The sequence below is a fragment of the Hyaena hyaena genome, unplaced genomic scaffold, assembly GCF_003009895.1.
Source record: "Hyaena hyaena isolate Hyena2069 unplaced genomic scaffold, ASM300989v1 scaffold_355, whole genome shotgun sequence".
In the NCBI taxonomy this organism is placed as follows: Eukaryota; Metazoa; Chordata; class Mammalia; order Carnivora; family Hyaenidae; genus Hyaena; species Hyaena hyaena.
The window spans coordinates 543,533-615,621 of record NW_024080986.1 but is presented as its reverse complement, the minus strand read 5'-3'; positions in this window follow the sequence as shown (position 1 = coordinate 615,621).

Below are 72,089 nucleotides of genomic sequence, written 5' to 3'. Positions count from 1 at the left end.
TATTTTGTTTTATTTCTGTTATTTGTTCTTTTATTCCTCTGTTTTTTTCTTTTTCATTAATCACAATATTTAATATGCTATTTTTTTCTCTAGTAATTTTAAAATTCATTTTGAGCATATTTACTTGTACATTTTGATTTAAAAAATATTTCCCTACTTATTTAGTCTTTTTTTAAAATGTTTGTTTTGGGGGATGAGAGAGAGAGAGAGAGAGAGCATGCAGGGCAGGGGCAGAGAGAGAGGGAGACACAGAATCTAAAGCAAGCTCTAGGCTCTGAGCTATCAGCACACAGCCCGATGAGGGGCTTGAACCTATGAACCATGAAATCATGACCTAAGCCGAAGTTGGACATTTAACCGACTGAACCACCCAGGCGCCCCTGTTTATTCTTTTTATTACCAGTCATTTTTTTCTGAAATTTTGTGCTCCCATCCAGGATAGTTTCCTGTTCCTAAAATATCCTTTTGATATTTCTTGGAGGGCAGCTTTCATTTGTCTGAAAACCTCTTATTTTGTCTTTATTTTTAAAATGTAGTTCCTGTGGGCATAGAATTCTGTTAGCAGGGTTTCACTCTCTATACTTTGAAAGATGTCATTTCAAAGTTCTGTTGAGAAGTCACTTATATTTTTGTACTCTTACTCCTTTAAAAGTAATGTGTCTTGTTTTCCCACTGTCATTAAAAGTTTTTTGTCTTTTTTCCAGCATTTTAATTATGCTCTACCAACGTGCATTTTCTGTAGAGGTTTCTTTCTTGAGATTTGCAGAGCTTTTTGAAACTGTGGATTGAAGTTTTTTCCAGTTTTGGAAAAATCTTGCCAATCATCTCATTAAACATTCTTTCTGCCTTATTCTCTTTGCTCTATTCGTTGAACTTTAATCATATATATTTTTGTTCTTTTAATTATGTAACACTTGTGTCATTTATTCCATTCTACTTTATTTTATTTTTTCCCCTTTGCTTCAGTTCATTAATCCTTTATTCTATTATGTCCAACCTGCTCTAAGCTTCTAATAATGAGTTCCGATTTCAGATTTTTTATTCTTTAACTCTGGAATATACATTTGATCAATTATGTAAATTCTAATTCTTGTTTGGAATTTTTATCTTTCTATCCATTTTGTTCAGCTTTTGATATTTTCCTAAATATATATAAAGTATTGCCTTTTTAAAGTCACTTGAAAATCTGCTGTATAATTTTTCTTTTTTAGTTATATTTTTTCACTGCTTCATGTTTCTATTAATTTTTTATTATAGTCCATCATAGTCTAAAAGATGATATAGTCTAGCAGCAAAAGCAGTAAAGTGTATTTCTTCCTGCTCCATTCTTTAAGACAGACACACAGAGAGAGAGAGTGCTGGCTTCAGTGAAATAAGGCACTGAGCTGAGTCAGAGCTAGGTGGCAGTTTGCGACAGATTCAATCTGTCTCTTGGTTTGACCTTTTCATTGTGCATGGTCCTCCTAAGGCCATTAAGGACATGTCAAATCTTTGTCTTCTGTACTCTGATAGACTGCAGAAGATCTGATTCTGCCCTTCAAAGGCAAGATCATTGGGTTCCAGACCTAATAATCTTATCCAGAAGCAGATCTACTTCTTCTCCCTTACAATTTCATGTTAGCATCAAATCACTCACTAGAGATTCTCTGATTATTTTGTATTGAACGAGGTTATCACTTTTTTTATATCTCTTACCAAACATGTTTTGACTCATCATATTAAATTATAATTTTGGTTATTTGTGTTTCTTTTCCCCCCCAAACACTCTCAGGGGTCAGAACCTTTTTGTAGTGTATGCATTTGTAAGTGGCTTAGCATTTATATATTAGGCATAAGGGAAATAAATACCTCTCATATACCCAACCTGAAAATAATATGCTAATCACTGTTATGTGTAACCTTGGTTATCTTTCTTTTTGTTTTTAGAAATATTCTCCCCCTTGAGGGGAAAGTGGGTGATGGGCATTGCGGAGGGCACTTGCTGGGATGAGCACTGTGTGTTGTATGGAAACCAATTTGACAATAAATTATACTAAAAAAAAGAAAGAAAAGAAATATTCTCCACCTTTGAGAGGTTTGTTTCCATTGTACTGATTCATTCAATCATTATTTCAATAATACTGAGGATCTTCTATAAGGCAGAAACAGGGTTAAGAGTGGGCAAATAATTAACCAAGTTCCTCTGCTGTTTTAATCTGAGTACCGGACATGTGACATACTGAGTCTGATGTAAAGTTGTGCTGAATTTATAGCATTATGAATAGTGGAGGTGATGGCTTTGGCAGTGAAAGTATTTAATCAAATCTGAGTAGAAATTACTAACAGAACTCAGTGATTCCAGGAATCTAAACCACAGGTATCATGCAGAGCTGAATTTGATACGGACCGTTGGGAATTCTTCTGAAATCTGACCAATGATTTATAAATTCACTTGACTAGACGCTAAGTTAAGGAATACAAATGTTACTACCAAGGGCAAGATCACTTGAAGGTGGTAGGATTCCATGTCCTGGATTAACATGGCTTCAGTGAGGCCAGATAGAAAAAAGAGAAGGTTAAACTCACATGTGCATATATACACACATAGCCTTTTCTGGGGGAGGTGGCACTTTCATCTTATTATTCTTGTTATTTTCTTTTATTACGCCTACTTCTTTCCCTTAGACATCTTGCTTAATTTACACAGATTGTTTTCCAGATACTGGCTGCCAGCACAGAGCCCGATGCGGAGCTCAAACCCACCAACCATGAGATCATGACCTAAGCCGAAGTCAGACGCTTAACCGGCTGACCCACCCAGGCGCCCCACACAACTTTTGGTATGACTGGGTTTCAAAGTATACTTTCATATACATATTTTTAAAAGTTTCTCTTTTCTTGAAAAATAATATATATAATGTTTAGAATAAAAGAGTCAGCCCTTTCTGAGGCCCTCTTAGGCTGACCCTGTTTAATGCACTCAGGATTGCGAATCAAGAAGGTCTAGAGATGGAGAAGAAAAAAGATACATCTTTGTTTCCAGGTAAGCATCCCTGGTTAGGGTGGAGGTGTGTGTTTGGCATGGTGATCACGTGAACTTTGCCACAGGCAGATAACAGAGACCTCTGTCAGGGGTGATGGGAAGGATGAAGACTTTCAGTATGTGTGTAGTGGGCAAGCCCTACCTGGGTATACGGAGATGTCATGGGGGTAGAAAGCAGTTTAACTGAGTTTGGATGCCTGAAGACACCCAAATGTGTGTGTAAGGATTAGACATTTTCAATGGACCCTGAATAGTCATTTTGAGAGTAATCTTTGGAAAGCATCAATGTCAGATAATACATGTATGCCCTGCAAAGTGAGCAGATAACTGTTAGAGAAAAGAACTGAGAGCATTTTATCATTAGGTCTTACAAGTTACACATTTTTATAGATATTCTTCCATATGTATAAAGTAAAACATAATAAAAATAAAAACTAATCAGCACTAAGTTTCCTCTATAATCTAATAAACTGGGTTTTGTTTTGATTTGTTTGGTTTTTTGTTTTTGTTTTTGTTTTTTTACCAGTTTTGGAGGCTAACCTCCTTTTTCACGATAAGTCACAATGGATGAACATTTTTATTGAATAAGTCTTGATTTTTCAAGCTGTGAAAGCATGCATACTCTTGGCAGTTGATGAGAATAGTTTTCCTTTAAAGAAGTTCTATTGCGGGGCACCTGGGTGGCTTAGTCGGTTAAGCGCCGGACTTTCGCTCAGGTCATGATCTTGCGGTTCGTGGGTTCGAGCCCCGCGTCGGGCTCTGTGCTGACTGCCGGCTCAGAGCCTGGAGCCTGTTTCAGAGTCTGTGACTCCCTCTCTCTCTGACCCTTCCCTGCTCACGCTGTCTCTCTCTCTCTCCCTCCTAGAAATAAATAAAACATTAAAAAAAAAAGAAGTTCTATTGCTTGATTTGTGAACTCCACATTCCAGGATAGTGGATGTAGGGCTGAATCCTTTAAGACTAGAGATCAGAGGCAGAACATGGAGGAAGACAGAGCTGGGGAGAGTGAGATGGGTGTGAAGCCCTGGTAGTCTGTTCATATTCAAGTGGTGGCCCTGGCCTGGTGTCAGTCTCTGGCTTCCATATGGGATGTATTCCACCATTTTTCTTGGGAAGTCAGTTGCCTGACAGGACACGTTTTCTCACAAAAATAATGCTGCTGATAGGGCGTCGTATCCTGGACAAAACATAGAAGCCCTTTAACCAAGATGTAACCAATGTTGCAAGTGGCTGCCTTCTTTCCATTTTTGAGGGGCAGGGATCCTGTGGAAAGAGGTGACTGACATGCTTTGAACTGCAGTTCCTTCACTTCTTGGCTGTGTGAGCTTTGAAAAGGAACTTAAGTCCCTAAGCCCCAATTTTCTCCTAGGCAAAATGGAAAATAATAATAGCAGTACTTCATGAGGTTCTTGTGAAGAATGAAGAAAATACTAACTACATAGAACTGAGTACAGCAAGTGGTGACAGATATAAAGAGGCTGATAATGATACTTATTATTATTGTTTGAATGCATTCCTGTTGACTTGTGAGAGACTTACATCTCCTTACCTTCCCAGTGGTATCAGTGTTTAAAATAGAGACACTTATTCACTTTAATTTCTTACGTGGAAATTTCCTGGTACTAAAACCTGGTTGGAATATATGAGAGTTCAGGCAGTTTTTGTGAAAATGGTTTGAGCATAGAATCACCGTGAAAAACAACCAGAAATGTTGCAGAATCAACAGCTCAAAGCTGCATCTTCTTTTTTATTTTATACAATGAGGTCTCTTGCTAGCTGGTTGCTGATTCTATTATAATATTAACTAAGCCAAGTCTATGAGACTGACATGGTTGGCTTATCTTTGATTATATCTGCTACTTGAGAATCTAAATGTGACCTACTATGAATTGAATACTTTATTTTAAATTTTGTTTACCTGGTGAATTTATAAATTGCTGTGGATTTCCTATCTTGATAATATGAGAACAAGGGTCTGATGACAGAATAAAGGCTCTTAAGTCTTTTAGATTTGTGAGTTCTTCTCAGAACATGTTGATCATTCCATAACATTTTCAGTTATAGGCAATTAATTAATTTATTTTTGCATCCAACGTCTCTGAAGGGGTAAGCTCAGTGTTTTGGAGAAAGATAAGTTATATTTGTTCCCAAACGAATGTTCATTCATTCATACATCCATTTGCCTAGTACCTATCATGAAAAAGAAAATAAACTAGGGATACAAATCTAAATAACACCTACTGCCTGACACAGGATTGGTAGTTTGGTACACAAAGAAGTTGCTGCCAGTGTTCTGACATACTCTTCATTTGCAGAAGGCAGGTAGATAGAAAACGGCCAATTCATGAGTGACTATGGATTTTAGCTTTTGGGTTTTTAAAAAAAATTGTTTTTAAAATTCCAACATAATTAGCATTCAGTGTTACATTCGTTTCAAGTGGACAATATAATGATTCAACCATTCTTTCATTACTCAGTGTGCATCATGATTAGCTTCACCTATTTCACCCATCCCTCCACCTCTCCTTTGGCAATAACCAGTTTGTTCTCTATATTTAAGGGTCTGTTTTTGTTGTCGTTATTGGTCTTTTCTTTTTATGACTGAGTAATATTCCATTGTGTGTATATTCCACATCTTTTTCCACTCATCTGTCTATGGGCACTTGGGTGGCTTCCATATTTGGGATATTATAAATAATGCTGCAATAAACAAAGGGATGCATATGTCTTTTTGAATTAGTATTTTCTTATTCTTTGGTAAGTACCCATTATTGGAATAACTGGATCATATGGTAATTCTATTTTTAATTTTGTGAAGAATTTCCATACTGCATTCCATAATGGTTGTACCAGTTTGTATTCCCACAAACAGTGCATGAGATTTCCATTTTCTCCACATCACTTGTTTCTTATGTTTTTGATTTTAACTATTCTGACAGATGTGAGGTGATATCGCATTGTGGTTTTGATTTGCATTTTTCTGATAATTAGTGATGCTGAGTATCTTTTCATGTGTCTCTTGGCCATCTGTATGTCTTCTTTGGAGAAATTTCTGTCCATGTCTTCTGCCAATTTATTGATTGGATTATCATTTTCTGTTGTTGTTGTTGTTTAGCTTTCAGCTTTTAGTACCTTTGATACTCTCAGTGCAAATACATGCCCTTCCATTCCCAGGCTGTTGGAACCCAGCCATCAGCCAATAATAGTTGGAGATTCAGTGGATAAATCTCATTTTCCTCACTCATTGGTTGGAACAACTTTAAGGAGCATTTTACATTGTATCACACGGTATGCAACAGATCTGAGGGGGAGGACCCCAAATGGTGGCAGACCTGATAACACACTTTATTCCCTTACTTTTCTCCCTTCTGCATGTAACAATATGTGTTTCCTGGGATCACTTCTCCAACAAAGTGTTTAAATTCTTATCCTCAACCCATAGAAACTCAAACTGAGATAATATGTACCCCACATAATACTAGTAAATTAATATTGTTTTATTTGATCTTTGAAACAGCACAAGGAAATGACTATTTCTTCATTATGAAGATCAGAAAGAAATAATAAGAAACCAAGTCTCAGAACTGTCAAGTAGGTAATCTAAGAATAATCCAATGGATTGTGACAGGTCTGGGATTTTATTCTAGGTGTATTTGGCTCTAAGGCTTACTATCTTCTTGGTATTATTATAAACATGATAAGTAGCAATGATAACAATAGAAAATCTAGAGAATAATAACTATAAGTTAAAATCCATAGCCATTAATTTGAGTTGGCCATTTTCCATCTGCTTTCAGATAATTTAGTCTTGCCTATGTTTTTTTGTTTGTTTGTTTGTTTTGTGTTTTATTTTTAAATATTTTTATTTATTTCTAGGAGAGAGAGAGAGAGAGAGAAAGAGACAGCATGAGCAGGGGAGGGCCAGAGAGAGAGGGAGACACAGACTCTGAAATAGGCTCCAGGCTCTGAGCTGGCAGTCAGCACAGAGCCCGATGCGGGGCTCGAACCCACGAACCGCAAGATCATGACCTGAGCGAAAGTCGGACGCTTAACTGACTAAGCCACCCAGGCGCCCCAGTCTTGCCTGTGTTTTTATCTTAAAGAAATTCTTTTAATTTGACACTAACTCAAAGTTTAATTGCTTTCTTTCCCAAGTCACTTGTTTATAATGATCCACTGTCTCCATAAACAGGCAGACAGTAGCATTCCTGGCATTATAGAACTTTTCTATAAAAATAGCCACATTTTTCCTCCCTTGGTACTTGAAAATTTTATATATACTTAGTCTCTAGATATTATTTTATATATCATTACATATATCATTAAAAAAAAAACCTTTTTAAGAGGTTTTCTCGACCCGGCTGCTTTTTAATTGAGTTATATAGAGCTTATAGAGTGTATCTCCTTGCCAAGGTGAACTACTTTGTTTCTTCTTTTATTTCTTCCCCCATTGTCTGTTGCAGTGATGCTCAAACCCTGTTCTGTGGAGAAAAAAGAAAATTCATGACGGCAAGAGTTTTTCTTCAATAACCTATTTTGAATTACATATGTAGAAAGCTTTAATAGTTGCTTTTCAGTGACATGCCACAGCTATGACTTCCAGGAAGTCACAAATGTGTTCACATTATGCATTGCCATTAACAAATAGGCATCACTTATCAACTTTCTTTTAAGTTGTACTATGTCTGTTGGATTAAACTGGTATGAATTATTTATGCATTATGTATTATCCCATAAATTCACCATATATTTGTGATATTATTTTGTTTTTTTTATCGATAACTTCTTACTGCAATTACTCTGATAAAGATTTTTTCTTATGTCATGGATCATTATTGATGTTTTGTCCATACTTAAAAGAATCTCTCATTAAATAAATATGGGAAATATGAATATAGAGGACTAATGTCAAAGTTCTCAGCATAGCTCCTAGGCATTTCTCATTCGCCACCTATCTCTCAGCCCTATCACCCTTCTGATACTACTTTCTTGAGTGTACTATGTCCTAAATATGGTTCCCTAAACACTTGTGATAATATTTCCTCCATCTGGAATGATCCCCCTCTTTTCTTCACTCAGTGAATTCCTTTATAACCCAATCCAGATATTAATAACCTGTGGAAGCCTCCTTTTCTGCACTGGTCACTGTTCTCTCCTTATTCTTTATATTTCTACATACTTCTATCATAGACCTACCACATTGTTAATGCATTCTTCATTAAAACATCCGCTTCTTGTACTAGGCTACTTATTCCTAAGCCCAGGCCATCTTTACATCCACACTAGTGGTTAGCATAGGATCTGGAAACTGAAGCCATCCAATAATTACTTAGGGCATGGACTCATGGTAGATTGTGTGACTTTCATTTTTCTTCCTTCCTTCTTCACTTCCTTTCTTCTGTCACTATGAGACTCAACCATGTATTTTTATATATCATTTATTCATTGCCTACTTACTCTGTGTAAGCCACTGTGTAACTGCTATACAAAAAATAAAAGTGAAGAAGAAAAACCTGATTTTTGAGCTCAGTGAATATACAGCCTAGCATGGACTATTATTGGCCAGTGTAACTTGGATCCTGGTGGGCATATGTGTTATATAATATATAATATTATCTGTCTACCTATCATCTATCTATCTATCTACCTATCATCTATCTATCTATTTATCTATCTATCTTTCTATCTATTTATCATCTGTATATCTATCTATCATCATTTATTTATCTATAGCAAAAGATTCAATTGTTTTCTTAGCTATGGCCTAGTTACATTAATCAATGAGAGGTTGTGTGACATAATTACTTTAGGTTATTGTAATTCTGAGTAGTAATTAGATATGACAGTGTGGTGAATATTTCTTATTTGACCAAGAATATGGAGACATGGACTCATTATTATGAAAAACTCTAAGTAGAAATTGTTGTATTTGATCAATTTTAGGCATTTGAAAATTTTTATTTTTATTTATTTATGTAGGTATTTATGTATTTACTTTTTAGAGTGGGAGAGAAAGAGAGAGAGAGAGAGAGAGGGAGGGAGAGAGAGAGCATATGAGTAAGGAGGGGAAGAGTGGAGGGAGAGGGAAAGAGAAAGAGAATCTTAAGCAGGTTCCACACTCAGGGTAGAACCCGATGTGGGGCTCAATCTCATGCCCCTGAGATCATGCCCTGAGCCAAAATCAAGAGTTGGACACTTAACCAACTGAGACACCCAGGCGCCCCTGAAAAATTTTATTTTTAAAAGCTACTTATATAAAAGTTAAATCTTGACAAGTTGTTTATCCAAATATCTTGAAAATTTAGACTTGAGCACTCTTTAGCCTGCATTATTATATTTTTCTCAGCAATAACATGTCTCCAAAATCGGTCTCCATAAGGCCTTGAAGATGTTCTATAAGTAAAAAATGGGAGCGCCTTGATCAAATGGGTTAGACGTGGCAAATACGCTCCAACACATCTTCTCGCATGTTAACTTATTAAAGAGCTCTGAGATATTCATCAATAAACAAGTTTATTTTACTTATTTTTCCACAAATTTCCTTTGTCTTTTAAGACTTTGCTTATGTAACATTTAGAAACATTGTAATTAATATTTTGAAAGTGCACAGTGAGATTGGTTAGTGAACTGGTTAACGTTGGCCGATACCTTCTGATAAAATGTGCTGTAATAGTCCATTCCACTAACCATTGTAAATACCCTGACAGGTGGAGAAAACAGAAAGAGAAAGTGTCCTTCAGGCTGAACACCTTTCTTGACCTGGTAAAACGGACCAAGGCAGAAAGAAGGTGAGAAAGGAACCCCGTTTTAAGATTCAATATAGGGTCAACTGAAATCAGAAAACATGCAGGACAGAGTTCACACATAGAATCAGTGACCATGAATTAGAGCTGAATGGAACTGGAAAATGTCATTAAGCAAGATTCAGAGAAAAAGGATTCTTTTCCAGGTGATGGGCTCGGCTTCCAAGGATAAAGCCAGCCTAGAGTTTCGGTTGTAAACAACTGTGGCGGGAATTAGAGCCCAAGAGAGATATCTGCTTTATTTTCTGGACAATGAGATCTATAGGGTTTTTTTTGTTTTAATTTTTTCAAAGTTTACTGATTTTGAGAGACAGAGTGTGAACAAGGGAGGGGCATAGAGAGAGGGAGATACAGAATCTGAAGCAGGCTCCAGGCTCAGGGCTGTCAGCACAGAGCCTGATGTGGGCCTCAAACCCATGAACCACGAGTTGATGACCTGAGGTGAAGTCCAACGCTTAACCAACTGAGCCACCCAGGGGCTCCTCCCCTCAATAGTCATTTAAAATGTCAGAGAGAATTAGGCTACATATAATGTTTCAATAATATTGCTATCATCCAATTTATGATATATTCCGTAAAAAATTTTAAATTTCAAAGCTTTTGGTTTTTACAAAGATTATTAATTCAATAGACTCAATATGTTCTAAAATGTTTTCTCCTTCTATTGTATAAAACTGTAAACTATTGGCTGTGGAAGAGAAATTGTGCCCCTTTCTTCTTAAAACTTTATTTTTTGTATCTGATTGCACATACGAGGTGTTTCTAAAATAGTTATCAGATTGAAGTAGATAACTTATGTAATGGAAGACAGCTTTTGTCCATAGGCAATAAAAATGAAGAACATGAATTTATCTGTAGTATTTTGATAAAGCCACTTAAGTTTTCTCTGTTTCAATCTTATTTGATTTAAAAATCATTGCTATATCTATTTGTCTCTTTTTAGCAGGTGCGTAGGAAGCTGCAGGGAGAGCCAAGGTAAAGATACTGTTTTACCACCCACCCTGGAGATGATGTAAGCATTTATTAAGTTATGGTGACTCTCCTGTCATTCCCTCTTGTTCTCAAGGCAATCCATCCTGCTTCCTGTAGAGAAACCACTGTGTGAATAGCAAAAATACTTTTTGATGGTAATGATGAAACCAAAGATGGACTGTTTCTTTAGAGGATAGATTCTCTAATGTTCTTTTATTGACGGACTGTTGGAGGCATAGAAAATTATGATCTTCTGTCTCAGCTAGCCTGGAGTTCTTCCCCAAATCAATTTCTTATTCAAAAACAAAATGTGCTTCTTATGACCCCCTCCTCTCTCCTCAACTTCTTGCTCAGGGCAAGGCCAATAAGCTTTTGAAGTGCTTGGGCTTAGCTAGTTTTTAATCTTCCTTTAAAAAACATCACTTGTATTTGGAAATCTGATTCAGTTTAAACTGCTCAGTTATAGTATGCCAGAGCCCAAGATTTATAAATGCATAGGAAAGATGTAATGCAGTAATCGAAGTAATAAAGTAGCATTATGAAGGATGAATGCTTGGAACCTATTTCTCAAGTATTAAACACTGACTGTTAAGTTATTTCAAAATCAAACGTGTTTTAAAATAAAAAAGAGTTAAAGGTCACACTATGAAACATCCATATATAGTTTCACTAATCAGAACTTTATAAAAAGATACCCAACAGTGGTTCTAAAAAGTGAGCTTAAACTGTGAATACAGAATATTGTGCTTATATTATGTTACGATTCCCGTTTACAGTATTTTGCATTTGAGCTAAAATTTATTTTTTAGTGTTACCTATTTTAATTTTTGCAAGAATTTCCTAAAAGATACATGAAATGATTTTTCTGAACAAAGATCTGGTTCCAGATAGTGTAGAAAGACCTTGAGATAAATGAACTAGATGTTCTTGTTAAGATATCTATAAACTACTATTCTTTAATACAACTTCAGAAAAGCAGTATCTCAGATGATAAAAATAAAATTGTCTAAAAAATGTCTGCGACTTCATGATATCTATTTTATTCAAAATTACTGTAATCATAGACATAGTCTGAAGGTATAAACACTGTTAAACTTTATAACATGTTGATGCTTCCTGGTTGAAAATGGCCCATCTAATGCTCATCAATTATGGAGTTTTTAAACTGCAGACGGACACTTCGCTTATAGAGACCCATTCTGATTGTTTACACTAGATCTACACTTTGGGCTTGTCATCAGGCAGAGACTCAAGTAAAATAATGCTCCAAGACCATTTGTTCTTAATGAAAACAATTTGTTATGAACTGAGGGGAAAGTGTCCTTTGTCCTTCTGCCAAAACAGCCTTACTCTGCATTTGTTGAGTTTGTTCAGATTAATGGGACTACTACAAGATGCTTTAAGACAAAAAGCATTAGTGGAAAGATACAGAGCATTTTTCTAAAATAATGCCAAATACCAGTGAACATGGGTATCATGTTTTCAGACATCTGTTATGAAGACTACTTAAAATTAATTATTCTTAATTGTGTTTTTCTATATGGTGTCCATATGGCCCCATTATTCATTTGATAAAATGTTTTTTGGAGAACATTATTTTTTTGGATGATAGTAAGAATTGCGTGGCTGTAAATAGCATTCATATGATCACACAATTTATAGTTTATGGTCAATCCACCTTAATGAGATTATGACCAGAACATATCATTACTTTTTATACTTAATGAGTCCTTCATGTTAAGATCATTTAGAGAAAAAGAAACTGAAAATGTCCTTGAGGAGTAGCAGGTCACAAAAATGAAGATTAAAATATGAAGAAAGGTAATGAACCATCTTGGAGAGGAAAATCATGGTCAAGCCATAGAAGATGTTGTTATAGTGAAGATTTTCAAGTGTTCTAATTGCTACTTGGACAGAGAAATGTATGTATTTGAAAAGAATTATCTTTTCAATACAAAAGATACCTGGATGTCTTTTTCAGTTAGGATTCTGTGTTTTTCAGTGACTAGACAGCTCAGTCTAGAAAGATTGAGTTTTGTCCTTTTCATACTTCCTTTTTAGGGGCTGTGTCTGTTACATGTTTCTTTCAAATACTCTGTCTTCATTTCCTGTAAATTCTGTGACTTTGACCATACCTGCCTTCCCAAGGACTTTATTTTGAGGGATTTATTTGATTTGGAATTTGAGAAAAGCAACAAGCAAACACTCTATTGAATTTTTAGCCAGCCTGATTCCAGATGACAGTGACTCTATAAGAAATAACAAGTATTTCTCCATCGGAGAGACTTGCTGGCCCACGTATGCACACTGAGGGAATCGTGCTCAGTAGTGATACTTCCTTGTTGCCTTTATTATTCCATCCAGAAAATTTTAATTTTTCTCCTTGACAGGTTTGAAGGCATCAATGGTTCAGTTATTTGTGGGAAATTCTGACCAGTTCTCACGATATCAATATACTATTATTCAGAGAACTTTATATGTGCAGGTTTTATTTTTACAGTCTTTTTTACATGAAACTATAACCTTTTTATAGTTATTGCTGGGAACTAAGTTGAGATATAGGAAAAGTCAACATACGATATTTAAATGGAATGTTTCGTCTATACATTAATCACCTACTGTGTCCTCTTTGCACTTTAAAACATTTTCAGTAATTATTACTTTGTCACTCTAAGTGTATGTAATCCCTGTTGAAGGTCTTAGTTGGTAGGAACAGAGATAGATGGCTTCTGTGATGCTGTCACAGGATTTCAGGCTTGTGGCCACACTCCGTATTTCAATCCTATTTGAGGAGAAGCGGCATGGAAGGGAAGGAGGGAATTCATCATTTTCAGTCATGTAGCTCTTTAATTATAGACCTCTTTGTTGAGCTATTCACTTGGGTATCAATTAGGATCAACTGTGATATTGCACTGGCTGCTAAATACATATCTGCTAAGAAAAACATTGAGATGACCATCTCAAAACTGTCATAAACCAAAATGACATATGGTCACCCACAAAGTGTTAACAGTCAGAAGTCAGCTGTTAGTATAGTGGGTGAGGTGTGGTGGGACACATACGATTAAGTCACAGGAAAACAATTTGCTTATCGCTTTCTTCATCTACAATAGAGATGGCAAAATTTTGACACCAGAGTTTTGTTAGGAATAACTGAAAAGTAAAATGTAATTTTAGAGTGCTTATTAAAGTCTTTATCGTAACAATGATAAGAAGAACATATGCCAGCTAACAAGATAATTGGACAGATAATTGAAAGATGTACTTCCTTGGCTGCAATGTTTATTCTAGGAGGTACAATAATGTTGTTAAAATTCCAGCAACATCCATAAAATGCAAATTAATTAATGGACTCATGCTGCATGTACATATTAGTACACATCTGTATTAGTATTAAACTGTAAGGTAGATTTGTACAAATAAGATAACAGGCTAGTGTTTTTGTTTATATTTGAGGTGATATATTATTGCTGTTACTATAAAAACCTTAAATATAAGAAATAAGTATATAAGTCTAACTAAAGAAACGGCAAATAAAGGATCTTGAGAGACATACAACCAAGACATTTTGGTCCTATGTGCCTGGTACTGATAGATATGGAAACATATAACATTTCAATAACTTATTTCTTAGTATATGTAGAAATAGTCTCTGAATTCCACACATTGATTAGCTGAACTAATTACTCTCCTTGCTGCCCTTTAGATGTATTTTTAAACATAAAACAAAGCATAGGGGGCCAGTAATTCAAAATGTTAAATTTTAATTTACAGTTTCTTCTATCTTCCCTCTGTCTTTCCCTCCCTCATCTTCTATTTTAATACCTTCATTCTCTATTTTCTCAACTTCATTATGCAAATAATTTGAGCTGATTGTAATGTTAATTTACTGTAGCCAAAAGAATCAGGATTAAACCTGATACTTTGAGAATATAAATATGTTTTACTTACACAGATCATTTTTATATCACACTTAAAAATACTGCTCATATTTCATGTGTGTCTGCACACACACTCAGATGCAGATATTTCATGTGTCCTGAGCTTGGGATGGGGGTGTGCTGAGTGGGCAGCACAAAATTCTGTAGGACAGGACAAAATTCTGTAAACTCTGCAGTTTGGTGAACCATTGATTTGCTCTGTTGTTTGGAACTTACTCTGTAGTTTCCCAAGTGGTGGGTCATGGTTGGCTGGCCATGGATCCTTGGCTCCACTTTATGGTAATTGGTTTTGCATTGGTGGTTCCAACTGGATCCCATTCACCTGAGTAGATTCTTTCTGTCTTCCTTGTGTTTACCTTTGTGCATGGGAGAGGCTTTCCTTAAAGCATGGCCTGGAACAGTGTAATGGAGACCAAATTTTCATTTTTTAAAAGTTTTATGTATTTATTTTGAGAGAGAAAGAGAGAAAAAAAAGAGATAAAGAGAGAGAGAGGTAGGGAGAGAGGGGTAGAGTGATAAGGAGATGGAATCCCAAGCAAACTCCATGATGTCAGGACAGAGTCTGACTTGGGACTCGAACTCAGGAACCATACGGTATTACTTGAGCTGAAACCAAGAGGAGATGCTTAACCAACTGAGCCACCCAGGAGCCTCGAGCCCAGATTTTCAGAAAATGAGTATCTTATTTTCTCTCTGTTCTTTTGGAAAATTAGGAATTGGGAAGACACCAATATTAGAGCACTACAAATTTTGAAGTGGATTTGAACTTTTTGTCTCTCAAAGGCTGATTCAGGAAGGATAGTAATCCAACATCCGAAAGGAAAAAAAAAATCAAATCATAGAAATATGGTTATTCTTAGATCATTTTTTTTAATGTTTTATTTATTTCTAGGAGAGAGACAGCGTGAGCAGGGAAGGGTCAGAGAGAGAGGGAGTCACAGACTGAAACAGGCTCCAGGCTCTGAGCTGGCAGTCAGCACAGAGCCCGACACGGGGCTCGAACCCACGAACCGCAAGATCATGACCTGAGCGAAAGTCCGGCGCTTAACCGACTAAGCCACCCAGGCGCCCCTGGTTATTCTTAGATCTTAAGAAAAGTATATGTCTTCTGGATTTGACTCAAGCTTGGTTTTATTCTCTGCAAATTTCTGCTCTGTGTATTTACCTGAAACACACTTGTATTTTATGTTTTTATTTTTACTAGATTTCAAATTGGCTCATACATTTATACTAAAATTTTGCTCTACTTGGAAAAGTACATAAGAACATATCCAAAATGTATTTGAGTCTGTATTTTAATAACCAGGTTTATTCCCCTCTTTTAAGTCCTTCTTATTCCCAAATGGAATTTTGCTAGAAATAGAATCTAATCATTCTTAATCCCCGGATGAGTTGAAAAGCTGAAGCAATATGGGAAGGTTTTAGATACAACTCTCTTATTTTTATAATAAGCATAATTTTACCAGCTTGTTATACAGGACTGTTATTGAAGAGCTATTGAGCATTGGATTTTGAACTGGAGAAAATTTCCTAACAATTGTCATGTTAACAGATAAGTGAAATCCTGAATTTGTAGGGACCATTCCATTAAAAATTTTAAATGCGAAATTGTTAGTTATAAAACAACTTGCAGCTTTTATGCTATTATATAATTATTAGTAATAATTTGTTTTAATAAAGAATTTTTATATAGATTATTTATTCTAGCATAGGCTTCTTTTATTGGAAACAGTTACCTTGGTTATTAGAAAAAAAAGTTAACTATTGTGAACAAAGAATATTATTGAATAAGTTAAACCTTACTTTTTCTAAATATATACTGCATATTGTCCTTGTAATTTGTTTTAAATACGCAAATAATTCAATAAAATATTTGGTAAATATTTAAATCAAAACTAAATTAATTTTCCTTTATAAAAGTTTAGACCTATTGTTTTCCAACTTTACTGAAGTGTAATGACCCAAATTATAATATATTTAAAGTGTGCAATGTGATGTTCTGATATATGTACACATTGTGAAGGGATTCCCACAAACAAGTTAATTAACTTAAGAATACATTATTAATTAAAAAGCAAAAAATGTAAAAGACTTTGCTCTAAATTTTTGATTCCATCATTATTATGTGTTCGGTCAAGTTTGCCAACTCACAAAGTTATATTAACTGATAATAGTACATTTTTTTAAAGAGTTAAAACTTAGAAAACTAAAACGTGAACATTTTTTATCATGAAAAAAGAAGATTCTAAAATATGTCATATACGGACAATGTTAAATCTAATTTCCAAATTTTGTAACTTTCTATTTTTTGTGATTTGCTGATTTGAAAGAAACTGCCTACCAATTTGCTCTCTAGTTTTCAAATTAGTCATCTAAAAATTTCTGGGGGCGCCTGGGTGGCTTAGTCGGTTAAGCGTCCGACTTTCGCTTAGGTCATGATCTCGCGGTTCGTGGGTTCGAGCCCCGCGTCGGGCTCTGTGCTGACTGCCAGCTCAGAGCCTGGAGCCTGTTTCAGTCTGTGACTCCCTCTCTCTCTGACCCTCCCCTGCTCACGCTGTCTCTCTCTCTCTCCTAGAAATAAATAAAAAATAAAAAATAAAACCTTTAAAAATTTCTGTAATACCAGTGTATTAAAGTATCAAAATTAAGTGTCCCGGATATGAGAGAACAACTTATTTATTTATTTACTTATTTATTTATGTATTTATTTATTTTTAATTTTATTTAAATCCAAGTTAGTTAATACATAGTGTAATAATGGTTTCAGGAATAGAATTTAGTGATTCATCATTTACACATAACACCCAATTATATGTAAATATAACCCAGTGACCATTTGAGCAAGTGCTCTCCTTAATATCGATCACCTATTTAGTCCATCCTTCCACCCAACACCCCTCCAGCCACCCTTAGTTTGTTCTCTATATTTTAGAGTCGGTTGTAGTTTTTATCTTCTTTTTTTCAGGTTTTATCTTATTTTTCCATCCCTTTCCCTATGTTCATCTGTTTTGTTTCTTAAACTCACACATGAATAAAATCATATATTTGTCTTTCTCTAACTGACTTATTTCACTTAGCATAATACATTCTAGTTCCATTCATGTTGTTTCAAGTGGCATTCTGTTTTATCGCTGAGTAATATCCCATTGTATATAAATATCATAACCCCTTTATCCATTCTTCAGTAGATGGACATTTGGGCTCTTTTCATAATTTGTCTATTGGTGATAGTGTTGCTATAAACATTGGAGTATATGTGCCCTTTCAAATCATCATTTTTGTATACTTTAGATAAATACCTAGTAGTGTAATTTCTGGGTCATAAAATCATTCTAACTTTTAAAAAAAACTCCATACTGTTTTTCAGAGTGGCTGTACCAGGTTGGATTCCCATCAACAGTGCAAAAGTATTCCCCTTTCTCTGCATCCTCACCAATAACTGTTGTTTCCTAAGTTGTTAATTTTAGCCATCACAATTCTGGACCTCAAGCTATACTATAAAGCTGTAATCCTCAAGACAGTATAGTACTGGCACAAAAATAGACACATAGATCAATAGAACAGAATAGAGAACCCAGAAATGGACCCACAAATGTATGGCCAACTAATCTTTGGCAAACAGGAAAGAATATCCAATGGAAAAATGGCAGTCTTTTCAGGAAATGGTCCTGGGGAAACTGGACAGTAACATGCACAAGAAGGAACCTGGACCACTTTCTTACACCATACACAAAAATAAACTCAAAATGGATGAAAGACCTAAATGTAAGACAGGAAGCCATCAAAATCCTAGAGGAGAAAACAGGCAACAACCTCTTTGACCTTGGCTACAGCAACTACTTACTAGACACGTCTCCAGAGGCAAGAAAAACAAAAGCAAAAATGAACTATTGGGACTTCACCAAGATAAAAAGTTTCTGAACAGTGCAACCAATGGAATGGGAGAAGATATTTGCAAATGACATATCAGATATGTTATGTCATATTTTGGTTAGCATCCAAAATCTACAAAAAACTTAATCAAACTCAACACCCAAAAAACAAATAATCCAGTGAAGAAAGGGGCAAAAGACATGAACAGAAACTTTCTCAAAGATATCCATGTCTAACGGACACATAAAAAAATGCTCAACATCACTCAATATCAGGAAAATACAAATCAAAACCACAATGAGATACCACCTCACACCTGTCAGAATGGTTAAAAATAGCTGTTAACATTTTAATGTGCCCAATATATCACTGAACTCAGAACCTGCTCCTTTCGGACTTCAAAAGTAATAGATTTGGGAGAGTATTGAGAGACAAGAGAAGTTTGGTGGCAATAGAAACTGAGTGGAAAGCAAAGATATTTCGTAGGTATATTCAGTGCTGAAAGGAAAAAAAAAGCATACAACCATGAACATTCTACATTATTGTTCAGATAAAAGGTTATTCAGACAGACAAATCTTGAAGGCTTTTATGACCACTGAATCATCCATACAAAAAATGTTAAAAGGACTTCTTTAAGTAGAAAAGAAATGGCCATAATTAGATGTAAGAAAATTCTGAATAAAAAGATGTAATATATCACAGCATATAAATGAAATGGAGATGAAGGAGTTTTAAAAAAGCTTTTATTTTTATTTTTGTTTTTATTTTTTTAAATGATTGAACTTAAATGATAATCAATTTTTATAGACTGCAATACACTATGGGTGTTATGTATGAGACCCAATAGTAGCCACAAACTCAAAACTTATAAAAGATAAACAAAATGTAAAGAGAAAAAAATTCAGACATAATGCAAAAGAAATTCATCAGTCACAAAGAAAGAGAGCCAAGTGAAGAAACTCTAAAAAAAAAAAAATCAAAAACCAAACCTGAGGAAACAAACTAAAAATGGCAATGAGTTGATACCTATAAATAATTATTTTATTTATTTATTTATTATTTATTTATTTTTAATGTTTATTTTTTGAGAAAATGGGAGAGACAGTGTGAGGAGGGGAGGGCAGAGGGAGAGAGGGAGACACAGAATCTCAAGTAGCCTCCAGGCTCCAGGCTCCAAGCAGTCAGCACAGAGCTCAAACACAGGAACCGCAAGGTCATGACCTAAACTGAAATCTGATGCTTAACTGACTGAGCCACTCAGGTGCCCCTCAATAATTACCTCAAATGTAAATGGGTCTAAATGTTCCAACCAAAAGGTGACAAAATGGATACAAAAAACAAGACATTCCTATTAGCTGCCTGCAAGAGACTCATCCCAGACCTAAAGATGCACACAGACTAAAAGTGAAGGGATGGTAAAGCATTTACCATGCAAATGTAAGTGAAAAAAACCTCTGGGTTAGCAATACAAACAGACAAAACAGACTTTAAAATAAAGACTATATTCAGCCAGACTGGGAGACCAACTGGATAAAAGGGATGAAAAAATAAATAAACGGGATGATTGTTTCTCAGCACCTTAATGCATAAAGACCCTAGAAATTATAATGGCAGATACTTACATAGAATTTATGATAGGCTGTACATATATTACTTTATTTACTCCTCAAAACAATCCAGGAGGTAGATTTTATTAATGCTCCACTTTCTAGATACAGAAATAAAGGCAATACATATATTAACTTATTTGTCTCAAAAACCAACCTAGTGAATGGCAGAGCTGACCTTTAAACCTAGAAAATGTGGCTCTGGGGTTGATGGTCTTTAACATTATTGCCTTTCTATATAGTTTTTCCCTAGTAATAAGCCTGTAAGCCAGGACAATTAGATACTTTTGCTTCAACTATTTAATTTTCTTCTTACATTGTTTCTAAGCAGGAGGATCAGGAGAGTAGTTAATAAGGTGAATTTGGATGCATTCCTATGTATTCACTCTGAAAGAAATCTAGCACATTCTGGCCTGGGCATCTCAGCTCTTCCTAGTGTTAAGTTGCTTCAGAAAATTCACACACACACACACACACACACACCCGCCCTCCGGAGATGTGCAAATGCCTATTGCTTTGCTGGAAGTTTCTCTCACAATGAACAATACTGCAGGAAATTCTGCTAAGAGCTTGCTGAAGAATCGGGACCTATTAGCCTTTCTGATCTTGGGTTCCTATATGTAAAGTAAAAGCAGTCTATTTGGAATCCATGACAGTTTATGACACTTTGACGACCAATATGATTGTAGGGTTAAAAAGTTAGACTTTGAAATCTAATTCTTAGTTATAATACAGTGATTAAGAATATACATTCCGGAACCAGATTACCTGGGTTCAAACTCCAGCCTTACTCCAAGTTAGTGATTGTTGTAGGTTAACCTCAAGCACGGTTAAATACTAACATGCTATTTCTGCTTCTGTAAATCCACTTGGCAAGTTGTACTTCCTTGTTCTGGCTGATCACACCCACACCCTGTACATAAGGTTACAGAACACCATGTCACCATTCTACCCTGGTAGTGTGTCACGTAGTCACTACCCCATGGCTTCTCAAATGTCTAATTACGGTCAGTCATTTCAAGACAAAGAACTTAAAATTGATAGGTCTCTACCAAAACTAACACCTGAGTGTCACAATGCAATTGGTTACCATAGTATGCTGTAGAATGTAATTGGTTAACTAATTAATGACATATTCTGCCTTACTGAGATCCATATACGCTCACTGCCACCTTTGTTCGGGGCCATTCTCTGCATTTCTCCATGAGATCAGGAGATCAGGTTTGGCCCGGCCGTAAATAAAATCTTGGCCTCGCTTCTATTCGGCGTTTGGTGGTCTCTTCGACAATCACCCTGTTTCAGTGATGACCTATTCAATTTACTTTGTATAATTCTCTTTCCCCAACTGTACAGGTAAAATATTAGCACTACTTCATAGACTTGCTACAAGGATTAAATGATAGTATCTGCATAAAATTTCAAATAGTGTCTGGTTTTATTAAGCCCTCAATATATACCTATCTTAGTACTGTGGGGAGTTGAGCAAGCAACTTACCTTTTTAAGCATCAGCTTCCTCACCTATGGTGAGATGACAAAAGAGCCCCACCTCATAAAGTTGTTGTGAGGCTTATAAGAGAGAGCAAATGGAAAGTGCTCTGTAAGGGACTCAGCATGAAGCCAGTGCCTAGTGACTGTGTTTCGTTATCAATAGTCGTTCTCATGGGTTTCTGCTTTGCCCTCCTGGAGACAATTACTCTCATGCCTATACATGGTTACTGCAAGCCTAGTTGTTGCTGTGTGATGGCACCACTTTGATAAGCGCTGGGAATTAGGTGGGATACAGAGCGATCAGGAGGGCTAGGTTAGAGCAGCTGGATGAGGGAAGGCTAGAACCATAATGAAAAGCCCCACATCCTGGAGCAGGTCTGTGAACCAGCTTGCGGGACTGCCCCAGGGACATGCGTGCTGAACAGAATGAACAGTTGTATTTGGAAGCTTGGAGCCCAGCGCAAGCAATGTTAGTGTGGGGTGCATGTGACCAGCCTGGCTGACACTACTGGTCCCTTTGTCTTTTGCTTCTCTGAAAATGTTTAGAAATCGGCTCTGGCAGGGCTGTGGCTGCTGGTTGGTTCCATTTTAGATATGTTTTAAAAATTGAACATTGATCCCAGCGTGAAAGGTGGGGGTGGGGGGGATGTGAGTAGAAAGAGAGCAAAGAAACATGTTATTTGACACTTTATATTCATTATGAGTAACATAATCAAATAGAGCTGAGTAAACTCCTCTTGATATTATAAGCACACGCAGATAAACATACATTTCAGTAGAGACTCATATTTTCAAGTGAATATATTAAAGATGTTAATTCATTTAATTCTTTTAATGACCACAAAATCAAGAGTTAGATCATCATTTTACACATGGGGATAGGAAACTCAGGTTCAGGGAAATTGAAAAACCAACTAAAATACTAGTAAATAGAGGGACTTAGATTTGCATCGTCTGATATTTCCTATGTTAAAATGTGTGTGTGTGTGTGTGTGTGTGTGTGTGTGTGTGTGTGTGTGTATGTGTTTGCGTGTGTGAGAGAGAGAGAGAGAGAGAGAGAGATGGGTAGACATAAAAATCTTACTACAACTCAGGTATGTAAACAGAACTTTTTTTCTAATTAAATTCAATTTCCCTTTTAAGCTTACATTTACTCAGTGGTAGAAATATAATACTAGTCAGTTTTGTATATTTTTATTGAGGTTGAATGTAAGTTTAAGAGGGCCTGCCTTGGAATATGGCCAGAACGGGACTCTTCATCCTTAATCTTACAAATCCATGAACATATCTTTACAGACATCCCTATTCCTAAAGAGACCATGTTATTTATGATCTAAACCAGATGCCTTCTAGAATAAAAGGGCCTGCCGGAAATAACTATGCCAAGACAACAAACATAAGGCATGACTACCTAAGGCAAACCAAACGTACAGTCGCTATGCACAGTTTGTTCTGCTGGGTTTCTTCTGGTCTGGCAACTCTCTCCAACACTTTGGTGCCAGGCCTGGGCCACAAGGAAGGATGTAAAGAGGTAGGAGATGTCAGTCTGTGGAGCGCTACAAAGAAGAGCATACCTGCAGCAGTGAGGATGAAAACACATTGTATTGACCTTGTATGCCGTTTACCCTAGCTCTGCTCTTGTGCCTTACAATTGGCTGCTTTAAGGCTATACCAGGCTCTGGTCTGCTTAGACCCACGTGAATCATTTCCTTCCAAGGCTCTTGATGCCTTCCCAAGCTATACACGGGAAGGTCAGTGCAAGCCTCCTCCACTCTGAGGGTCCACAGACCCCCTCTGTGTTCATTAATGCAGTGATGAAGGAGGTGAAGAACAGCAACAAAAGAACTCAAACCGCACGTGGGTTTTATCTTGGTTGCTTCTGCTATAGTTGAGTGTTTAGTGGACATTGTTTCATTCAAACCAAGATTCGCGGTTCAGTCTTTTTCTACCTTGTGGAACCATCTTGTGGTTCCATCATCTTCTAGGTCTCTTCTGGAAAAGACAAGAACGTGGAGGCCTGGCTGAAAGTTTATAGAAATGAACCCTAGAAGTAGTGTACATGACTTTGTTTCCACTTAAGCTGAAAGAAAGATGGGAAATGTGATCTAGCAGGGATCAAGGCCTAGGAGAGAAAAATCTGAATTTTTATAAGGGCCAGTGTTCAATGTCAATCCTTTTGAGAAATTTACTTGCAACATATCAGAAAATTTTAATTGATAATTGTTAAAAAAAAACGCAATGGGTTATTTATACTTGTAAAGTTGGATAGTTGAAGCTTGTTGGCTGAAACATTTTGACTAGAATTAGTACTTCATGTTCTTGCTTATTTTTAATGTTCACTTTAAAATTAAGGTAAAAACTTAATAATATTCAAGTCTATCCTCTGCTTTTTTGTTCATATTCTTATACTTATGACCCTTTCATTTCACTAGGGTCACTCAACTCCAGTGGAGAGTTTTAGTGTTCAGAAGTAGCAATAACAGGAAGAAAAGTTTAGATTTGTTTTGTTTTGTTTTGGTGTGATTTTTGAAAATGCACTATTTTCCACCCTGGTAGAGCTTAAGCACACTGGCCTCATGTGCCCCATCCTTCCTTTAAGCTTAGTGAGGTTCGCCAATCAGATAGGTTCAGTTGCCTCTTGAGGAATGACAACTAGGAATATTCTGGAAGCACTTATCAATTTTGAAGTTTTGAACAATTTCTCCTACTAAAGTGTGGCTGTACTTAAAAAAAATTTTTTTAATGTTTATTTTTGAGAGACAGAGAGAGACAGAGTATGAGCAGGGAAGGGGCAGAGAGAGAGGGAGATACAGAATCTGAAGCAGGCTCCAGGCTCTGAGCTGTCAGCACAGAGCCCTATGTGGGGCTCGAACCATGGACCGCGAGATCATGACCTGAGCTGAAGTAGGACGCTTAACCGACTGAGCCACCCAGGTGCCCCAGTGTGGCTGTATTTTTGACCTAATTCACCAAAGAGGAGGTTTATGCATCAGAAGTGCAGATCATTAGTAAGTAAGGTCTCAGTCAAGTGTCTCATGGAAACTGTTCCATGAGCTTTCCTTACCTTTCTTGAAAAAAAAGCACAGTCATCAGAGCGGCTTCTACAACACCAGTGGATCTGCATATAATCCTTTAGTATCAGTCATGGTATAGAAAATTCTTTGAGCTTTCCACTTCCCACCTTACCTACCTATATACCTCCTATCCTACTCTTTTGAATAGAGATTCACAGGAAAGCAAATGAAGCATCTAACCTCCAAGAATCACCTGAGAGACACCTGAGAGGGGATGGAGACCAAATCTCGACACAGTGATATCGTTTTCAAGTTGGGAAACACAGTCTCTTTCTAGTGTCTCTGATTCACTATAATCCTCTTCTTATGTAATTCTTACAAAACTAAAATGTTTCGAGATGTTGAACATCCTTTCAAAGTCCTTACATAATGTGTGTATGATCAGATAACTTGTGTATTTAATCTGAAATTATTAATAATCGTCACCATTGATCCATGTAATTAGCTACACAGTTTATTTAATAAATAGATCCATAGGTATTTACATTATTACTCCCGTGTGCCTAGCATAAAACAAATCTGATAGGACATGTAGAAGCATAAAGCATAATCTGGGCTGAGAAATCAAAGGCTGAAGACAGTTTGAGACAGAAGCCCCGAATTTAATTGAGCCAGTTGGGAGTAAGTGAGAGGGGATACCTTATTGGCAGATATTTTATTTTAGCATATCGCAGGGGTTGGCTAGGTCCCAGCTATTACTAAAAAAGGACTACCCATGCATTCGTTTAATGCTCAAAGGTGGCCACATAGGTGGAAGGGACTGAGCCTAGAGTTTGGTGATTCCTGGCAGAAACATGCATGGGGTGGGGGGCAGCGTAGTTGACATTGGACTTAGGTTTTCTTCACAGGCTAAGGTTTTGCCTGTTAATATTCAAATTTCTCTTGACCTGGGAACTTGACTTTTTTCCTCTGAAGACTAACATATCTTCCCTTTTAACAAGAGTCACTGGCTGGGACCTGACGTTTTGCTGCTGGACTTCCTTGGGTCTCATGAATTCGACTGACCTTTTGGAACACAACCAATTCCTGAGGTGAGGACAACTTGTTTCTAGGTAATTGTCTCTCTTTCCTATTTGGTTGTGTAGAAAAAGGATCAGCATGACGGACTGTATTGTGAGATTCTATTCCAACTCTACTATTAAATAAAATAACTTCAAACAATTGAACAGTTAAATTACATTTTTGAGATAGAAAGGCTCTTAAAAGACTTTCTAGTCCATCTTTTAACCTGACCTAATAACAATAATAATTTAAGATTTAAAATGATCAAACCAAAAGGATATAGTAATTTTATTGTTATGTGCCCTCTCACAGCCCTTGAAATTTTTCATTGAAGGGCCAAAAAGTCCATTAAAATGTTGTCAGAATTTTAAAGGTTATAAAGCACACTAAGAAAATTCAATATATGCTCAATGAAGAGTTTATAATTGGTAGTGGTAGAGATTATGATTCTAGGCTTTTAATATTATTTTATAAACCATGAAACTAAAAACAGGACAAGATCATGCAACTTCTATTTTAGTGCACATCACTGGAATGACAATAGGCTCCAAAATTTTATGTATGATGGTAACAGGAAATAGAATTTCCAAGCATTGAAAGTTTTAGAATGCTATTATTGAGTATTCTGTACATCTGAAATCATCATTTGCAAAATTGGAATACATACTTTGCTATTTATTTATTTATTTATTTATTTTACCAACTGCAAAGGTACTATCAGGATTTTTATGTAAAGTTAGAGTCTTTTAAAAAAGTCCTCTGAACCAAACATTATTTTAATAAATTTTTTTCTTAAGATGAAGGCTATGTTGCTGTCCATTATGTTAAAAGTTGATAAACTCTCACAGAATGGGAGGGGATCATGATACAACAGACTATTATAGCATCTTCAGTTCAAGGCTAATGTCCCCTCTTATAGCCTTTATCTCTGTGGCTTCTTCATCTCAACCTAAACTATACCATATCTACCCTAATGGGTACTTAGCCACATATTACTAGAATTTCTATTAAAAATTACTCTTTTTTCTTTTTTGGCTTATAACAACCGAAAATTAGAAAAATATCAAATGGATAACTAAAAATAGACATCTCATTCTAGCACTTATCATTTTAAGCATACCCTTTCATTAATTCAGCTCAAAGAGAAGGAATTTATCTGCTGATTTTTTAGGGACATTTGTCTCTTGTTAATGATTTTGCTCACTAACAGATAACAATATGCTAAAGGCATAATGTATTGATAGTATATTCAGTAAGAGTAAGATATTTTTGCTTACATTTATGAAAATAATTAAGAAGTTATAGGGGGCACCTGGGTGGCTTAGTTGGTTAAGCGTCCGACTTTCGCTTAGGTCATGATCCCGTAGTTCGTGGGTTCGAGCCCCGCGTCGGGCTCTGTGCTGACTGCCAGCTCAGAGCCTGGAGCCTGTTTCAGTCTGTGACTCCCTCTCTCTCTGACCCTCCCCTGCTCATGCTGTCTCTCTCTCTCTCTCTCCTAGAAATAAATAAAACATTAAAAAAAATTTAGAAAAGAAGCTATAGGATATGGTCTTTTTCCCCAGCACTGTGTAAAAGAGGTAAATGACTGCTGTAAATATTTTGTATTAAGCAATAGAGAAATCTTTGTAAAGTATACATATATTGAAGAATAATATTGAAACAGAATGATAAATTTGTCTTCTGTTGTTTTATTTAATATTTTTTCCATTGCTGGGATGTACAGAATAATGGCTTCTCAAAGATGTCCACATCCTAATCTTGGGAACTTGTGAATACATTACCTTACATGACAAAACGGACTTTGCCGACCTAATTAAGACCTTAAGAAGATTGATTTTACAAGTGGGACTAATCTAAACACATGGGTATTTAAAAATCTTAGAACTCATAAATCTCCCTCTGGGATAGGTCAGAGAGATGCAAAGTAGTAGACTTTAAAGATTTAACTTTGGAAAAATTGTCAGAGAAATGCAAAGTAGTAGGCTGTAAAGATAGAAGAAGTGGGCCACAAGCCAATGAATGTGGGCAGCCCTTAGAAGCTAGAGAAGGCAAGGAAACAGATTCTCCCCTAGAGCCTCCAAAAAGGAATGCAGTCTACTGACAACTTGATTTTAGTCCAAGGAGATCTGTGTAGGATACCTGACCTACATAAGTGTGAGATAGATGATACGTTTGTGAGATTTTACACCACCTAATTTGTGGTAATTTGTTACAGAAGCAAAACTAAATTGATACAACTGACCTTACAATACTGTGCATTATCCATTTGACCTCTGGATATATTCAGTCTATTCACATTTTATTACGTCCTCCAATTTCATATGTGGTAGTTCTTAGTAGTCCTCAATTTACAGATCTCATTAGGAATATGGTTTATGCCAAATAGACGTAACCATATCATATGGCCTCTGTATTTCTCAAATTTCAAAAAGCTCCAGTATAGTGGTACTTGGATGGCTCAGTCAGTTAAGCATCTGACTCTTGATTTTGGCTCTGGTCATGATCTCACTGTTCATGAGTCTGAGCCCTGCATCAGGCTCTGTGCTGAAAGTGTGAAGCTATTGGAATTCTCTCTCTCCCTCTCCCCCTGTGCCCAGCTTGTGCTCCTTCTGCCTCACTGTCAAAATAAATAATTAAGTTTTTTAAAAAGTTTAAAAAATCTATACACACACACATCATCAAAAAGTGCATATATGGGTTCCAATCCAAGATGGCAATATAGGAACCTTGAACTAACCTTTTCCCAAGAACACCTTGAATCTACAGTTATACATGGAGCAATTACTACTGAGAGAAATCTACAAACTAGCTAAGTCACTCTACCACAGTGGGCCAATGAGGAAATATGCACATCATAATGGGTTTTGACATACCCTGAACTACTGAGAACCACTAAGAACAAAAAGGAGAGTTTGGACAAGCATACAAGTTTGAGAGACAACTTAATGCTAGGATGGGCTTAGATAATAAGACTCTTTTCCTACACTAGAACCCTTCATCAATACTGGAAGAGGTTGCTGGTTTATCTAATAGAGAGAAATAATCACAGAGTCAGAATAATGAAGAAACGGAGGAATGTACTCCAAGCAAAAGAATAAGATAAAATTCTAGGGGCAGACCTTAATGAAACAAAGTTAAATGACTTACCTGATAAGGAGTTTAAATAACACTAGATTTGTTCAAGCAGAAGAAAGAATCAGCAAACTCAGAGACAGGGCAATGGCATTCATCTGATCAGGAGAGGAAAAAAGAAAAACAATGAAAAAGAGTGAAGATAACAATTGATTAATAGGACATCATCAAGTGGATAAATATTCCCATTATAAGGGTACCAGAAGGAAAAGACAGAAAGGGGCAGAAAGTTTCTTCTACGCAATAATAGCTAAAAATTTCCCTAGTTTGGGGAAAAACTAGATATTCAGATCCAGGAATCCCATAGAGTTCCAATAAGAAGACTCCAAAGAGATCCAAAGACAGACACATTATAATTAAATTCTCAAACGTTAAAGACGCAGAATGAATGATAAAATCAAGAGAAAAACAACTTGTTACATACAAGGAAATCTCCATAAGACTATGGGCAGATTTTTAAGCAGAGACTTTAAAGGCCAGGAAGAATAGTGTAATATATTCAAAATGCTGAAAGCAAAAAGCTGCCAACCAAAAATACTCTACTTGGCAAAATCGTCCTTCAGAATTGAAGGAAAGATAAAGATTTCCAGGCAAGCAAAAGCTTAAGTAGTTCACAACTACCAGATAAGCCTTACAAAAAAATGTTAAAAGGAAATCTTCAGACTGAAATGAAAATAGCTAATTACTTATAGGAACACATGAAAGTATAAATCTCACTGTAAAGGTGGATATACACTTAAATTCAAAATACTTTAGTGTTATAATAGTGGCGAGTATATCACTTATAAATCTAATATGAAGGAAAAAGAAAAATGTATTAAAAATAAGTATAACTATAATAATTTAATAATATATTTTATAAGGCCAAAAGGTATAAATTGTGACATCAGAAGCAAAACATTGAGGGAGAGTAAAAATGCAGAGCTTTAGTATGTTTTAGAAGTTACGTTGTTGCTAGCTTAAAATAGATTGTTGTAGCCCTACAGCTGTTTTATGTCAATCTCATGGTCACCACAAAGCTAAAACCTATAGCAGACACACATGACACAAAGAAAGAAATCTCAGCGTACTCCTACAGCAATATCAAATCACAAAGAAAAGAGTAAAAGAAGCAAGGAACAAAATAATTACAAAATTTCTTTGTTAATTGCTAGAAAACAATTAACAAAATGGTAATATTAAGTCCATGCTTCTCAATAATTATAGCAATGTAATATACTAAATTCTTCAATCAAAGTACATAGAGTGGCTGCATGGATTTAAAACCAAACAAAACAGAAGACTCACCTATATGCTGCTTACAGGAGACTCACTTCAGCTTTAAGATGGAAAAAGATATTCCAGGCAATTGGAAACCAAAAGAAATCAGGATCAGCTATACTTATAAGAGACAAGATAGACTTTAAACCAGAGACTGTATGTAATAAGGGACAAATAAGGCCATTATATAATTATAAATGGGACAAAACAAGAAGAGTATATATTTTTTAAACATTTATGCATTAAACATAGGAGTACCTAAATATATAAGACATATATTAACAGAACTGAAGGGAAACAAATAGACAGCAATACAATAATAGAAAGGGACTTTAATACCTCTCTTTCAACAAGAGATGTATCTAGGAAAACTTTGGAATTAAACTACATATTAGATCTGATAGACTTAACAGATATTTACAGGACATTCCATCCCACAGCAGCAGTATGCATGGACCAATCTCCAGGATAAATGTCCATACATGCATGAATGAATAAAGATGTATACACATGCGATGGAATGTTACTCAGCCAGGAAAAAGAAGGAAATCTTGTCATTTGTGACAATAAGGGTGGATCTTGAAGGCATTATGCTGAGGGAAGTAAGCTAGACAGAGAAAGATATATACTGTATGGTATCACTTATATGTGTAGTCTAAAACAGTCAACCCGGGGCATCTGGTCTGACTCCTGATGTCGGCTCAGGTCATGATCTCACGGTTCATGAGATCGAGCTCTGTGTCAGGCTCTGTGCTGTCAGGGCAGAGCCTGTTTAAAATTCTCTCTCTCCCCGCCTCTCTCTGACCCTCTTTCGCTCCTTCACTCTCTCTCTTTCACTCTCTCTCTCTCTCTCAAAAATAAATAAATAAACTTAAAAAGCCCCGGTCAACCTCATAGAAACAGAGAGTGGTTGTCAGGGGCTGAGGGAGCGGGTCAAATAGGGAGATGTTGGTAAAAGGGTACATACTTTTAGCTATAAAATGAGTAAGGGGTGAGGATCCTATATAGAACATGGTGACTATAGTTGATAATACTGTATTTCATATTTGAAATTTAAGAAAGTAGAACTTAAATGTTCTCACAGAAATATGGGAGGTGATAGATGTCTAATTTTCATTAACTAGATGGGGAAAATCATTTCATAATGTATATGTTTACCAAATTACCATGACATACACTTTAAATATCCTATAAGATCATTTGTGAATTATACCTCCACACTGAAAAGAAAAAAGAAAAAAATGTATTTGTTTCATTGAGAACGCAGTAACTTCTATCCATTTTAGTTTAGACCCACCTCTCCCCTTTTAGCGTATCCTATGTTAGCAATCAGGAGACCAAATAATGGGGGAGTCCCATGGTTAGTACATATTACACAATTATTCCCTCTCCCTTTTTAATTTATGTAATCATATGCTCTTTGGCAATAATCCTAGTGGTGAAATAAAAACCAGCATCTTTCAAAGGAACCATTGCATTCCCATACAGACAAATTTCTAAAATTGTCTCAGTCTTGTCTACTGAAACAGCATTATGCCAAATAAAAATCACTGGTAAAATAGACTATGTGAGTGTATAGAGAAGGGTTAAAAACTCTAAGTAATCCTCCTAAGTAAAAGGTCTTTATTTAAAAAAAGAGAATTATGGTTTTCCCTTAAGTAATTTGTCAAAAATATACATATAAGTCTTCAAAGGTAATCTACCATAAACTTAATTGTTTCTTGATTTAAAGTCAGTAGCTTTTTTTTTTTAATGCTTATTTATTTATTTTTGAGAGACAGAGAGTGAAATGGGGGAGGGTCAGAGGGAGAGACACACACACACGCATCCAAAGCAGGATCCAGTCTCTGAGCTGTCAGCATAGAGATGGATGTGGGGTCCAAACCCACCAGCTGTGAGATCGTGACCTGAGCCGAAGTTGGATTCTTTTTTTTTTTAATAATTTCTTTATTTTTAATTTACATCCAAGTCAGTTAGCATATAGTGCAACAATGACTCCAAGAGTAGATTCCTTAATGTCCCTTACCCATCCCCCCTCCACAATCCCTCCAGTAACCCTCTGTGTGTTCTCCATATTTAAGAGTCTCTTATGTTTTTGTCCCCCTCCCTTTTTCTATATTATTTTTGCTCCCTTCTCTTATGTTCATCTGTTCTGTATCTTAAAAGTCTTCATATGAGTGAAGTCATATGATACTTGTCTTTCTCTGACTGACTAATTTTGCTTAGCATGATACCCTCTAGTTCCATCCATGTAGCTGCAAATGGCAAGATTTCATTCTGTTTGATTGCTGAATTATACTCCATTGTGTGTACACATGCACACACACATGCATGCACACACCACACACACACACACACACACACATATTCTACAACCTCTTTATCCTTTCATCCATCGATGGACATTTGGGCTTTTCCCATACTTTCCTATTGTTGATAGTGCTGCTATAAACATTGGGATGCGTGTGCCCCGAAGTCAGATTCTTAACCAACTGAACCACCCAGGTAGCCCTAAAGTTATTATCTTTTTTAAAAAGACAAGGGCTTTTTGTTTTCTTCTTTTTATTCAAATGAAATAGATTTCACATATACTAGATATACATATTTAAGAGATTACTTACATATACTAGATATACATATTTAAGAGTTTACTTACATATGATAAATGTACATATTTTGTGAATTTTGGAAACCATATCCCTCATATGATTACCAACCAAGGCATCAAACTTTCCCTCACCCCAGAAAGTATCCTTGTCTCCTTTCCATCAATCCCCATTTCTCAGAGACAATGGCTTTCTAATTTCTATCACCATAGAGTTCTTCTGTCTGTGTTTGGACTACATACAAATAAGATCATTCAATATTCTGTTGTTTGTGTCTCCTTTAACACAATGTTTTAAAGCTTACACATGATGCTGTATTTATTCTTTTTTATTGTGGAGTAGTACTATTTATATGACTATACCATACTTCAATTGCCTATTCTATTGGTGAAGATTTGTTGCTTTTAGTTTTTGGCCACCATGAATAAGGCTACTATGAACCTTCTACAGATTTGTCATTAACATATGTCCTCATACTTAGAGCAGAATCACTGGTCCATCTGGTGAAAGTATGTTTATTTTTATCAGAAACTGGCAGACACTTCTTCACACTGGTCACGCACTGCTGGCCCAAGTGGAAGATAGTCCAGGATTCTAGTCATTTCATATTCTTAAGCACCATTTATATTGTCAGTCTTTTTTAAGGTGATTATTTTACTTACCATTAAATATTATATTTTTGTGGTTTTAATTTGCATTTCTATATTATCAAATGACGTTAACCATGTACTTATTGAACATTCGCGTATCTTCTTTTGGGAAGTAACTTTTTGCAGGCATTTTGGTCAGTTTTTATATGGATTGTGTTCTTTTGGTGGTGGTTTGTGGGAGATTTTTATATGTAGGCTGGATATGATTTCTTTGTCAGATATATATGTGTCACAGATATTTTTTCTCTATTTTGTGGCTTGTTTATCTCATTGAGGACAGCTCTTGATGAGTGCGATATTATTTTGACAAAGTTTAATTTATAATTTTGTTTCTTTTATCACTAGTGCTTTTTTTTTTTTAAATGTTTTATTTATTTCTAGGAGATAGAGACAGCGTGAGCAGGGGAGGGTCAGAGAGAGAGGGAGTCACAGACTGAAACAGGCTGCAGGCTCTGAGCTGGCAGTCAGCACAGAGCCCGACGGGGGGGCTCGAACCCACGAACTGCGAGATCATGACCTAAGCGAAAGTCGGACGCTTAACCGACTAAGCCACCCAGGCGCCCCAGTGCTTTTTAGTTCATGGCTGGGGAAATATTGCCTGCATAACAGTAGCTTAAGTTTTTTGTCAACTTGGCAGGAACACAAGGTGCCCAGATATTTGGTAAAACATTATTCTGGGTGTTTCTGGGAGGGTGTTTTTGAATGAGATTAATATTTTAATCAGTAGACCAAATAAAAAGGATTGCCATCCCTACTATTGGTAGGCCTTACCCAATCAGTTGAAGACCTGAATAGAACGAAAAGGCTTATCAGTAAGAGAGGATTTTCTTGCCTGACTGCCATCAAACTGGGACACTGGCCTCCTACCTTCAGAATCAAACTGAATCATGACCTTGAGCCTGTTGGCCTTAGGACTGGAACTATATGACTGGCCCTCCTGGTTCTCAGGTCTTTGGACCTGGACTGGAAGTAGCCCATTAGCTCTCCTGGCTCTACAAAATGCTGTCTCACATTGCAGACCTTGGGACTTGCCAGTCTCTGTAACTGTGTGAGCCAATTCCTTATTAAACATCTTTTCACACATGTGCATGTGTGCACACACACTATTTGCTTTATTTCTCTAAAAAAAAACCCCTGACTAATATGCCTACTCTAAAGTCATGAAAGTATTATCATATGTTTTCTTATAGCAGCTTTAGGGGCCTAGCTTTTATGTTTGGGTCTATGATTCATCTTTAATGAATTCATGGGTATAGAGTGAAGGAGGAGTTTATCTTTATTTATCTATCATCTATCTATCTATTCACTTATTTATTTATTTTATGAGTATATTCAATTATTACAGCCCTATTTCTTTAAAGCACTTTCCTTTTTCCATTGAAATGACTTGGTAAGTTGGTCAAAGATCAATTGTCTATATATATGTGCAATGATTTTATATTCTATTATATTCTGCTGAACTTTATTTTTACTAATAAAATCACACTGTCTTAAATACCATAGCTTTTCAGTAAGCCTTGTAGTCAGATATAAAAGGTCCTCCTAATTTGTTCCTTTTTTTTTTTTTGAAGACTGTTTTGACAATTCAAGATACTTTGGATTTCCATATAAGTTTTAGAATAAATTTATCATTTTCACACAAGAAATGTCTGTAATTATATTAGTTTTGCATTGAATCCGAAGATTAATTTTGCAAAAATGGACATATTAACATGATTGAGTCTTAATAATCTATTAGAACCTATTATCTATGTGTTTATTAATTCTTATTTGCAATATTTAAACTTTTAAAAAATTTTTTATGTTTTTATTTATTTCTGAGAGAGAGAGAGAGAGCATGAACAGGGGAGGGTCAGAGAGAGAGGGAGATACAGAATCTGAAACAGGTTCCAGGCTCTGAGCTGGCTGTGAGCACAGAGCCCGATGTGGGGCTTGAACCCACGTACTGTGAGATCATGACCTGAGCCGAAGTCGGATGCTTAACCGACTGAGCCACCCAGGTGCCCCAATATTTAACCTTTTTAAAGTAGAGGTTTTGCATATCTTTTATTCAATTTACTTCTAGATATTTGATATTTTCTGATACTATTGGGTTTTTATTACTTTTATTTTTTACTTAACTTATATAAGATAATCAATAGATAATTCATACTGGAAGAAAAACAAAAATAAATAACAAAAACATTAAAAAGAGCTCTATCTGGTCATTAAAATTGGAACTATCTCAGTTTCTGCTTCAGTTGAATATTTCCTCTCTTTACTATGAATCACGTTTTTATACTTATTTCTGTATCATGTACATTTTCATTAGACATGGAAAATAAGGTAGAGAAAATATTTATACCTAGAAATAATATTTATTATTGTATGATAAATATTTACACTTAGAAAGCTGCATTCCTGCTTTGATCAGGCTGTTAGTATGAGGAGTTGAATTAATCTAACAGGTATTTGTTTTGAGTTTGGGCTTGATGGAACTTTAGTTGAGTTTTAGTTTTCAAGCGGTCTCAGTTTTTTTAACTTTTAAAAATGTGTATTTATTTTTGAGAGAAAGACAGAGCATGAACAGGAGAGGGGCACAGAGAGAGGGAGACACAGATTCTAAAACAAGCTCCACACTGTCAGCACAGAGCCTGATACAGGGCTCAGACTCATGAACCATGAGATTTTGACCTGAGCTGAAGTCACATGCTTAAGTTGTCTCAATTTTTGTCAGTACTTTTCCTTTATCAGGAATTGAGATCTTAGCATGCCAAGAATTTATCAATCTCCTTATGCTTTACAACTTAGGTACCAATGTTCTGAATAATAAGGGGTCTCTCTCTCTCTCTCTCTCTCTCTGCTTTAGGGTCTGATAGCCAGCTTTTAGTCACTAAGGTGCTATTGTTTCCCAGTACCACCTCTGGCTTTCTAAACAATAAGAGATCTTTTTCTATCCTACTGACATTTCTTCAGCTTTCTGAGAGCTTCTAACAATGCATTCCGTAACAGCCTGGAGTGCCTCAGATGAATTTCTCTCAGCATCCTACCCTGTCACCAGTGTTTGATAAGACTGAGTCTGACTAGTGGGGAAGACCTATTTCTCAGGGAATGGGGAACTCCATCAGCTCTCCCAGACTTTGTTGCATTATAATTACTCATATCCTCACTGAAGATTCATGAAGAAGAGTTAATGGGTGACAGTAGATTTCAGTTGGCTGGGATCCTTAGGATTTCAATCAGTCAGCAGTCTACATGTGGCCATTAAAAGTTCATTAAAATTTAGCTGGCTTCTCCTTACCACAGCTCAGGTGGCTTTGATGAAAGCAACTGCAGGTGTCTTTACTCCTAGAAGAATTCATTACTTTCTCGAATTTAATTCATTCATGTTCTCCATCACCTAAGCTTTCTGGTGAGTTTCAAAAGACAAAAGTACAATATGGAAGCTTATATGGCTTGTTATTATTAGTATGGAAGTAACAGTCTTTCTAACTGAAAGCAGAAGGCTGAAATCAACAAGCTGCTTTTAAGTCACTGGTGTTGCAAATAGTAAATACAGAAAACCATTGAGTTCCTTAGTGTCATGAAGTTAAACAGCTGAACACAACTTCTTTGATCTTCTATTGTTCTGATTTTGATTTAACTGTCACTGATTAATGGTGATAATAAGATCATTTGAATGTGAAAAGAGCAATTCTTTGGGAACCTATCATGAATTATCAATTTTAGTGGGGAAAAACACAGGCTGGCCTTTCACAGGACTGAGTAAGAGAAATGCTAAGGTACTTTTTTCTTTTCTTATGTGGCTGTGCCATGGGTACTTAGCTAAGCTGTGTCATTCAGAGATGTATATGAAGCCATCATTCAGAGTCCATACCTGAAAGTGATTTCCAGGAGTGCACATTGTTAGGTGAGTGGAAATTTTTCCTTTAAGAAGGAAGCCTAGTGTGATTATGAGTATGGCTGACCCTTCAAGGTCACTGAACATCCAATCTGCTTATAATTCCATTACACATTTTTCTACCTCTTACTTCCAAAGGTACACATTTAAGAGTATCTCTCTCACCACCTCATCTTTATGTGCTCTACCACGAGGACACTTTAATGCAGTGTAGTGGTTAAAAGTTTGGGTTCTAAAGCCTGGTGGCTTTGATTTGAAACTTAATCATGTACCCTCTGTTATGCAACTTGGGCATGTGAGTTAATCTCTCTATACCTTGGTTTTCATATTTATCACACACAAAAGGAGACAATATCTATCTTGCACAGTTATTTTGAATATCATTTTGGTCATCACATGAACATCCTTGGAATAGTGCATGGCACATAAAAGTTAATAATTTTTAGCTATTATTATTATATAGATAGTATATATTGAGCATTTTCAAATGATTATTAGTATGCTAAGCAATTTGCAGGTATTATCTTCCTTAAGAATCCCATCAGATCAGTAGAATCATCCCCACTTTGCTTCTGAGAAAGTTCAGGTCCAGAGAGATTAGGCTACACAATCTTTAAGGGGAAACCAGAAGACAAACCCAGGTTTTTAGATTCAGGGTCATACAGTTAACCCTGACTTGGTCAACTCCCATTTCCAGTGGCACTTCCCATGAAGTATGTTCCAGAATTCACATATAGAAAGTGTTTCCAGGATTTAATTTCTCAGTGAATAAATTTGTTAGAAATCCAGAAACTCTTGATTCTGGGACCACATATTCACTATTCTCAAGAGTAAACTTATAATGTCCCCATTGTCCCAACACCTCCAAAGATTATAAGAACAAACCTTAGAGATACTCAATGTCAAGTATGTCAGCTTATCCTAAGCACTCACAACAGCTGATTTTTATTAATAACTTATGACTGAACTATGCTAAATAATTTGAATTCATTATTTCATTTTTCTTTGGAGAAACTTTGTTTAAAAAGGTGCTTCTGCCCTTCATTACAGCTGAGAAAATTGAGGTCTCATTAAAGTTAAATTTGTTGTCCAAGGTGACACAACTAGTATGATATAGATCTAGGAATTCCTCCCTGGTCTTCATGTCTCAAGGGCACATATTTCTAATGACTCTGAATGGAGTCACCAAGTGCTCTAGTTTGGCTGGGACTGAAGGAAATATCACAAGGTTTTGGACGTTTGTTGCTAAAACTGTGACAGGGCCAGGCAGACCATAATCGTGGATTACCCTATAATATAACTGTTGTTTCCTATGAAGACTGCTCCAAAATCACCTGTGAAAGATCGTGGTAGTAAGGTTAAGATTATGGGAAATGGTGGTTGTCCTGCATAGTTTCATGGTATGATGATGTAAAAGAAGTATTCAAGACCATCATGATCTTCTGGACCTTTAATACCTTCATTGACTACACTGTTCTTGATGTTGCTAAAAGAAACTAGAATGGTCTGAAAGATACAAAAAGCCCTGTAAATGCTGGCAAACCTAGAGGAAAAAGCTACAGGATGCATTATATTCCATTAGCTCTGAATGTTTTATGGCATAAAGACTTCTCTTCCCATCTTACAGATATGTTTACTTCAGCATCGGGATAAAGAACCCAGTTACATTAAGGGGAATTTTCTCATTCTCATGCAGGAGAATCAAGTGAGGAGTCAGCTGTGTCTCAGCAGCAGGTCAATAAGACAAGCCAGAGTAATCTATGGGGGTAAGTAAATAGAGTATAAGAGCTAAGAGAGAGGCTTTCATTTGCTATTGTGAAAAATGTAAAAGAAAACTTACCTGATCAGTGAATTATTGAGGCCATTAGGGGGATCAGTAACTGTCATTTCTGCTGAAAGGAAACTCTTTAAGCAGGCAGACAGGTGGGAGCCTTTACAAGGTCTTGGTGCAAAAGGTGTGAGGAAGGAAAATAAATGAAGGCTCACATTGCTAGAAAATAGTGTTCTAAGTAGAACTCTTTTCTCAAAGCTGAGGGTACAGGAACTGTGAGTTTTTAGAGCTGATTTACAGTCAGACCCTGATCAGTTGATGCATCCAAAGAAATTCCAAGGGGATGACAAAACTTTTTTTTTAAATGTTTTATTTATATTTGACAGAGAGATAGAGACAGCGTGAGCAGGGGAGGGTCAGAGAGAGAAGGAGTCACAGAATCCAAAGACAGGCGCCAGGCTCTGAGCTAGCTGTCAGCACAGAGCCCGATGTGGGGCTTGAACCCACAAACTATGAGATCATGACCTGAGCCAAAGTCGGACGCTTAATCGACTGAGCCACCCAGGCACCCCGGGATGACAAAACTTGTATCCTCCCTAAATGGCTTTACCTCCTTCCTTCCTAAAATTTAAAAAAAAATCATTATTTACCAAAAAGTGTATTAAAAGTTTTTGTCAATTTTTGGAATACTTTTGCGTTCCATTCATGCTGGTTATAGGGTAGAGAGGTTTTTATGGTTATTGTTATTTTTTTGTTTTTGATGAAAAAAAGTCCAACTTTCTGAAGGATTTTGAGAAACTGACACAATTTAATAATCATCATCAAAATATTTTGTTGGGTGCTCATTCTGTGGATCAAACAGTTAAATTTCAATCAGAGAAGAAGAACAGTTTTGTTTTAGGCATATGAACTTACCCATTTGTGGGAACTAGTTAGGCAGTATCTGTAAAGCTGTTGGCTTTATATCTCATGTGGAGGCTTGAAATCCACAGGACATGTAATTGGGAAGGGAAAATGGATGTAAAACAGAGGAGACAAAATACCAAGTTGGAACCCATGAGCACAAACTGAAACCTACAAATGTGAACTGGAACCCATGTTGGTTTTCACTGCCTTCATCTTTAACATCAGATATCCCTCATGTCCTTTAGAAGCTGGCATCCTTCCTCTTTGAATGGCCAACCCGCCTAGTTTTTCTAAGATTAAAAGGTTAATAATAGAATAAATGGGTCTCCAAAATAGAGGAAGGAAGTTGGAGTGATCAGCACTTCTCTGCACTTTTTGAGAACCACTTGGGTAATTTGTGCTTCCGTTGTCCATAGTTCTCATCTCTCTGGGTCTGTAGGATTTTATTCCAGCCAGAAAATGCTTCTAATTTGGGATACAATGAGAATCCCATTAAACTTTAAGCTAAGTCCATTGCCTGCTTCCTTAGATATTTTTGAACCAGAGATAAAGAGACAAAGGATAAGCCTGCCAGGGGTAATTGACTTTGATCATGAGGATATGGTAGGGATGCTAATATGTAATTTTAACAGGGAGGATTATGCTTGGCACTCAGGCGATCTATTGGAGCTTCTCTGGTACTTCTTTGTCCAATGTTGAGAATCAATGGACAAGTGCAGGAGTCGTCATCATGGTACCTAGACCAGTGGTGGTGCTAGCTGATGGTGAGTATAATCTAAAATGAGTTAAAAAGGAAAGAGAGGATGCTAATTAAATACAGCTTTGAGACTGTCTACAACAATAATTCTTCTTATTAATGATACACTTGTAAGATTCCCCATGAAGAGATATCAACCAGAATCCTCAAGTAACTGTGTTTCAGATGAGATCAATTTAACACATGGAGCAAGTGGGTGCAAGCAGCTCAAGTGAGTGTTTTGGGGTCTTATCCAGATTCCCTCTTTAGAAGCAAACACATATTCCCCAACCATTAGCTCCCGGGAGTTTTGATGGAGACATCTCAGAGTTCCACTTTAGGAACTGCATTTTGTCCTCTGTAGGAATTACATTTGGCCAAAGGAAGCTGCCTTGTCCACTCCTCTTCCCTGAGGACAACAGACATCTAATGACTGGTCAATATGGAGATACAAAGACCGACTCCTTTTTCAACTGAGATAACTCTGAAGATCCATCCCAGATCGGGAACCATTGCAAGTGTTGGCTAAGCCCCTGTCACAGTTGCTTCACAGTGTAACTTCTTAGCCTCTCCTTCACTCAGTCCCGCTTCTGTTATCCCTCACAAACGTTCCTGAAAGCATCTCCACAAACCTCATGCATGCAGATCTCAGAGACTCAGAATATGTTTTCTGAGTCACCCAACTTTAGATGGTAAGATAGAAAACATATATCTAACATAGCTAATATAAAAAAGACCACGGGGTCTTTTCTGATTCTATGAGGAAGACCTCATCTCTAGTGGAACTACCAGGTAAATTTGTAGCACCCCAATAAGCACAGGCAGTGACCCTCTCCATAGTCCTCTGCCCTGGTCTCCCCGCCGCCCTCAGTAAATTCATAATAAAAATCTAGTGCCTTGGGTTACACTGTGTGGTGATGGTAACAAATCTAACTGGGACATCTGGAAGTCATGCCACATGGCAAATGGTTGAAGAAACTGAGATATTCACCCCAGAGAAGGGATGGTAAAAAAACATAGGTAGACTAGTGTGGTCTTCAAATGTTTAAAGGATAGGAATTGGTGAGCATTTTTACTTTGTTGCTTCAGAATAATGTTAGGGTGGTCTGTGGGAAGAGAGACCAGGACTCACTTCAAAGTCATTTTATAATGATTAGAATTGAACAACCATGGGGCACCTGGGTGGCTCAGTTGGCTGAGCATCCAACTTTGGCTCAGGTCATGATCTCCCAGTGAGTTTGAGCCCCACATTGGACTCCCTGCTGTTCAACACAGAGCTGCTTTGGATCTTCTGCTCACCTCTCTGCCCTTTCTCCTCTTTCTCTCTAAAATAAATAAATATTAAAATAATAATAATAACAAAGAACTGAACGAGCATGGAAGCATTGGAATGTTCTGCATGTAGAGGCAACTTCATGTGGGTTTAAACATTGTGCTTCTGAAGTCTGAGATCTGCCACAACATAAGGTATGCGAATTAGAGCAAGAGTCTAGCTCTCAGGCTTTGCATTTTCATCTGTAAAATGTCCACATTGGGGGCTGTGGTGAGAAGTAAACAAAATCATACATGAAATGTAGCATAGCTCAGTGCCTGTCACCTAATAAGAATGCAGCAAATGTTACTGTTTTTATTATGAATTTACTGAGGAAGAGTAACCAATTGTTCAAGTTGTGATACAATTTGATAAATGAGTGATGTCTTGCACTAACAGTAGTACATCACAACTGAGCCAATGGTTCTCTCTCTTTCCATCTCTATCTCTCTCTCTGTAAGATTGTAGGTAATCATCTCCTATGCTTGGATGCTTGGTCTCAGGTCAGGGTGTTTGGCAGAAATCAGTGATTTTTCAGAATGTTAGAAGGTGCCCACAGCTGGCAGTAGTGTAATTTTGGTAACTGCAAAGCACGTATGGACAGTCCTTTGCTTTTCCATACAAGAGTAAGCTTAGGGATGTTTTGCTTCATTCTAGGTCAGGATGCCTGCAGATATAGACCCTTTCCTCTGCTGCCTTATTGCCAGTTACATTAAATCCAGTATATGACAAGAGTTTATTAACACTGTACTGTAGTCAGCATTCGTGCAAGCATATACAATGGCCCCCTTGCAGAAAAAGGCTGAAAAGAAAGGCAGTAAGAAGAAGGAAATGATTACGGAGGAAGTTAAGAAGGAAATCATCGTGAAGTACGAAGGAGCTTTGCGAGTGGCCGAAATTGGAAGATTTTATAAGAAGTCTACTTCTGCATCTCATCTGCAGAGGAGGAGGAGAAAAATGTAGAGGAGTCCCTCATTTCAAATGAGATTAGAAAGATGCATAAAATGTGGGAAACTGTAAAATTTTGTAGAAAAGCATCATCCAAATAAGGCTGTAGCAGTGAGAGTGATGAGTCTGTTTAATGACAAGGCAATGCCACATTTCCCTGAAATCCTCAAAAGAAGGCAAAAACAGGTGTCATTGGATAGATTCCTTATTAAAATTGCAGGAAAAGAAAAGATTCCATTAAGCTAATAGATAGCAGTGAGTCGGACCCTCGTCTCTCATCTCCCTCATGCCAGCCAGGTTTTCAAAGGTAAGTGCAGGTTACTTTATTTTTCTTTATAGTTTGTATTTTCTTTATTACTTTGTATTGTATTACAGCATTATAATCATTTTTATATAAATATTTTTGGGCTCTAGAATGAATCATCTGCATTTTCATGATTTTTTATGGGGAAATTTGCTTTAATATACAAATGCTTTGGATCACAAGCATTCTTCTGGAACAAATTATGCTTGCAAACCAAGGTTTTACTGTATTTAGTAAGAGGTTAAACTTCATCATTTTTGCTTTCAAGTGTCAATAACATAAAAAAAATAGGGTAACTAATAGAAGGTAAGTGTTTATTGTTCCTAATAAATATTTTATTATTATATTAATTTATTTATTTTTAAAAATGTTTATTTATTTATTTTGAGAGAGAAAGAGAGCAAGTGGAGAAGGGGAAAAGAGAGAATCCCAAGCAGGCTCCATGCTGTCAGTGCAGAGCCCCATGCGGGCTGAAGCTCATGAACTGTGAAATCATGACCTGAGCCGAAATCAAGACTTGGACCCTTGGGGCACCCGGTGGCTCAGTTGGTTGATTGTCTGACTTTGGCTCAGGTCATGATCTTGTGATTTGTGAGCTCAAGCCCTACATTGGGCTGGCTGCTGTCAGTGCAGAGCCACTTCAGATCTTCTGTCGCCCTCTCTCTCTGCCCCTCCCCCACTTGCCTTCTCTCAAAAATAAATAAAATGTTTTTTAAACCTCCAGTTAGTTAACATACAGTGTAATATCAGTTTCAGGTGTACAATACTGTGATTCTAACACTTCCATACAACATCCGGTGCTCATCACAAGTGCACTCCTTAATCCCCATCACCTGTTTAACCCATTTCCCCCCCCCCCCCGCCCCCCTTCTGGTAACTGCTGGGAGCCGCAAGGGCCTCACTGGATGACAGTCACAGGGAGGAAATGGTGGCGTTTGCACAGCTCCTGCCATGAGAAACGAAAACTGGTATTGAAGAGCCTAAATAATGCCATTTTAAAATTAAGACCCCCATTAAAAGCAACCTCAGGCTGCACATAGCAGCAGTCTCAGAAAAAAACCAGCAGATTGTTGAAGGCCGAAACCCCTCCCCAATTAGCCAATGAGAGGAGGTTAAAAACATTAATGTGGGCTGAGACAAGGGCTGCTCCCCCGTGCCTAACTTACCTCATAATTGGTCATTTTCAAAGGAGTCTCAAAAGGCCGTAATTGGGCTCCGCCAAAAGTAACGGACACCTCACAGGTACTGAATGGTCAAAGCTGTTGTCAAGGGTGCTATACAAATGTGATTGGTGTACTACATGTGTACTGTAACACCCCCATCCCTTACCCCTTAAAAACCCTGCTCACTATTGTTCGGGGCTCCCTCTGCTGCTGCTGCTGTGTCGGTAGGTGGGTGAGACCCTGCTGGAGCTTGTAATAAAGACCCTTTTGTTCTTGTATCGGTATTGGCTTCTGAGGTCACTGGGGACTCGTGATTCAGGCACAACAGTATCTCCTTCTGCTGCTACTGGCTCATGTTGGAAATGAGGCTGCTGGTATTGACCAGGCCTCACAATATTCCAGGTCAGACCGATATTCCCCACACAGATTGCTCATAAGGAAAAGCATATCCCTGCCTTTACCAAAGAGACTTCAGATGAAAGCACTGTGGATGATTGTTAAAAGGCTCTTCCTAAGGGCCTGGCAGATCCAAGACTTACATAATAAAGGGGGCCTGAGTCTGGCCCTGAGACAAAAGAGCCTAATTTAATGTTAAGGGCAGATATCCACCCGGACCCAATTGTTTCTGCTTGGAGCACTGGCCGCCCCCCACCCAAGGCATTTGTTATCAAGTACTTGGAATGACATTTGAATATGCTGATTGCTCTCTGTGAAGGAACCTATTGAGGAACTTCTTTTGTGATTATGGGAGCAGAGTTGTTTCCTGAAAGACCTGTTTGATCCCTGCTCACAGAGAAGTAACTTCACCCTTTTTATGCTAAAAACTTTGTCTGGTATGCTAAAGATACCTTCTTCCCCATAGGATAAGCATCTCAATCACTATTGATAAATCTTTGTTCCAGGAACTTCTTACATATCAAAGAAGTCTGTTATCAGAAATCATTGTCTAAGGCAAATGCCACTTCTGTGCCATCCCCCAAACACTTATAAAATAAAGATGAGCCCCAGTCAGAGCGGAGATACCTGCCTGGTGACCAGAAAGACTCTCGGGCCTCTCTCACCCCTCCCTCGCCGACACCGTCCATCCTTCAGGGACCCCTGGACCCTGGCCGGAGCTGGTCTCCAACAGGTAACCATCAGTTTCTACTGTAAGTTAAAAGTCTGTTTCTTGGTTTCTCTCTCTCTCTGTACCCTATGATCATTTGTTTTGTTTCTTAAATTCCACATCTGAGTGAAATCATATATTTGTCTTTCTTTGACTGACTTCTTTCACTTAGCATAATACACTCTAGCTCCATCCACATTGTTGCAAATGGCAAGATTTCATTCTTTTTTTATGGCTGAGTAATATTCCATTGCATATGTGTTTATATATATATATATATATATCCACATCTTCTTTATCCATTCACAAATTTATCCTGATTTCTTTCAGTTTATAGCAGGCCAGTAAAGTTGTCATGAACTGGCTAGTATAGGTGAACCACAGGTTTCATCATTTGAAACCTAAGAATCTAAAAATTATACAAAAGAACAATTTGATAATCATAGCAGTATTTTAAACATCCAGCTTCTGAAGTTTAGGCCACTTCTACTTGTTACCTCTGCATTTCTTCTGAGTTCTGAGATATAACATAGGTTCATATTAAGAGGATAGCTACTCCCTGACACTCTTCAAAGAACGAGAAGAGGAGGCTTGTGTGCAGGTGAGCTGAACTTATTTAAGTTACATTCATCATTTGAAATCATTGTTTCTATAAGAATTGCTGCTTTCTCTATGTGAGGAGAAACAACGAAAACAAAATGTTAGGGATTCATATGTCAAATAACATAAAACAGAAATATACTAGAAATTATAACTGAGAGTTGTGATGAAGTGAGGCAAGCGAGGCATTTGCTTGTGATGCAGTTTAATTGGGTGCCAAAAAATGAGTAACCAACATAAATATTTTAATGATATATTTTTAAAATGCAAAAATCAGTGAATGACATACTGAAATTTTAAATAATGGTAAAATCAGGAGTAATTTGTGAAATGCACTCTGTGACCTGAGAGCCATTACATAACTACCTATGTATCCATAGCTTCCAATCTCCTCACTGAGGAGGGGGAAACATTTTTGAGAGTATTTCAGCCTAAGTTCCTGTTTTAGCACAACACTGGGGTCTATGAACTCTTCCTACTTTTGAACTGCTTGATTTTAGCAAGCATATCTCAGTCCTTTTTCAGATTCTAAATTTTTCATTATTTTTAAAATATTTATTTGTTTGTTTCCAAAAAAGACTAACTTTTGCTTTTATTTTTCATTCTGTTTCTTCCTTCTCCACCTAGAGAATCATTTTACTGTATTTCCCTCCAGCTTTATTGAGATACCATTGACCTATAACATGCATAAGCTTAAGGTATGCAAGGTATTGTTTTGATACACTTCAAAACAGGTAAGGTTAGCTACCACCTCCATCACATCACACAGTTAGCTTTTTTTTACGGTGAGAACACCAAAGATCTACTCTCTTAGCAATCTTCAAGTACACAACTCTGTACTGTTAACTATAATCACAATGCTATGCATTAGATCCACAGGACTTACTTATCTTCTAACTGCAACTTTATACCCTTTGATCAATCTCTCTCCAATTCTGGTAAGCACCAGTCTATTCTCTATTTCTACAGGTTTGGCTTTTTAAGATTCTGCATATGAGTGATATCACACAGTATTTGTATTTCTCTGACTTCTGTCACATAGCATGATGCCCTCAAAATCCATCCATACTGTTGCAAATAGAGGACTTCCTTTTTTCTTATGGTTCAATAATATTCTATACTGTGTGTGTGTTGTATAATTCATGTGTGTATACACAATCTATATTTAATATACAGACATCAAAAATGCTTAATAACTAAAATTGTGAGGTCCTGTTGTTATTTTAATGCGTAGCCATTTCTCCTTGGAGAAAAAGCAGTGTTTGGTTATTATTATCCAGAATATTACAGGCAATAATACATATATTTATTAGAGTTATTTCATCCAGAAATCTCAAAAGCAGTAGAAAAAACATAATACATGCTTCTGGAGTCAGGTTTTAAGCATCTACTTTATTAATAAATTAAAACTGATTCTTATAGAAATCAAATAATTTAAAATGATGCAAGTAATTTACTGAATAAAACTGTGCTTTGGGCCAAACTTCCAGGCTTTGTAAAATCCTGAAAATGTTATTTCAATGTCCATTACCTCAAAATAAAGAAAACCAATTAAAATAAGGTTTCAGACAAAATAAAGTTTGTGTATTTTAATTTTCCCTGATACTAATAACCTTGTAGATTATTAAAACTAAAGACTTCCAGAAATCCAATTTATTTTCATTCTTTGGAGTCATCATTTCTTTTTTGTATTCTTCTCAGGTTGCATACTTGATGAAGGCAGATTTTTCTTTTATGCATTTATTTTCTGGTCTTCATGAAGTATAATCCTTTCATACACAAAGCTGGAAAAATTGAATATAGAACATTGTTGAATATAGAACGTTTGCATCGTAATGTTAAAAAGTATTATAGGAACTTGTTTCAAACTGTTTTGAAAATATTTAATTGAGTTTTTCTATTAGTTTGCTTTTAAAAAGTAGAATAATAAACAGATATATTTATAATAATGAGCCATCTAGAGTTTGAAATCTAACAAAATGTTTGCACCTAAACTAAAGTACTATAGACCTCATTTTTTGTGATTGTTAAAGAAAAATGGCAACTTAAAAATATTTTGTTAAATACTTTTAAAGAGGAAACACGCATGTATTTTGTTTAAAACCCATAGAAAGGAAACTCATCTTTATAATTGTTGTATTAATAAAAACATTCATGTCATATAGAATAAGGATTTTATTAGCATTGAAAGTAATTAAACAAACTGGGGAATATAGGAAATATAGAGAATAAATAATACATAATAAATTTATAGAATATAGGTAATCCTCTGTATACAAACTGACAACATTTTGGTGTGTTTTCTTTAGGATACATGACTATTTTTCTTGATATTCTGAATATAGTTATTTATTCTGCCATTTTTCACTTAGTATTATATACCACTGACATCTTTAAATATCATTAAGAATTCTTCTAAAATATTTTTATTAGCTACATGTTATTGTGTAGCATGAACATAACCATTTACCCCGATTCCTATGCTGTATGCCAGTTCTATTGTCTTGTTTTCAATTTTTGTTGTTAAGATAAGCACTGAAATGAACATCAACAGACTCGGAGCTTTTACACATTCATTACTAGTTTATTCAGATACCTTCCTTAGAAGTGGAATTGCTCAGTGAAAAGGTAAGAATATTTCCTAGATTTGATACATATTGTGAAACTGTTTTCCAGGAAAGATGGACCAATTTCCATTTTAAGCAACTGTGGAAAAAGACGCTCAATTTAACACACTCTTTAGACCATTAAGCTTGGCCCTTTGTTTGCTTATTCACTGCAAATTCTGTACGTAAAAAATGGTGACTTCTTGTTTGAAATTACATTACTTTGATTACTAGTAAGCTTAAATTTCAAACAAATGTATAAGCCTTTTCATATTTCTTCTTCTGTGAATTTTGTATTTATGTTCCTTCCCTTTTTTTCATTGCGTTGTTTCTCTTTACACATCAAGAATGTTAACTATTTAGCTGTTGTTATTAGGTGCAAATATTTTTCTTACTCTTTCTGTTAGGTTTAAATTTTTTTTGTTTCTTGAGCTTTTTAGATATTTGTGTGCTTTTATCTATCAGTAGTATTCTTGGGGTGTTATTTATTTTTAGTACTTAGGAAATGTTTCCTAATTCAGCAACCAGATAAATTAGACTCCTAGACTATTCTAAGTTTTTTCTATTTTTTTCTTTTCCTTTATCTTTTTACTATATGTCTTTCTAAACTTGCTTTAAGCTTCTGGGATTTATTTTAGTGTGTGGAGTGAGCAAGGGACTTTTAGTTAAAGGAAACTAAAACTTTTTATTATTATTACGAGACAGTAAAGCATTCCTAGTCTCTTTTTAAAAGCCTAGATGGTAGCACAAGCTTTAATGAAGAAGTAAAAAATCCAGTTTCCTTTATTCCTGCCTCCAGTTTCCATGCTAAGAGGTCACATTATTAATAAGTATTTATTCACCTATTCCTTTAAGTATTCATTTTAATTTACTCATCCATTTGGCAGAGACTTGTGAGTTCCTACGATGATGTATCATGCACTCCTGGAAGAAGTGAGGGTGTCCGGATGAATGAGTGAAGTGGGGAGAGGAACAGTTGAGCCATGAGTCAAGGTAATTTCAGAGAGTAATCGGTGTTATGAAGAGAGGGGAAACACCCTTAATGGAATAAAGAGCAACTAGGAGGAGGCAGTGAGAAAGGAGATTTTATGTTTCATCTTTCACTTTTTAGTTCTCATTTTCGATGGGTGGTTAACAAGTTCTTTCTGAAGAGATGACATTTAAATTAAGACCTCAACGAACACACATCCGCTTTGCAAAGTATGAATAAGCAAGTTTCAGGCAGAGAAAAGAGTGAGTACAAAGGCCCAGGGGTGGAACCAGATTGGCCTATTTGCAGAACAGAAAAAGAACACTCTGTGACAGCAGTGAGGTTAAAAAAAAAAGAAGAAAAAGAAAAAGAAATGGATAAAATCAGATGTAACATCTGTCCCTGAAGGCTGCCCTGTAAGCTACTTCTACAATCGTTTCCTAGCTTTCTGGTCAGTCTTCTGTTTATTTCGGGCAAGAAGGACAATGTTTCCACTTCTGCAGTGAACACATGGAGAGTACGGACAGAAAGTGCTTACTGTGCTGGGATTTGAGGACAGACTCGTGTTCCAACTTCTATTCCGTCATTTAGCAAATATGTGATCTTGGGCAATTTATGCAGCCCCTTGAAGATGAAGTATTCTCTGCTGTGAAATGGGGGAAAAATTCCCACCTCACAGAACCGTGAAGGTTAAATATAAATTGTGCACACGTAAAAGCTTGGCTTGGCAACAATAAGCCAAAAACATTACTATTTGGTACAAAAAAAGTCTTATTACTATCTTATATTAATTCTTCCAGATATACTTTAGAATAAGTCAGGAATTTTATTGACTTTTTAAAGTTTATTTATTTTGAGAGTGGGGAGAAGGGGTAGAGAGAAAGAATGAGAGAGAGAGACTGTCAAACAGGCTCTGTGCTGTCAGGGCAAAGCCTGATTTGGGGTGCGAACTCACAAACTGTGAGGTCATAACCTGAACCAAAACCAAGATTTAGATGCTTAACCTACTGAGCCACTCAGGCACACCTAGAATAACTAAGGAATTTTTAAAAATGATATTTAAAAGAGGTTAAATTTCTTTACACCTATAGATTGATTAAGGCACTGTTATTTGCTCCCATCCAGGAATATTCAACTACTTAGGTATTCTCCTATGTCTTTCAAAAAACAATCATAGGTAGTTTTTCCAAGATAAATCCTCCATATTTCTTGTGAAGATTGAGTTTTCCGTGTGCATTCCTAAGTGATTTATTTAATTGACAAACAGATACTTGGTTAGATTTCATGTCAATGTTATTAACTGAACCTAATAACACATTGAGCTGGTTATTTTTTAAAAATGGAATTACCTGTTTCTTGAGAGTTTAATATAACTTATATGTAAAACAATATGGCCTGTGAGTTTCTTATGTAGAAGTTGTTTTTTGTTTTGTTCTGTTTTAATTTTTTAGATTTATTATAATAGTCTTTTAATTTTCTACTGCTAAAGAAATTTAGGTATCTATGATTTTTATGGAATATGGTCCATATTTAATCATCAAATTTAGTAAAAGAATTATACTGTGGTCTTATGATTGCTTTTTCCCTTTTTCTTAACCTAATTTTGCTTATTTGTGTTTTTCCTTCATTTTTGGGGGGGATTCAATTAAGATTGGTTTTCTAGGGTTGCCATAGCAAAGTAGCACAAACTAGATGGCCTAAATAACAGAAATGTATTGTCTTGAAATTCTGGAGGCTAAAAGTCTGAAGTCAAGGTTTTGGCAGGATTGGCTTCCAAGGATTGTGAATGGAGAATGTATTAAGGCCTCTTCTTGGCTTATAAGTGTTCCTCTTTTGTTCCGATGACATTCTCCCTGCATGTCTGTTTGTCTCTAAATGTCATCTGTTTATAAGGACACCGGCTATATTGGATTAGAAGCCCACTCTATTCCAGCCTGACTTTGTCTTAGCTTAACTAAGGGTCATCTGCAATGACCATATTTCCAAGTAAGGCCACATTCTGAGTTCATAGGCCTAAAACTTCAACATACAGATTAGTGGATTGTTGGAATGAGGGCAGACACAATTTGACCCAGAAGACAATCCATGTCATTTAAAAATAAAATTTCAGGGTGGGGCTGGGAGGCTCAGTTGGTTAAGCATCCAACCTCCTCTCAGGTCATGATCTCACACACAGCTCATGAGTTCAAGCCCCACATTGGGTTCTGCACTGACAGACTAGAGCCTGGAGCCTGCTTTGGATTCTGTGTCTCCCTTTCTCTCTCTGCTCCTCCCCCACTCATGCTCTGTCTCTTTCTCTCTCTCTCAAAAATAAATAAACATTTAAAAATTTTTTTAATAAAAAGTTTTTCAAAAATACGTGTCTTGGCTTTCTCATTTTTACTGATCTTCTATTTTATAATTCATTGTTTTCTTCCTTCTCTATTTTCTTTTCAAACTTCATTTAAATATTCTGTTTATTTTCTCTGATTTTAATAATGCTTTTCTCTGTGTTCAGCTCTTGCTATATCCTCTATGTTTTGATTTGCTTTTATTAAATACTTTGTTATTGCATATTTACTCTGCACCTTGAACAAATCATTGTTAAAGGAAAGTATTTTTCAATTTCCAAGCTTAGAACAAAAAGAAAAGATAGACAAGAAGATAGAATATCAGTATCTAAAGAGCTTTGCAAGCTGACTTCCAGTTCTCTTAGTGAGCAGTAGTCAAAGAGTCATTACCTGGAGTGTTTACCATGGTCCATGTTTTGGTTATAAACCTTGGCAGACTAGGGACATAAATACAGTTTGTCCCTGAACAACAGGTTTGAACAGCATGGTCCACTCACACATGGTGTTTTACAGTACAGTACTGAAAAATGTTTTTTCTCTTCCTCATGATTTTCTTGATAATTTTGTCTTTTCTCTAGCTTACTTTATTATAAGAATCTAGGATATAATACACATAATGTACAACATATGTGTTAATAGACTTTATTTATCAATAAGCTTCCGATCAACAGTAGGCAATTAGTAGTTAAGTTTTGGGGGAGTCAAAAGCCAGATGCAGATTTCTGACTGCACAAGAGGCCAGTGCCCCAACCCCCACATTGTTCAAGCGTCAACTGTGTTAGTTTCGAACTCTAAAGAGTCTGTTCATTCTCAGATGTGAATCCACACTAGCCCTGTCAGGAAATTTTTATTAAAAAAGTTGTTTATAAATGAGAAAATACCTGCTGTGGGAAGAATCCTAATTGCTGACCAGTCCATTCTCCTCAGAGATAGACCTAGAAGGGGGATTCAGTCACTTCCAGAAGCTTGCTCTATGAGCAAATGGAGCAAGTTAGATGAATGAAGTTATCTTCTGGTGCTAGGATCAACGTAGAGACACACAAGTACTGCAGCAGCAGGTCACTTCTTCAGTGACCTGTGACTGAGGTCCCTGTTCCTCTTGGAGGACACTTTCAGATGCTTTCACTTAGTGCTTGGCCCTCAGGACAGATGCATGTACTGTTACTTACCTGTGATTTCTTTAGCTACACTAATGCATTTATTTAGGTTATAAGCAATTTTTGCCAACCTGAAATGACTCTTCTTTCTTTAACGTGAGCTTTTATATGTCCAAAAATCCTCTTAATGTGAGGATAACATTCTGTGCATTTATTCAACAGGTAATTGCTGAGTGCAAATACAAGTTTGCCTCTGTGATCTGTATTAGAAATGGAGCTGGAAACCTGTCAGGCAGGGTCCTCACACTCTGGGGACTTAAACACTGGAAGAGGAGACAATATCTGATCTCAAACAAATACATAGTCAAACATTTAATTCTAATAAAAAATGACCATTTCAATAAGTGTTAGAATGTAGTTGACAACTTGCCAACTCAGACGGCTCCATCTTGAGATACTTTCTAATATATAATGTATGTAATATGTGATCTATAAGGTGACCGTTTCAGGATGAAAAGAATGTCACTCATGTAGGATAAACTTGTTGAAAATTCCAGAGAAAGAGAATTGCAATGGTGAAGACCTTCAGTCTGGACCTCCATGCGAAAGCATGGAGAAAATGAAAAAGTAAAGCAAAAAGCAAAATAAAAGCAGATGGACTGTAACACAGCAAGTAAAAGAATTGTGGAAAAGGAAACAATTCTACAGTGTCTTATAGGTCATCTTAGGGACTTTTGTTCTTTTCTTTTTTTTTAATTTAAATTTTAGCTAGTTAACATACAGTACAATGTTGATTTTAAGATTAGAAGTCAGGGATTCATCACTAACATTCAGCATCCAGTGCTCATCGTGACAAATGCCTCCTTAACACCCATCATCCATCTAGCCTGTCTCCCACCCACTTCCCTCTATCAACCCATAGTTTGTTCTCTATCATTAAGAGTCTCTTGTGGTTTGTTTCTCTCTCTTCTCTTTCCCCTCTTCTCATATGTTCATCTGTTTTACTTCTAAATTCCACATATAAGTGAAATCATATGGTATTTGTCTTTCTCTGATTGACTTATTTTGCTTAGCATAATACATTCTAGCACCACCCATGTCATGGCAAAGGGCAGGATTCCATTCTTTTTGATGGCTGAGTAATATTGCATTGTATATTTCTACAACATCTTTATCCATTTATCGATTGATGGACATTTGCGCTCTCTATTTTGGCTGTTGTTGGTAATGCTGCTATCAACATTAGGATGCACGTACTCCTTGGATTCTGTATTTTGGATTCTTAGGTAAATACCTAAGAGTGCAATTACAGCAGTATTGTAAGGTGGTTCTATTTTTAGGTTCTTGAGAGATCTTTTCTTAAGGCAGAGTAGCTATGGAAGCATTTAAGTAGAGAGATATTTAAGGATTAATTTGGCTGCTTTGCTAAGAGTGATTGGAAAGGATTTTATAAAAACAATGTGAGGAGCTAGTACGGCAGGGTGGGCCAAAAGATAGAGGCTAATCTGGAATAATGGCAATGTCATCGTTGAGAAGGGATTGTACTGGAAATATATCTATAGGTAAACTTGACAGGACCTGGGACTTGATTAGGTCTTTTGTGTCAATAAGAGAGAGCTGCCAAGATAACTTACCTATGTTTGGCATGGGAACCTAATGGATGGCATCACCATTTTTTAATACTTAGTGAGGGCTCAACAAAGTTTGGTGATACTTAGCTGCTTGGGTAATAGAGTTAAAAGAAAAAATGTGACTATATGGTAAATCTCCTCCCACCCTTAATATATCACACTACACATACATGTGTATAGAAAAATCATTTGAAAAAATAAAGCCTGAAACACACATGCAAATGAACCAAAGCTAAATGTAAACCAAATGACCCAAACTAGAGATTTCCTATTATCCTAAAAACATTTCATGAGTCATAATCTTTTTTTTTTTTTAAATGTTTTATTTATTTCTAGGAGAGAGAGAGACAGCGTGAGCAGGGGAGGGTCAGAGAGAGAGGGAGTCACAGACTGAAACAGGCTCCAGGCTCCGACCTGGCAGTCAGCACAGAGCCCGACGCGGGGCTCGAGCCCACGAACCGCGAGATCATGACCTAAGTGAAAGTCGGACGCTTAACCGACTAAGCCACCCAGGCGCCCCTCATGAGTCATAAACTTAAGAGATATTCACTTTATTATCTCTCTGTCCACTGACTTCAGGGTGAATTCGAATAAGAGGAAGTGGCTTTTACTACTCTGAGCTTCACTTTCCTCAGCCAGAGGAAAACAAAAAAAATTCAGGAGCTTCTTGTTATTCATCATTACATAACATGATTTTCTGTAGACATCAGTGGAGAGTCAGACTCCTACAATATTATAGAAATCTCTGCAGCAGTGATAACTATGGTCATGCAATAGTCACTGTATCTGCTGCATTAAATGTGTTGACACATTTGTAATACATTTTATCACCTATAGGGAGATAAAAGTGGGATGGTAGAATGCAGGCCTAATCTTAGAATATGTTATAATCACTCTATTACATACATTTTTAATGCCAAGTGTAACGCTATTTAAGTATTTTTAGTATAACTCTCCGTATTTGTACTGTAGTTTTTCATCTGCTGTTCTCAGTTGTGTGCCCATTAGTTGGAAACAACTATATCTTAAGTAATAAACTATTATGTATGGAAGATCCATTAGCTACAATGTTTCCTCTTGAGGTTCTTTAGTGGATTCTATTCTATTTAGAATAAAACGTTGACTTGTTAGCGTGACCTATCAGCAAATACTCTGTGAACTGGCCTTGAGTGACATCTCCGTCACCTCATACCCTTCTTTCTTCTGCTCACCTTTTGTGGAACTTCACCTTGGCTCTTTTTCCAATTATTAAAAATACTGCAAACTCTCTCCTGTTTCAGGACCTGGACAAGCTGTTTTTCTACTCTGAGAAAAATTTATTCCCAGTCTTCCCTTAGCTGCCTCATCCTTTGTATGTGGGCGTGAATACCACCTGCTCTTGAAATGGCCTTGACTTTTACATCTAGATCTGGTCCTCTCCTGTTAATTTATTTTACATAATTTTATTTGTTTCTTTCATTGCACTCATCTTTTCTAATCATTTCTGTTTCTTTGTTTGATTGTTTTTCTCCCCCAGAGATTATAGATGTCATGTTCATTGTTATATTTCTAGTACTTACCTTAGTGCCTGGCACAATATCTGCTGTATTTTAGACACTCCAAAGTATTTGTTGAATAAATGAACAGTGTATGTACTGAAAAATCTGAGATTTGAACTTTGCTTGCCTATAGAGGGTATGGTATTTGAATTCCATCTGCTTACGTTCAGATGATCTCACAATGAGGTAATTCAAAAACTCTTTTAAAAACTGAGAGACAGTCTAATGAATGGGATGCCCCTGAGGCAAAGTTAAGGAGTACAAATCTCTTCTCCACAAGGAACTCATCTTAAAAGAACTTAAAAGAACTTAAAAGTTCTTAACTTTTAAATATCTTTCCTTTCTTTGCATGCTGAAAAAAATGTCACCATGCTTTGCACACATATATGCTCCAAGCATGTTTATATTATAAATTTTCAAATTGTGTATTGAATTTAAAAGTCAGAAATCTCCAACAAGGAGTCATTTTATCGCTTACATTGATTTAGTCTGAAGAAAGCATTTTAAAAGTTTGATGTATTTCATATATTAAGTTCAAAATATAGGTAATTTTAATTCTAGAGCCTGTCATATCTCACAAAATAGTGTTCAGTTATCCTGATATAATTAATTGGAATCCGCTTAGATTCAAGAAAAGAAATAAAGTGAAGCAAGCACCTAGATTAAAGATTAGAAGTCATTTTAAATGATGTGCCTACATTTTAAAGATACAATAAACCTTATGCATTAATGTATCATAGACTGGAAGGATTATAGGTTGTAGCATTTCTCATTTGGGGGAGTTCAGAAGTCTTTCACATAAATTACTTGCTAAACTTTTGTTGGGATGAGGAAAACTTCATTTTGAGATGAAGGGAAGTTTTTACAACTTTTCATATAACATCTTTCATGACAACCACTATTCACCACACAGTCTGGTAAGATTGCCACGGTAATTTTTTTTTTTTTTTTTTTTTTGCTAGGTTGTCCATTGTATATCCACTTCATCAACTGTCTCCTGAAAGCAACTGGCTACATCTAACCCCACTCCTTCTCCTCTTGGTTTCCTTTAGTAATAACTGCCATTGTAGACAACTGTATACTTCATTAGTATTAACCATTACAGATGTCAAAAAGTCCTAGGATTTAGAGAGATTGACCTTAAATGCACATTATTTTCTCAATCCAATTTTGGAAGCCAAACCTTGGCATAGGAGAGGGGAAAGGCGCAAAACCTTGCCTTCACCACAGCCAATGTCAAGCACATAGAGTTATACTTCACTGTTATTCTCAGGTTATACATCATGCTGTCCATATTTTTTCACCTTTTTGTAATGTATTCCAAAGTACATATGCAAACAGTACTATAACCTTTGAAGTAGGAAATCTGTCTCTAGCTAATATTCCCATCCTGTCAGAGTCATTCAGCTAAGTGATATTGATGGGACTTTAATGATAGAAATTAATTACATGGTTGAGTTGTTTCTCACCATCGTGTGCCACCGTGTTGTCACATTGCTTTCAGCTCCAGTGCAACCTGCCACTTGTCTCTCAAGAAAGTTTTGCTTGTAACTGAAATATGTGCATGTTTATCTCAGTTTGAGCACATGTATATGTGGAGGAAAGAAGATTCCATTCTGCTGATCACAGCTTGTGATGATTGTTTACTTCCTGCAGAACATTTTTATTTTCCAGGGTCTCTTTCTCCTTCTAGGAAGCATTTTCATTGAAATACTTTTAAAACATCAAAAGCAGGTACCTGGACATTTTTTTACACACAATAAGGATCATGTAAATTTTGTTAACTTTTAAAATATTATACCTATGATGTATTCAAATAGATCAACATTCAAGGGTGTAATATTACTACAATTAATTGTGGTCAGAGAAATTTTATTGTAACACGACAATCTTTAAAACATATGATTTTGAAGTATTTATCATCAGGGATGGGGGCAGAGGTAGAGATCAGGAAGGGTAAGGAAATCAACTGTATGCAGCATGACCATAGGAAACAGTTTAAACTAATAAGCCATGTATGAAAATAATTGAAATCTAGGTGATGCCTTTTTATTTTAAAGTGAGCAAAAACATAATAGAAGCAGTGGAGGACAAGTGTTGGAAGAAGCTTAGAAGGCACTTAAAGAAATACCTTTGATCACAAACCACATTAAAAAATACATTTTGCACTGTGACCCATGTGTATGTGAAAACACACATGTGGCTAAAACACATTTCAAGAAACAAAAATTATCCTTACTATATGCTAAGTAATTTAAACTTTTTTTCCAATTTGTTCAAGTACACCTAAGAGTTTGAGAAACATAAACCAACACCAATCTCTTCATTTTACCAATGAGGAAAGTGCTTCAGACAGATGACATGATTTTCCCAAGGAGAATCAGGGTGCTACTTGCAGACTCCTTCCTACCCCTTATTCCAAGGATGGCATATTTCTATTATGGTTCAAGGAAAAGAATGCAGGATTGACTTCTTAAAGTTTATTTATTTATTTTTTTGAGAGAGTGAGATGGTGTGCAAGTGGGGGAAGGGCAGAGAGAGAGGGAGACAAGGAATCCCAAGCAGGCCCCCCGCAGTTAGTGCAGAGCCCTGCTAAGGATCCATCTCAAGAATCTTGGGATTGTGACCTGAGCTGAAATCAAGAGTTAGAGGCTTAATCCACTGAGATACCCAGGCACCAAAGAATGACTCTTTTAAAACCCAGGTTCAGTGCTGGTTCTTCCACTTTTTAAGGTAAGATACCTTAAATTTTACTAGAAGGAGGTAAGAACAAAAATATATTGCTTTGTGACTTTGAACAAATGATTTAACTGGTTCTTGCTTTACAGGTTTCCACAGGCATCTTACAATGTACCTTAGTCACTGATGGCTACTCCACCTGGTTGCTCTAAGTTTTAAATTATATAGCTTAGGCTTTGCTAACTACATACACTGTTACCAGTTAAAGCTCCATGTCTCTCAAACATCTTCTTGGGTGCTATAATTCAATTTTCCTATCAATAGATTAATGCTCCATCATTAAATTTGCTATGAAGGGCTGATTTTACTACATAGTCAATAATATTTTATATGTGTGAGAAAGCCTTCCAAGGTTGTTATCCTATTGATCCAACAATAGCCATGTGAAGTGTGCAGATTAGTTCTTGTTATTTCCTGTTTATTGATCACCTCAGAAATGTTCCATGGTTACCCAAGTTCTCATGTCAAGTACACAGTGAATCTAAGACTGACCAGGCCTTCTAAGTTCTAAACTAGCACTATTTTCAGAAAATAGATAAAGCATAAATGTAGAAGAACAGAACCAGAAGCAGCTGGAGCTAAGTGCTATGCTGAAATGAATCTCCTCTGGCTGGTTTGATCATATAGCTGATGTGGCCCTCTTCCAAAGCATATGGCACCTTCTCAATGAACAAAGGATATTTACCATCTCTGATACAAACTGAAAAAAAAGCAAACAATTTTGTTTTGGCCTTCAAACATCTAGTTTCAAATTGCTCTTTCAGTGGGAGGCATACATTATAGATTATAATGCATATTTAATAAAATTCATTTATTGCTTATAAGACATTTAATTCTTCACTGATTTCCAAAGTCACCTTGTCTTGCAGTTTGCCTTGGGTTGGCATTTTTTAAAGTTTATTTATTTATTCATTTTGAGAAAGGGAGAGAAAGCACATTGAAAGAAGGGCAGAGAGAGAGAGAAAATCTCAAGCAAACTCTGCACTGTCAGCGCAGAGCCGGACATGGGACTCGAACTCATGATCTATGAGACAATAACCTGAGCCAAAGTCGGACGCTTAACCAACTGAGCCACCCATGTGCCCCTGCATTGGCGATTTGAATGAATTGTCCTGAGTGAGCGTCCAAGAAGGCTAGTCAAAATAGAGTTCACGACTTCCAAGAAAGGTGTAGCTCGGCTGGCATTCAGTTCCATTTCTCACTTCCTGTTCCCCACTCTCGGTGCCAGCATTACCACTGCCGTGATGGCTGCTGTGCAAAGCGCTGTAGCATTAGAAGAGCAGCAGAAGAAGGAGGAGACAAGCTGGGATGATTTAATAAATCTAAGCCCAAGGATGTGTCCCAAGGCAGGGAGCCCTTGTCTGTGTATTGCCGTCTTGTTATGGTGACCAACTGTCTCAATCTGCCTGAGATGAAAGGACATGGGACTGCCCACACTGAAATGAGGAGAGTTTCTGGGAAGAGTTGTCATCCTGTGTCCTGCTCCCAAAGATGAATCACTGAAACTGTCTAGAATAATTTCTTTGGCTTTGTCACACTCCTGAGATTTCAAAAACTTAAGATTGGTTTGATTTGACAAGAAAAATAAACAGGCAAACATAACCTGGGGAGTCTAAAGGGTTAAAAATGAATTTGTTTAAACTTATGTCTCTCTCCCTAAAAGTTGTCTACTCTAGGCTCCAAACGAATGAAGTTTGGGGTAAGACAAAACCTGTAACTGGGGTTATGGAACACTGTGTTTTACAAGAAGGCAGATTTTCTTCACTCACCTTTTTAAGGTAGAAATTCTGGGGCTACATGGGAGAATGGAGCAGGTAAGAGCATTGGGTGCCTGGAGAGAGAGCAAACAGGCTTAGGGAAGAGGTAGAAGTAATGATAGGAAGAGATAAAGATTGCCTATTTGGAAAACCCCCCTTGGGTCAGTCACCCACCAGAATCAGTAAGGAAACGTTATATGCGGATCACACATATGCTCCCCTCCATTGTATTTCCAGCCCAGTTTTTATGTCTCTTGTTTTCCTATGAATCCCAGCTCTTACGACTTGAACCAATGCTAGAAGTATAAGTGCTCGTCACTGTTTAAGCCTCTGGGGATTTGTCAGTGACCAAAACAGGCACAAAGTCCTTCTCTCATAGAGCTTATGATCTAAGGTGAAGGAGAGGCAGGCAATTCATAAAGCAAATTGGTGAAATTTCCAGTACCTTAGATTGTTATAAATGCTTTAGAGAAAGACAAAGCAAGGCAAGGGAGTAGAAAAGAGGAGTGTTATATGTTAATGAAGATCTCACAAAGGAGGTGAAATTTAGAAGCGAGTACACTTAATGCTTCAGAAACCAGGACACACCAGCTGGACGTGATCTTGGAGATTTAATTTTTGTAGAACCGGTAGGTAAGTGTAATGGAAAACTTTGCTTCTAAATCAATAAATAATAAAGGAAGAACATTAAGTGCAGTTGGAAAAAGTTAAAGAGCCCGTGGAAGGATCAAGCTTCCCTATGCTCATCAGACTATACTCCTGCCATTTTATTTCATTTTCCTTTGTTTGTTTGGAATTGACCAGAGAAATACTAGAATGTGCTCCTTGCTTGCGCCCTCAGGCACTATATTTCACAAAGGAACCTCTATGAGTAAGCCAGAGCACAGAATAGAAACTAGAATTCCTCCTGACACAATTCATCTCATACTTTTGTTTCAGCAGAAACTAGACATCCTTCAACCCAAGTTATAGAAGCTCACAGCCTGAGGCACTGAATTGCATTGGACATAAAAGCCCTCATTCAAAAATAACTTATTTAAACATTCTGTTAGAGCTGCATGGAATTTATCAAAGAGGTGAGTAGGTCCTACATCAGTAACTTCTGGTTTTTCTACATACCCCATAAACCACCAACAAATATGATATTTTCAACGTGAAAGCCAGCCTCTCTTGTTTTTCAGAAATGTGATACTATGATGATATTTTCTTTTCAAATTACAACAGTGTTCTTTTTGAGTAGGAGAGGCATTCCAAATACTTCCCGGCACTTATGGTAGATTTTTATTTTACTAAATTTAATAGATATTGATATTTACCACAGTTATAGCACTTCTGTTACCTGAAGTGAAAGCACCACTGTAAGAATACATAGAGCAATTGTTTTTCCTGAGTTATTCTGGCTACTGATTCTCCTGAGTGGATGACAAAGGTAAAGAAGCAGATCTGGGATTATATCACAAGTATTCACACGATGTGAATTACAAAAAATATTAAATTAGCTTGTTATATTTCGTATCATCAATAATGAAATACTTGGCAATCGCCAAATAAAGCACTTTGGCTGCAGAATCTTTAGTTTCTGGAAATCAACAGTGGCTTCTCAAGTAACAGATAATTGTGCCTCCTTCCTCATGAGTAAAATTACAGATGTTCCTGTCTATTTAGAGTCCTTATATCAAAGTTTGGTATACATTTGAAAACTATAGAATACTTTGGGACAAAAGTGTATAGGTTGACCTTTGCCATGACTTTACTGGATGGCTCTGTTGTCATTCAGGGCTAGTTTAGTGGTGGCACCTGAAAGGACTGGCCTAGGATTGCCTGAGCTTGGGTTCTCATTGCCGAAATAAAGCACTTAGTAAAATTACTATATCGGCATGATCATTAATTCTTTTTACAAAGCGTCGACCTTGTGGGTTCCTCTATCCAGCTATCTGTCTCAACTCTTAGTCAATAAAAAAACAGAAAAGGTCTAAGCTTGAGGATGCTAAATGACTGAAATCAATTTAATTTGTCATAAATAATGTCCATTACAGTGAACACATTTTTGATTTCATAAGGACTTTTTTCTTTACAAAATGGGGGCTGGTTACTGGTGTTAAAAATCCATGAATTCTTATTATTTTCATCTACTGGTAGTCCTTTACCATGATTACTTCAAATGATGCCATGTACTCAGATGGCCAAAAGGTTATTAAACATTTTATGTCTACCTTTATAATGTGTTTGTATACTTTTTAAAAAAAATTCTAGAGCAATACGTAGATTATCTGTGAACCACTTCTAGGCTTTTAATTTCCCAGAATAATTAAAAAACTAAGAAGAAATGCAAAAAAAAAAGAGCTAGAAAGAGCTTTTTTGACCAGAAAGGGAAAACTCTTTAGCAGGAAGAAGTAACAAAACACATATGCCAAGACAAACTTTCATATATGATACCTGCCTCACTATGAGTGCTTGGTTTGAGATGAAAAAGAGAAGAAACAGCCCCTTGCCTTTTGTCTATTAATCCTTCAAATTATTGAGTGCATAGCATGTGCTTAAAAGATGAATACAATTCATCTTTCCTTAAAGAGTTCACAAACAACTGAAAGACTGTTATAAGAACATGTATGTGTGTGTGTGTGTGTGCGTGCATTTGTCTACATACAAACATATATGTACACATTATATATATATGTATGTATATAATTATACTGTATATAAATATATTATGTATTATAATGGGGCACCTAGCTGGCTCAGTCAATGAAGCGTCCGACTCTTAGTTTGGTTCAGGTCATGATCTCACGGACTATAGGTTTGAACCCCACATTGGGCTCTGCGCTGCCAGTGCAGAGCCTGCTTGGGATTCTCTCTCTCCCTCTCTCTCTCTCCCTCCCTGCCCCTCTCCTGCTTGTGTTCTCTCTCTTTCTCTTTCTCTCTCAAAATAAATAAATCAAAATAAATAAATAAAACTTTAAAATAATATATTATTGTAATAAAATTATGTATCATACTATATTATATATAATTAGTATGAATCCAATTTATTATATTACAATTATACTTTGTAACACAAATACAAACTACAAATACAAACAATTAGATGGGGTATATGCTCTAGTAGATAGTTCTATATACCAAGATATTTATACTTTCTCTGTACATAGATCATGGGAAGGTTCAAAGAAAGAGGGTTTCTCTAAAGAGGTTCCTAAAGTCTTTTCAAGAGAAATTAAAAAATGATCAGGGGAGCAATCAGAGATATAAAAGATTAACAATTTTAAAAAGGGGGAGGAAGATGTGAAAAGAGTAACAGAGTAGAAGGGCAGCAGCAGAAGTGGCAGCATCTGGCAGATTAGAATTTTATGCATCAGCAATGCAGGTTCAAGACTGGTGTGCAGTGAATGAGAAGATAACGTGGAGAGCAGGGAGAAGAAAAAGGAGGTAGGACCGCCCCATCGGACTCCATGGCATATGAACACCTGCGCTTAGTCTCCTCGGAAAGCACAGGTATCTGATGATGAGTGTGTGAGTGTATGAATGCGTGTTTTTGTTATGTGTGTGTTTTTGTGTGTATGATCCTGTTGAACAGCGTAGAAGTGGAGGTCATTAAACAACATGGTGCCATTTGTGAGTTAGGTTTTGAAATTCTATTGTTTAAAGTAATTTTCAGTTCCATAGAAGACTCTCCTGCCAGAATACATATTATCCCTCCCATAAGTAAGATCAGCTCATGTTCAATGGGATTGTCAACGTTTTGTCTTCCCATGCTGTTTTGTGATATGAAACATCTTTCACATCACGACTTTATATAACACATGCATTCAGCCCTTCCCTCTTTCCCCCTGCTATTCAGAACTTTTCTAGTGAAATAAATTGTAGACATATGTCTTGTGAGTTGAAATGATCTCAATTAGTTGATCTGCATTTTTGTTTAAATTTTTATCCTATCAAAACAGGTGTTTATATCAAAGTCATACTATAGGTAAATTGCTGAACTCTAGTAAAAGGTTTTAGATTTAAAGGAATGATTGTTGAGATAGATAACTGTCAGCTGGCTTATATCCCTTTTATCCAAATTGTTTATTTATCTATAAAAAATCTCTGCTTGGTTTTTACCAGCCTTTTCAGTTTATAGGAATTTTGGCAATAAAGATACTTCGATTAAGCCTTATTTATTCCACATTAAAAGACTTCTTATTTCTGCCTTTTGGCCAGAACCACCATCTTGCATTCACTCACCAAAATGACCAACATAAAGGGAAAGAGGAGAAATATCTGCTATATGTTCTCTAGGCCTTTTGGAAAACATGGAATTGTTCTGGACACATATGTGAATCTACAAGAAAGGTGATATTGTAGACATAAAATGAATGAGCACTGTTCAAAATGAATGTCCTGCAAATGTTACCATGGAACCAGAAGAGTCTAACGTGTTACCTAGCATGCAGTTCACATTGTTGTAAACAAACAAGTTAAGGGCAAGTTTCTTCCCAAGGGAATTAATGTACATATTGAGCATATTAAGCACTCAAAGAGCCTAGATAACTTCCTGTGGCATGTGAAGGAAAATGATCAGAGAAAGAAGGAAGCCAAAAATAAAGGTGCTTGAGTTCAGATAAAGTGCCAGCCTACTCCATCCAGAGTAGCACACTTTCTAAGAACCAATGAAAAGGTTCCTGATCCTGAAACCCATTCCATATGAATTCATGGCATGGTAAGTATTAAAAAAAAAAAAAAAGACTTCAAGACTGTTAAAAAAAAAAAAAGCCTTTTTATTTCTTTAGTTCTAATAACATTTCTGTGAGATAGTCAGGAATTTGTCTTACCTGTTTTACAAGGGAGAATGTATATATTAAGCATTTACCTGGAGTTCATGATATATCATAGTAGAACTGAATTTTTAATCAAATGTCCTTCTAGATTAATTCTCTCTCCCTTCTTCTGTCTCTGCATCATTCTCTGTTTTGGTTGCTCTTTTTATCTGTCTCTTTTTTCTTCTTTTTATTTGTACATTCAAGTTTTCTATATTCATAGAAAGGATGTATATGGTATTTTTGTTAATAGTGGTTGAGGGGCAGATTCTTTAATGCCCCTTATCCCTGAAATCATTATTTCACTATATGCTAACTTTGGTGTAAATTAAAAAAAATAAATTAAATAAAAAATAAAAAAAATAGTGGTTGAGGGGCCAGCCGCTACCGTGGGGGAAGTCTTAAAGGAACAGATGGACCATCCACAAGCAATGTTTATAATTCCTTAGCAGAAACTGCATAGTTTTTGTTGTGGTTGCAAAAAAAATTCTTTCATCTCGTCTCAGGCTTCAACATTTTCAGGTAGATTTTCAGAGAGATCTCTTTCAACTGTTAGATTCAAATTGTACATTTACCTCTTCTTGGTTTTTAGTGTATATTCACCTTCATTTAAAAACTTTTTTTCTACATTTATTTATTTTTGAGAGACAGAGGCAGAGAGCACAAATGGAGGAGGGGCAGAGAGAGAAGAAGACAGAATCCAAAGCAGGCTCCAGGCTCTGAGCTATCAGCACAGAGCGTGATGTGGGACTTGAATTCACAAATCGTGAGATATGACCTAAGCCCAAGTCAGACACTTAACCGACTGAGCCACCCAGGTGCCCCTATTCACCTTCATTTTAAACCATTCTGTACAATGACACTAATACTCCTAAACTGGTTTTTGGAATTTTCTAGAAAACCAGCCTGTGAAAATAGCAATAAAAACATATAAATTGGGCATTACTTGTGATATGAGTTCTTGTCTAGGTTGATCTATTTGTGTCACTGGCTGTTTATTACTGCTGTCTCAATTTTTTCTTGTGGGGGTAGACTTATAATCATAATTTTCACAAATATTGATGCATATTTATACAGGAAATATTTATAATCCATAGCTGGGAAGTTCTACTTAAAACACATTTCATCATGTTATTCTATAATATTTAAGTTCCTGTGGTGAAATAGAAAGGGAGCTCCAGATCCCCATATGCTCACAATCTAACAGTAACTAACAGTGAACTTGAGTGAGTCAGTTAATTAGTTTTTGTTTCTCCAACTATTAAATGAAAGTTTAAAAAAAAAAAAAGTTGATGTCAGTGCTAACATTCTAACCCCACCCCCCATCCCCCCGGGAAGAAACTAATCTAAGCATAGGTGAGTGTCCGCAAAGTGTTGTACAATATCAAGTAGGTATGTCAGCTTCTTCATGTGGGCCTTGATTTCTGCCACATGTAAGCCATGTTTAGCAAACACTAAACAATGATGAATGGGAGATTTTTAGTTAGAGAGTGTTTAGTAGCAGTTGCAGTTCATAATTCCATGAGCTATGACCAATGACACTGATAGCGAATAGAATAAGTTAATAGAGAATATACCAGAGATGGAAGAATGGCATTAATAGTGAGTTTAGAGAGAACAAAAGAGCATCAGAAATGTGATATAACATAATAAGGGACACAGACGGGTCTAATAGATGGAGTGCAAGTATGTTCAGTGGATAATGGGAATTGACAATGAAGGAAAAAAACATTGGAATGTGGCATATTATGATATTGATTTCCAATAAACAATATAAGGACAACTGTCAGCTAGAACCTCTGGAAAATTCATATCAATGAGATTCATTCCAATAATTAAAATTAAATGAAAAATTGACTTCTTTACTGCTTTATTTTTGACCACTCTTTTTACATACAGTTTTTGAATATAAGGCAAAGAATTTTTTCAGGCAAAATATACAGTAAAAGTGTTTCATGAATTACTTTTTACTTTATAGCATTATCAATAGCTAAATGTTTTTAAGTTCAGGTATTAATATTCAAGTAGTTTAAAAGTGCTAATAATATTTCGTTTACTGATAGAACATAAATGCTACTGACTAGAAAACTTTGATTACAAAAAGATAATATTTATTGTATATTGAGCTAGACTGTAGCCAAATAGGATATCTAGAAGTTACTTAATGATATGACACCCATATATGAGAGTAGCTGATAAAGGATAGAATGACCTTTGGATAGTAAACTGGGTAGTGTCTGGTTTAGTGGACATATTCACACTAACCAGTTAGAATCTAGGACTTGGGCATTTAAAAAAATTTTTTTAATGTTTTATTTATTTCTGAGAGAGAGAGAGAGAGAGAGTGAGCAGGGGAGGGTCAGAGAGAGAGGGAGACACAGAATCTGAAGCAGGCTCCAGACTCTGAGCTAGCTGTCAGAACAGAGCCCGACACGGGGCTCAAACCCACAAACCATGAGATCATGACCTGAGCCGAAGTCAGACGCTTAACCGACTGAGCCACTCAGGTGCCCCTTAGGCATTTTAAAATGTAGTTGTGAGAAGTAGGTGAAGAAGAAGAAAGAGTTTAGGAATTTTTAAATATATCTTTACATTTGGTATATTTTTTGAATTAAACATGTGAGGTTAGGGTACAGAAGGGAAAGAAAATCAGATAAACACATTAGTATGACAGGAGTACATTGCCAATATGGGTAGTAAGATTAACTGGAGCTATAATGAATGACAGCCGTGGAGAAAGGTGCCTTATTCATTCTATTATCAAAAGGTCACAATTTTATACGACTGTTTATTTAAAGAATCTGCTACATGCTTAACATTGTGCTACACTGTTTTGAAAATTCAAGGAATGTTAGTGAATTGATCTAACAGAGTTTTGAGCTGGAGAATCAATTTCAACACAAAGGTGTCAATTAAAGTACCGTATAGGCTTTTGTAAGTAAGGACCTGATGAAGGGGCGGGAGCATTTGACCTGAGAGATCTGATAATTTTGGTCTATGCTTTAGTCTACATTTCATTATTTAACATTTGTCAGCCACTAAGGAAAGAAGTTGAGCAGAAACTTTCTCTTTTTAATATTAAATCAATTTAAATTAAATTATTATTATTATTATTATTATTATTAAAGTATGGTTGACAAATGATGTTATATTATTTTCAAGGGTACAACATAGTGATTCAATAATTTTATACATTAGTCAGTGATCACCAAGATAAGTGTAGTCATCATCTGTCACCATATAATGACATTACAATCTTATTGTCTGTATTCCCTAGGCTATACTTTTCATCTCCATGACTTATTTATTTTACAATTGGACTCTTATACCTCTTAACCCCTTTCACCTATTTTGTCCATCCCACCACCCACCTCCTCTCTGCAAGCCACCAATTTGTTCTCTGTATCTAAGAATGATTGTTTTTGTTGGTTTGTTCATTTGCTTTGTGTTTTAGATTCCACATACAAGTAAAATCATACAACATTCTTCTTTGTCTGGCTTTTTTTTCACTTTGCATAATACTCTCTAGCTCCATCCATTTTGTCACAAATGGCAAGATTTCATTCTTTTTCATGGCTGATATTTCATATCTGTGTTATTCATCTCTATCCACTCATCTATCTATGGACACCTGAGTTGCTTCCATATCTTGGCTATTGTAAATAATGTTGCAATAAGAATGAGGGTGCATATATCTTTTTAAATTAGTGTTTTCATTTTTTTTAGGTAAACAACCCATTAGTGGAATTATTGGATCTTGTGATATTTCTATTTTCAAGTTTTTGAGGAACCTCTGTACTGTTTCCACAATGACTTTACCAATTTACATTCCCATCAACAGTGCATGAGGGTTCGTTCCCTTTTCTTCACATCCTCCCCAATACCCATTATTTATTTCCTATCTTTTTATACCAATCATTCTAACTGATGTGAGGTGATATCTCATTGTGGTTTTGATTTGCATTTTCCTGATGATTAGTGATGTTGAGCATCTTTTCCTGTGTCTGTTGACCATCTATATAAATTTTTTGGAGAAATGTCTATTCAGGTTTTCTGACCTTTTTATCAGATTGTGTGTGTGTGTGTGTGTGTGTGTGTGTGTTGAGTTGTATAAATTCTTTATAGATTTTGTATACTACTCCTTATTGGATATGTCATTTACATATATCTTCTTCTTTTTAGTAGGTTACCCTTTTGTTGATGACTTCCCTTGTTATGCAGAAGCTTTTCATTTTGGTGTAGTCCCAATAGCTTACTTTTGTTTTTGTTTCTTTTGCCTAAAGAGACATTTCCATAATTATTTTGCTAAGGTGGAGCTCCAAGAGATTACTGTCTATGCTTTCTTTTAGGAGTTTTATGGTTTTGGGACTCACATTTAGGTCATTAATCCTTTTTGAGTTTATTTTTTGTGTATGAAATAAGAAGTGGTCCATTTTCATTCTTTTGCATGTAGCTGTCCAGTTTTCCCACCATTAATTGAAAAGTCTGTCTTTTCCCCAGTGTGTATTTTTGCCTCATTTTGTTATAGATTAATTGATCATGTAAATGTGGGTTTATTTCTGAGCAAAAGCTTTCTTGATCTCCCTTTCTGCTGATGAGATTTATAATTTAAAAAAACCAAGCTAACTTTTTCATAGTGTTTACTTCATGCCTGACATTATTTGAAGTGCTCTCTATATAATATTCAGTTATTCTTCACTAAAAGAGTCAGGTACTATGGAATTTAAAAGATGAAAAAACTGAGAAGTCAATAATTTTCTTTGGTTTACACAGATGCCAAGTGGTGGCTTTGAGATCACACGATGTAGTTGATTCTAGAGTCTGTGATTTTAGGCATGACCCTTTTCATTTCCAATCCTCTTCTGATTTTATAAAGCTTTAAAATATATTTTACAAAGGTAACTGCAATATAATAGGACATGAAAGGATTAAACAGCAACTAAGGGAGTGCTGACTATTATATCACAAGATATAAGGTGGTACTGTTTAAATGAAGACCGATTGGAAAGTCTCACCTAACTGATTGAGAAATAACAGCAAAGGCACTTAACCCATTGCCGCCCTCTTCCACCTCCATTAACCCCCACCATCTGTAATGCCGTCATAGCACTCACATACCATACAGATGCCTCGCAGAATGACTGAGCCTAATACTGTGTCAGCCATCCCTAGAGTACATAAAGAGAGACCAACAGCATTGTGTAGTAAGTTATAAGGGTTTCGAAGCAAAATTGGCTAAATGGAACTATACATCAGGCCATGCAGACAACATGGTGGCTCTACAAGGATGTATTCTCAGCCATCCAGGTTAATACTTACCTCTTGTTCCTGAAGAGAAATTAGAGATAGCTATCCTCTAATATATCACATTTATAAATCTTAATATGTTTAGCACATTGCATATGGCTTTTTTGTACAGGATGTGGGCTCAGTCATTCTGGCTACTTTTTTTTGTCATCTTTGACACTATTCTTATAAATACCCATTTAAGATATTATTTTGAAGATAGATGCGTGTTATTTATAGATATAAATATTATAAATATACCAGAATGAGAAAGAGAGACAGAGAGGGCACATGCTCAACTGGGATACCCTGTTTGATTATTACTGCTATTACAGTAAAGATTTTGGGGGACCAGAGTAGTGGTAGGATTCAGTACCATCTCTCTCTGGGTATGCTGCATTTAACACAGACAATAGAAATTTGGAGGAGAAAGTAGAGTCCATGAAGAAGGCTTCTTAGAAGAAATGGGTTTTTCAAGCAAGTCTTGATATGACCTTGGAATTCTAAGATGATCACTATTTTGCTACAACATGCTTTCATTGGCCCTAAATGGTGCTGCTGCTAAATGTATCTGGTTTATACGGCTATTTTCCTTTGAATCTGGAAAAACCCAAAGACACATAAAGCTAGAATCAGTGAAGAGCAATATTGACTTATAACACGCGGTCAGAAAGAGGCAGATTTAGAAGGCCATCTGTGACTCTGTAAAATTTAACGATTATAATTCTTCAATTCACTTTCTTTCATCTCTGTAATTACATATATACACAGGGGCACCTTACTTTACATATAATTTTACACATCTATTAGGCACAGCAGAAACTCAGAGACTGTCCTCTTATATTAGAGAGCATTGTAAGTTCATGATAGATTTTTGGTCATCTTTTAGCCTTCATCCAAAAATTAAAAATAATTCATGAGAAGCCAACACAGTAAATTGTTTTTATTTGTCACTAGCATAATCTTTATAGATTTCTTTTATGATGTGGTGTGCTATTCTGTAGAATAGCAGCCATTTTATCTCACTCAGAAATTTTAGCCTCAGCTCCCAGATTTATACAAATGAAATGGTGGGGAGGAAGGTCAGACTTGTATTTGCTCCTACTTATATGTACCAGGGTGCATGAGTTACACATATTTGAAAGCAGACTTCTCACAGCAAGTGATTCTGAATGGAATCTA